This window comes from Ostrinia furnacalis, unplaced genomic scaffold (genome assembly GCF_004193835.3).
Source record: "Ostrinia furnacalis isolate ACB-3 unplaced genomic scaffold, ASM419383v2 OfSCF4955, whole genome shotgun sequence".
NCBI lineage: Eukaryota > Metazoa > Arthropoda > Insecta > Lepidoptera > Crambidae > Ostrinia > Ostrinia furnacalis.
Genome location: NW_021135194.1, coordinates 8,150 through 80,238, shown reverse-complemented (window position 1 = coordinate 80,238; position 72,089 = coordinate 8,150). Strand labels below are relative to the sequence as shown.

General features: G+C 37.8%; 6 protein-coding genes across 8 annotated transcripts; 3 read left to right on the top strand and 3 right to left on the bottom strand.

Annotated features, from left to right (window-relative positions):
* Positions 1-2,294: 2,294 nt before the first annotated feature.
* LOC114360351 (uncharacterized) lies at positions 2,295-9,091 on the top strand. The gene is made up of 3 exons (XM_028315038.1): positions 2,295-2,407; positions 5,958-6,010; positions 6,693-9,091. The coding sequence occupies exons 1-3, from the start codon at positions 2,390-2,392 to the stop codon at positions 8,821-8,823; spliced, it is 2,202 nt and encodes a 733-aa protein (XP_028170839.1). The 5' UTR covers positions 2,295-2,389; the 3' UTR covers positions 8,824-9,091.
* A 3,346-nt stretch (positions 9,092-12,437) lies between these two features.
* On the bottom strand, positions 12,438-15,329 carry LOC114360343 (glycine-rich cell wall structural protein). The gene is made up of 3 exons (XM_028315028.1): positions 15,250-15,329; positions 14,440-14,501; positions 12,438-14,028 (listed from the first exon to the last, which is right to left on the bottom strand). The coding sequence occupies exons 1-3, from the start codon at positions 15,265-15,267 to the stop codon at positions 12,591-12,593; spliced, it is 1,518 nt and encodes a 505-aa protein (XP_028170829.1). The 5' UTR covers positions 15,268-15,329; the 3' UTR covers positions 12,438-12,590.
* An 18,224-nt stretch (positions 15,330-33,553) lies between these two features.
* On the top strand, positions 33,554-34,511 carry LOC114360358 (phospholipid phosphatase 5-like). The gene has a single exon (XM_028315048.1). The coding sequence runs from the start codon at positions 33,645-33,647 to the stop codon at positions 34,509-34,511; it is 867 nt and encodes a 288-aa protein (XP_028170849.1). The 5' UTR covers positions 33,554-33,644.
* Positions 34,512-39,146: 4,635 nt separating this feature from the next.
* LOC114360352 (protein disulfide-isomerase A5) lies at positions 39,147-57,600 on the bottom strand. Of its 2 annotated transcripts, none has more exons than XM_028315039.1 (12): positions 57,452-57,600; positions 57,071-57,312; positions 56,636-56,843; positions 55,907-56,035; positions 54,321-54,421; positions 54,080-54,231; positions 53,176-53,306; positions 52,646-52,807; positions 49,972-50,113; positions 48,310-48,512; positions 41,372-41,549; positions 39,147-40,988 (listed from the first exon to the last, which is right to left on the bottom strand). In XM_028315039.1, exons 1-12 carry the CDS (start codon positions 57,473-57,475, stop codon positions 40,729-40,731), a joined length of 1,932 nt encoding a protein of 643 aa, XP_028170840.1. In that variant the 5' UTR covers positions 57,476-57,600; the 3' UTR covers positions 39,147-40,728. The 2 variants fall into 2 exon arrangements, with proteins under 2 accessions (XP_028170840.1, XP_028170841.1); XM_028315040.1 differs by having other exon boundaries at positions 40,873-40,996.
* An 875-nt stretch (positions 57,601-58,475) lies between these two features.
* Positions 58,476-61,343, top strand: Tpi (triose phosphate isomerase). 2 transcript variants are annotated; one of them, XM_028315042.1, is made up of 7 exons: positions 58,493-58,580; positions 58,853-58,989; positions 59,340-59,466; positions 59,560-59,671; positions 59,850-59,959; positions 60,043-60,249; positions 60,599-61,343. In XM_028315042.1, exons 3-7 carry the CDS (start codon positions 59,356-59,358, stop codon positions 60,803-60,805), a joined length of 747 nt encoding a protein of 248 aa, XP_028170843.1. In that variant the 5' UTR covers positions 58,493-58,580; positions 58,853-58,989; positions 59,340-59,355; the 3' UTR covers positions 60,806-61,343. The 2 variants fall into 2 exon arrangements, with proteins under 2 accessions (XP_028170842.1, XP_028170843.1); XM_028315041.1 differs by lacking the exon at positions 58,853-58,989 and having other exon boundaries at positions 58,476-58,580.
* Positions 61,344-63,081: 1,738 nt separating this feature from the next.
* LOC114360362 (putative fatty acyl-CoA reductase CG5065) lies at positions 63,082-69,263 on the bottom strand. The gene is made up of 7 exons (XM_028315055.1): positions 69,042-69,263; positions 67,081-67,389; positions 66,534-66,729; positions 65,664-65,862; positions 64,825-65,064; positions 64,395-64,652; positions 63,082-63,690 (listed from the first exon to the last, which is right to left on the bottom strand). Exons 1-7 carry the CDS (start codon positions 69,261-69,263, stop codon positions 63,525-63,527), a joined length of 1,590 nt encoding a protein of 529 aa, XP_028170856.1. The 3' UTR covers positions 63,082-63,524.
* Positions 69,264-72,089: the final 2,826 nt, after the last annotated feature.

Here is a 72,089-nt window from a genome sequence, read left to right as displayed (position 1 = left end):
TATACGGATCAATATAAAAATTAAATTATTATAAACAATGAGGGTGGTTTCTGATAACATTGTTTATGTTAAACGATTGCTGTGGGGTCCCTTTGTCCATCAGAAGTGTTCTGTTCTCCATTGGGTGTCACATTTCAATAGTAAGCGTTTTGTTGTTTTCGTAAATTTTACGATGACTCTTTCAAGGTGAATACAAACATGATAAGTATTTATTCTAAAGTATTTCTTGCCGAAATATGAAAGTTTGTAGCCCACTTTTTGTAAATCGATAACATAATTATAAACATTTTTATAGTAACTGTTACTAATTCAACGTTAAACTTAGTGATCCGTATAAGGAACGCTAGTAATATGAACTGCGGTATTTTGTTGTTTTAGCGCCTGCCTTCGAGGCCCGATTCCTTTAAATGAAATCATTGAAGAATTGGAGAAAAATGAAGATGAGTGTTTCCCTAACTCAATCACAATTTTCCCGCCGGAAAATCCGGAAAATTGTAATGGTGACTTAACCAAAGAGAACTCTGGTGATGAAAATAAAGTGTCAATAGATTTGCCTGGATTACAAATGAGAGCCCACGTAGAAATCACTAGAGAATTCTTCATCCAGTGATGATGAAGAAGACTGCATCCCGTTAGCTTAGATAGCCAATTCTGCCCTAGACAGGGTCAGTCATGTTTGAAGATATGAAGAAATTATTGTTTGTAAATGAGATGATTTAGCGTGGTTACAGTTGCTTCAAATGCATTGAAAATTGCGCCAACTGTCAAAACCAAGAGATTTTCTCCGCCACATAAACAGAGAAGAAGTATTTTAACATCTCAAATTCAGTCACAACACACATTTTTATGAAACTCACGCTTTGATACAAATGCAATGTTTTTTGCAAGAAATATAATATTACCCTTTATCCCAGAAAATGTTTTGGGCATAATATACAGTTCACACTACTGGAATTAAATTTGAAAAATAATAAATTTAACTCTGAATATTTTTTTATCAATGAATATTCCATATTTTATGCAAATAATAACTTACGCAAGTCGCAAAGAGTAGGTATTATCTCTAAGTTCATACAAGTGGTCGTACATATTACTAGCGTTCCGTATATCAAACACCATTTTCCAGAGTTTCCGTAAGACCAATATTTTTTTTTGTATTTTTCCTGTTGCCTTGATGCATTAAATAGCCGATATATGCAAAATCACAGGAATCGTAAGAAAAAAGGGATATCCGTAACAACTGGGTTAAGCTAGTCTAAGAATACTTTATTATTGCTAATATGATATCGGTAACAATCATGAAAGTCTTGTTATAATGCGAGTCTTTTTATAGTGCGTTACTACAAATGCTATAACTAAGATTTCAAAGTAGGTAGGTATTATTATTTAGTAAATAGGTTTTCATTAACTTTGTGACACTATTTAATGAAAATACATACTTAGTTCATCAAATAATTACATTTTCAATTAAAACTGTTGTATAACGGGAATGGCTTGTTTTTATAAGTAGTAGGATTTATTAGTACCTAAGTTATTTATGATAGGTAAATGTTTTTCCTTTCATCGGAATTTCAAATCATTTTCCATTTCTGGCCCATTAACCTGAGAAATAAATCCTGAACAAAATGTTTTTCGCACTGAATGGATTTTCTTGTAAGGTTTTTAAAAGATTACTTATTAATATCAATTTGTATTGCACAAATTACTAATAGTCCCGTGGGCTAAAGCCCCTCGTGGTAAGCTAAATAAGCTTGTGTTACGAGTGGGCTCACCACAATGAACCCGCGTTCCTCGGATCTCGAGTCGGCCAGTCGGACCAATTCACCGTTGGGCTATCGTGGCTATTAAGGTATCTTGTAGCTTACCTAAGTAACCAGCTTCAATGCTATTCAATTTTATAGCTAGCATTGAATGAATCTCAAAATCATTTTGATCTCATCCTCTACTAAAAATATATTACAAGATTGTGATACAGTCACAATCACGAGGTAGTTATTTAAACTACCCTTGATTCCATACTTCATACTTTTAACAGCGAGAATATAGGATCAACAACAGTTCCAATGATTTTGTATCTCTCAAACCTGATTTAGATTTATCGAGAGCCTAAATAAAATAAACAAACATAAAATGCAGCATGAAAATCGCAGCACGGCTGGGCGCTGCGGCCAGTGCAAGTGCAATATGGTCGCTACAATCAATGTGCGCGCGCTGCAGCGCGATTCTTTCAGGCGTGAAAATGAATGTTATAAATAATCAGGCGCACCGCGAATAATTATCATACGAGCTTGAAGGCCAGTGCGGTTTCGACTAGTGGTTGATACGAAAAACCTACGAAAACTGTGAAACAAAACTTCTACCCTACAACCGTCAACAGCACGGAGCGACAATGGATTGGTTGAGATTGGTCGGTATCATTCGTGCATGGTTTCCTAATGTGATGTGATAGTGCTATTATAGTGAACCCCCAAGGACTGTGATAACAAAAGGAGTGATAGTGGATTAATGGTGCAACTAAAATGTTGAAAAAACTGTGAAAAGCGCGTATCCGCGTTCATTAAACGGGAAATCCAAATTCAATTTTACATGCGCGCGACCATTACGCAGTGACAATAAATGAAAAGTGATGATTAATTACTGAAATAATAAGCCGTGTTATTAAAGTTTACATGATATGAAAAACAAAATTAATGTTGATTCAGGTTTGATCGGTCAAAAGTTAGAAATCTGTGATACCAATACAAAAAAGTACATTTTAAATAGGTAATGTATTGTTGATAGACCATCCGACATTGATTTGAATGATTGATCGTTAAAATAAAAAGTCTGAATATTTATTTGAAAGATAAAGTAATTAAATCACATCATTTACAAACCTAAATTGTTACAAGTGGTACAACTAAATACAAGCTTATACTATTGCGTGCAAGCTTAAGCTTGACGATACATCTATTAGTATAATAAAAAGTAAAGACAGTGAAAACAGAGTTAAGTTATTCAACCTAGATTTACAGAACTGATATCTATGAAAAATAGATTCATTCATCCACTATATTATAGTAGTTTCTTATGCACCGGTTGTTTAATTGCAACAATAAGTATTTGAGGTAAATGCAAAGATTCATAAATTGTAATGAAGCAGGTATCTACAATAAGTATCGCTTGAAAAATTAAAATTTCAGCAGACTGACTCATACGCCCGTATTCACAAACATTACTATGAGGTCTCACATTGCGCGTGGACGCACAGGGTGACACACGAACTAATCACAGAGCTCTATTCAACCCTGTGCGTTCGATTTGCTGCTTCGCTTAAGTTTATGAATACGGGCGATATTGTTAGCGCTCTATAGCGAAATCCTGTCACCTTCCTGATCGTGGTTCCCACCAGAAGCAGTTGATTTTATCGCGCTATAAAAATGGCCTTCAATATTTTACCTATATCACATGATAGGAAGCAATTTTTCTTCAGTTTGATTGATTACTAGAAAATCAAGTAGATCTTGGTTATAGCATGCCAAATCAGGTCAATTTACATTATTTGCTGCTAGATTTTACGCACCATTTTGAATAATGTAGTAAATGGATAAAAGTTCAGGTTTTTAACACGCTTTTATCAGGTCTTCGTGTATGTAACTATGTAATGGAGTCATAGAATCTGAATTACACGCACTTCTAATCCTTGTATCATCATGAATCTTGGCAATTATGTATAATATGTAGATTAGATGACAATACATTAATTATGGTACCATCAGCTGGTCTGATGATGGAACTGGACGGTGGCCATAGGAACATATAATGTGGCGTGTTTTTAGTTTTTTAAACTATTAATTTTTTAAGATTACAAATGTGACTCTAGGATGGATTTCAAATTACGAATTTAAAAAAGTCAATTTATGAGAATTAATCTAAGGAAGTACCTAAATAGTTAGTGTAAAATAAGGAATTGTGCTCCATTGTAAGCTGAATGGTATCCTTCCGTTTGGCCAAATTACTTTTCGCCAAATTTCACTTCGCAAACAACTTATCGCCAAAGTTTCATTTCCCAAATGAACTTTTAGCAACTGTACTTTTCGCAACTAATTCATTTGGTCAAATTATCATTTGGCCAAATTTTACTTGGCAAATGTTTATATAGCAAATGTTTTATGTTGCCAAATATTATATCCCAAATAATTTGTTTGGTCAAATTGACACTTCACATACCTACTTACCCACCGTTACCTACCCACAAATCAAAGCAAAAGGCACATGATCATGGTTTTCACAATATTTTTATGTAAAACATTGCAGAAAATAGTATGGTTGCAAAAAGTAGGTATTGCGGAAAATAGTAGGTTAGGTTAGGTTAGAATCACCTCTATTGTTAATGAATCATTTGGAAATTTCGATACAAATAATGAAATAAGGAAATTAATGTAGAACAAATTTTATATTAACTACCCACTAAACAAAATAATAACCACAAGCTAATTTGTATACCATTCTATGCACCAATCAAATTATTTTGTAAATGGTTTATCGTGAAATATTCTTGCCTAATGAAACATTTGGCAAACCATACTTTGCCAAACAATAATTTGCTAAACAATAATATGCCAAAAAAAACATTTGCGAATTAAAAGTTTGCAATAAGTTGCTTTGCCAAATGAGAATTTGCCAAATGAAAATTTGCGAAATGTTGTTTGCGATGTGATAATTTGGGAAACGTTTTTTGGCCAAACATTAGTAATCCAAGCTGAATACTAATAATTTAACAAGTAGAATATGTGAACGACTGAAACATAAGATTCAGAGAGTGAAAATCACGGAAAATGAACAAACAAAACATGCAAAAATATCATCCTAAAAACATAACCATCCTTCTGGCGCAGTCGGGTAATAAAACCTATGATTACCTACATAAGAGGTTAATTAACACAGCTGCACATTGTAATTTAAACACAAATTTATTGAAGTAATAGGTAATCATCGAAATCGTCCTCCGCATTACTTTCTTTTCCGCTCGCAGTTGGTTAATAATAACATACAAGATGTCCAAAGTTTCCGATTTAAGTTAAATTGAATTTAAATATCTCAGTGTGCTTCAATAACCAATCTGAATGTATATGTTACAGTCAAAACTCTTCGGTCAAAACCACTGTTGACTGCAAAAATCAGTCAAAAGAGGTTTGATTTTGGATTTGATTTGGTTTGGACTGATGCCCTTGATCAATATCACTTTTGACTGATTTTTCCAGTCAAAAGTGGTTTTGACCAAGGGCGTTAGTCAAAAGTGATTTCGTCTGGTTTTATGTAAAACCACTTTTAATAAACACATCAGTAATAATAATCATGAGTGACCATGAAAGTTTAAAATAATATAAAACCACTTTTGTTTTTTTTCCCGTCAAAAGTGGTTTTGACTGATTATGAGGTTTGGCAACATATACAAAATTATGAAAATGTAGTGGAGAATCAATGAATATACTTTGACATATAAATAAAACTACCATAAGGTTGTAATCATTGTTATCAAGTGCTTATGTCCTTATCAATTTGGTGGTTGACACCATAAACCAACAATTCCAAGACACAACTTCTACAAAAAATCCATATAAATCGATCGAAAGTGACCTCAATTTAGGGGAAAAGTAGGAGGATTGGTGCCTTTGACAATTTAGTGCAAATTGACAATGAAAATCCTTTAGTTTGTCTTCATATCGTTTATTCCTAAAACTGAATTTTTATTTGATGTTAACTTTGTCAGTGGTGACTTTTGACTTTATTAAAGCCAACCCCAAGATTCTTCAAAGACTTTTTGCTATTTCTCATAGTTTTATTAAATCACATTATTACTTACACATCATTTTAAATAACATTATGTACTTTTACGTGTATTACATCATATTTTGTCGTATGTGTCGTACTGTTACGCCGACACTATAATTAAAAGTTCTTTTGTTTTTTTACAGTTCGCTCTTCTAATAGCTGTTGCTTCAGTAAAGGTCCAGGCAGAAGGGCCCAAGTAAGTAATAAAATAGTTGCGTTAAGAGAGAATTAAATCATCTGTCTCGATTATGTGTAAATGTGATCCAAAACAAACTTTTTGATGAGCTTTGATGATATTAAGCACCGTTTGCTGATGCGTTGGATTCATTCACTCAGCTACTACTGCTCTGCCATGCTTCAAGCAACGTGAGTTGATATACCTAATCTCATAGAAAGGGGCAAAGTAACGATTGAATGAACCAACAATTATAGTGTTACGAGAAAATTACTTTATCAATGGAGCTAGCGAAAGTCTATATGCTTTGCGATGGAAACTGTTTACATTGTCAATGTCACTGAGTCGGCGAATGCGAGTTGATTTGTATGTTTCTCCGCTATGCGATAATTGCATGAACATTGATGAGCCGCCATCCAGGCATAGGTAATCACCGCCTGCGGACTAGAAAGTGAGAGTCAGGCCCCAAGGTTCACATACGCGCTGAGTAAAAAAGTGACAATAAAAATCAGAATTGATAATATATCAAGTGTGACGGCCGACGTTCGTACCGTCGGCTCCGAGAGGGAAAGCACTACCGCATCACGCTCTGAGCCATTGACACTTAGCGGAACAGCGTCGGCCATAAAAACACATTGACGAACATGCAAGCGACTCATTGACTACGACAGAATACCGCAACTCTAATTTTCTTTTGTTTCAGAAAGAAGATACGTATACATCTTCCACAAAAAGTGAAGCACATACACCACCATAAGAAGATTTACATCACGAACCATCCCGCATCCTCCCAATATGCACCGGCCTATTTACCAAGTGCGGAGGGTGCGATGGCTTTGCCCAGTAATGTTGCGCTCCCAGCCGTAGCCAGCTTGGTTCCTTTTAACTCCGTGGAACTCTACGACGAGCCGCAGACACGATTGCCGGGGGTCACGCCGGCGGCCTCCAAACTCCTGCCGCTTTACAGAGCGAGAGGATATTATGGCCCCACTCCATCCGACTGGGATGAACAAGAATACGATCTTTCGCCTCCGCCTGAGCACACAGACAACAACTACGCTGCCTCAGACTACACTGGACCTTCGGCCGGTCCACTACCGATTCCACCAAAAAGAGTGAAAGTCGTAAAATTTAACGATATTCCGCGTAAGAAGAATACAAGGAAACCTAAGCCGAAGCGTCCGGCAGTCAGAACACCAAGACCCCCAACAGAAGAAGAACATCCAGTGTCAAGTTTTCATGAGCAATTTTATTCCGATGTAGATTTGTCAGGGACTATCAGAAAAGTCAAGAAGCCACCACGTGTCGAAAAGATTGTCGACGGAGACACCGAACATATCCACACATACAGTGAAGAACACATTCATAAAGTAGTATTTGACGATGGGTCAAAACTAGTTGATCCAGTTGGGAGTATGTCAGCCATTAGCGGAGCACGTCCTTTTATTCCTTTTAACAATGGCCAGGCTCTACTGGCAATCCCGCCCAATTCATTAGGCGGTTTCTCTGCCGTTGGCTCATTAGCAAACCCAGCTCAATTAGAATATGCCGGTTACAATCCACGTGATGTCACTCACGATCATATTTTCCATGACCATGGTGAGATACCATCTGATTTAGATATAACAAAAGACACATTAGGCTACCCGCCGAAAGTATCATACAATAGCCAAGGCTTAAGAATAAATACAGATGGTGCAAACAGTGCTAACAATAAGAGGTTCAAATATAAGTATGCTAATAAACATCCCAAACCAACAAAACCGACCCAAACTAACGATTATTCTTATTATGAAAGTATATTTACACCATTCAACACTGGTTTAAAAAAAATACCGAAGCCTAAAGTCCCACAGTATGATACGCAACCGCAGTCAAACTTCGATGATTTCAGGTCAATTCCATCATTTAAGTTACCAGGAAAGCACAAGCCTCGTGCTTATGGGAACAGTGTCTCTGACTATAGGCTGCAGTCCGCCAGCGTGCCATCGCCCTTCTCCGTGTCCTCGACCGTCGTACACGACTATCAACCGAAATCATACACTGGCGCTCTACCCCCGACAGGATTTTCAAAGTTTAAAGATCCATTCGTAAACTATAAAGACGGTTATGCCAATAATTACGAATATGATACGTATGCCTCATCGTCAAATGTTCACACTTCGGAAGACAAAAATGATAATTCCATTTTATCTTTACAAGGTGCCAAGGGCAAGAAAAAATCAGTATCAACACAAAATATAAACTTTGGTGGACAGGACCATCAGACTATGATTGATCACTTGGAGGAGAGTGGCGTGCCCGCTGACCTTAACGATGACGACACTCCGACAGCCTTAGATAGTTTCAGCAGTTTCGACGATAACAAACCGCTCGACCCAGTGCCGTCTACGCCCTACACCATCCGGGAAACTTCACCTGCATATCATTACTATGCGTCGATGGCTGCAAAAGCAATGCAGAACGAACAAGCATCTATGCCGGAGGCTTCAAATGACAACTTTCAATACGCAGAAGCTCCGACGCAATCTACGACACACGCGCCATCAATAGCAACTACTACTGGTTCAGCACATTACTTTGAGATGCAGAGTTCTAATTCAGCGTCTACAGAACCTCCCGAATTCATGGCTGAGGCTGAGACGAGGCGGAGACCGAAACAAAAAGGCCTCAACCTCGGTCCGGACCGGGACTCGAGGCAAAGGTACCCGGTGCTACAGGACTACAAAGCCGATGATAGACCGATGCAGCACAAACTTCACCAGGAAAAGTACCTCCACGATTCCGACGCAGAATCCATTAGAGGACAGTTAAAATATGGTGACAAAATTTGAACACTAGTGGTGCTTTAGTAGTTGTATATAGTTATCGTGTGTATTGTAGTAATTGTTCGTGATCTTAGTTCTATATTTGTTATGCGCGTCGCCGTGAGTGAGTTGATAATAATTTAATCTACTGCTTTGGAACATTTTATTTATTGCCGTGTTAATATAGCTAAAATAATCTTATTCCGATTATTAGCTATAAAAAAGCGAGACGACAATGGTATTCATGCATTTTGTACGAATCATTAGGCGAAGTGTAGTATAAAATTAAAAAGTCCCTAACACACTCGTTTTTTCTTTATTATAGTGTTTTTCGTGTTTATGACCGGTATTCTAAAACAATGCTCAGCTGTGATCTCATTATAAGAGATTCAAACATGTCCACAATTCATTTCACAGGCCTTAACATAACATAACGTAGTAAGCATAGATCGAGTTTTAAGTATGCATCGTTTTGGAATACGAACAATTCCAAGAATTACCTAGCTTCTTCCATTGCTTACATTGAAATCCCGTGTCTTCAACGAAATCATCAAGAAGGTAAGTAAAGATACATCTAGATTTTGACTACTTTTGACACAACGGTCTTCAAATAAAGTTGTCCTTGAAACCAGATTTCTCAAGAAAACACTATCTTGCAAGATCATCACGAATCCGAGCTCTTTAACATGTTTATATTGCTATATCAAGCAATTAATATACGAGTAGGTACTTACCTGTGCATAGTATTAATAATAGATTTCATGGAAGCCTGTATAGTATTTAGGTTCAAATAAAACATGCAAGAATTTAAGTACCACTGAAAAACACGAGTTTCACCTGCCTCTGTCAAAAATTATCATGAGCGGAAATCGACACAATTTATTTAGGTATCATAGTATACTTATTTAACATAATGTATTTTACAACATGATTCTTTGGTGAACCTTTCACAGGCGTACGTAAGCTGTACGCCTGTTCGTTGTTGACAGTTCTCTCTTCATTTTACTGAACATTGCGTTACTTCAAACACAGGCGTTATACGTGATCTTACACTTGCCGTGTTTCGAGGGGCACACATTTTGTGATGAGGTCAATTTCAATCATGTTAGACTTATATTACTAACACTGCTCTCTTAATTTTAAGAGTAACGCAATATTCGCCTATGTAAGCGTAAGTGATCTTACTGTTGTAGCGTTTCGAGGGGCACACATTTGTGATTTTTCAGTTTCAGTCACGTAAGGCTCATTACTAACACTGCTCTCTGCATTTTAGTGAATATTGCGTTACTTCTAACATAGGCGTTAGTGATCTTAGGCTGAGTTGCACCACCTAACTTAGACCGTAACTTTGACGATAACCGGTGCTTTTTGTATGGATTTTGACAGATTTTTCGCGTTTGTCAAAGTTAAAGTAAGATGGTGCAACCCAGCCTTACTGTTGTAGTGTCTCAAGGTGCACACATTTGTGATTTGCTCAGTTTCAGTCATGTCAGGTTCATAAAATCTGACATCAGGTTTGAAAGAGATGCTTGAACTTTTCTATTTTTTTGAAATGGTTGTTCTGCAAAAGTACATATGTCAATTTTTATTATTGAAAAAAATTTTTAATCATTTATTTTTATAATTAAAATGGGAAGAAGCTTACATAATCTAATCAGGTTCGAATTTACCATGTAGGGCACACTTTCACATTGTTTTATACATAAGTTGTCTCATCGTTTTACAAACTACGTTCACCAAAATAATAAATAAATCCCTGATTACGACAAATAGTTAATAAATCATCAAATTAATTGTTTACCAAAAAACAAACATTTTGCTGTCTGATTTGGAATTGTTTCGCTTCAATTTTTGGTAGGTAATTGGTAACCAAATATGAAATTAGTTTTACTGTCATTAAAAATACTAAACAATAAAGCTATTTTTCGTGCAACATTACATAGAGTAAATAAATAAGCGCCTGGAATTGCTATAATATCGTGACATTTAAGACATAAATAAAACAATTGAATTGGAAATGGTTTAATAAAGGTACATCATCAGGTCTTCTCTGTGGCTTGTCTTTTTTCAGGGTTTTCCTTGAGCGCCGTACTACCCTGTCTTGCTGTTTAATGTGTATAATAAAACTCTACGGGAGGAAACATTTAATTTAAAACTATAAGAATGTAAAGTGCACGTCTTTTTCACGAATTTTCATGGTAGTAATGGCTCATCACAATCAATAATCAAAACACACGTAATATGTTTGTACATACCGTAAGAGGTACGTTTTAGCTTTAAATAAAATTTCTGAACTCTTTTAACTGAAACTGCCTTGCTGGACAAGGCAGCCTCCAAGGATTTCCATTATATTTACAACCCTTTCGCTGAACCAGGATCTCTTACGCCCGTATTCACAAGCGATGCTTGCTTAAGTGAAGCAGCAAATCGAACGCACAGCGTTGAATAAAGCTTTGTGAATACACATTTTGTTAAGTACCTAATGCATGAATGTAATAGTAGGATAGATGTCTAGTATATACGACGCGGTTATGCAATACTACTGATATTATAAACGCTCATGGGTTTTTTGTCTGCGTGGATACTTGCTACTCTTTTAGGCAAAAGCTACTGAACGGATTTTGATGAAACTTTACTGTTTTATTGTTTGCTGTAATTTATAATGATCTGACAAATTTAATTTCACCCCGGTGAAGCTGCGGGAATTGTTAGTAAGCTATGTCTACAGGGCAGCCTTTGTGTACGACAGTTTGAAAATTTAAAAATTCTAGGTTATAAAATTCCCATACTTTCATAAATTTTCTATGTTCCTGCAATTTCATTTACATTCTGTAACTCCCACGCAAACAATGAGTACGAATCACAAAACATACAGATGATGCCATGCTAATTAAAATTATATAACATCTATTTATTAGACTAGACTCTACATTTACTTGTTTAGACTCTACATAAATACAGCTTTTAAATCATAATAATTCCGTGTAATATAAATCTTTGAAGTTTTATTGCAATAGCCTACCTATTTACAAGTTTATTCTCCGATGAAAATGAAAATTGTAGTTGTAACTTTTTTCTACGAAGTTCAAATACTTATTTTCCTTTATCCTGTTTACAAATAAACTCTACGATGCCGGAAGCAACTAGGGAACGGAACTTTGCGAAAGCTCACGTGAGAGGGCGCGCCCGCGCAGCTTACATAACCGGAGACCCTCTAGACAAGCTCTCCATACAAGTTGCATTACGTCACTAAAGTATCTTGATGTTCTAATCTTCCAAATCCAAGCTCCTTTCATTATAATCACTTCCTTGAAGTCGTTCTTTTGTTTGGCCATATTTCCTAGTTTTATGTCTCACAGCTCATTACGTGAATAACTTGATGATAATGAAGATATTAATTGTGTGTGAAATATTTTTTAGTTAATTGTTAGTAGACAGATTCATTTTGTTTTTACAATGGTATTATGCTGTAATTTTATGGATAAATATCTTAATGAAGTAATTATTACGAGTACATGCTGGTTTCAAAGTGATACCATATTAATTAATGACAGTGTTAGAATTATTCACACACATTATATCAATTGTATTGTGGACTGAGTAAGATATAAAATGCAAATAAAACAAATTTTAAATTAAATATGTTTACTATAACGAAATAACAATAACTTATCCTATATTCTATTTACAACAATTGTACCCTCACTCTTTGTACGTAAAACGAGCTTTTATGCCCGTATTATAAACAGAAGGCTATGACTTAGTTGGCTCCCTTCATTCTGTCGCTATGACGTTCATTTTTTATGGTACGGTCCTCCTCCATGGCCAGAACCTAACGCGTTCGTGTAACTGTCGCCACCGAAACCGCCTCCGTGGCCGCCACCGTGGCCGCCTCCGTGTCCGCCTCCGTGTCCGCCGTGCCCGCCGCCGCCGAGGTCCGCCAGGCTGAACCCGCCGTGACCTCCGTGGCCGCCACCACCTCCAAAGCCTACGCTGTAGCTGTCACCATGGCCGCCTCCGAAACCACCTCCATGACCTCCCGAGCTTCCGTGACCGCCTAATCTATAACTGTCACCGCCATGACCATGTCCACCACCGAATGAGTCGAGACTAGCAGAGTAACTGTCGTGACCACCGCCTCCTCCATGACCACCGACACTGTAACTGTCATGACCACCCCCGCCGAATCCTCCTAATCCGTGGCTATCGTGGCCGCCGCCACCACCTCCGTGGCCACCGATGCTGTAGCTGTCATGTCCACCACCGAAACCTCCTGAGCCGTGGCTGTCATGTCCGCCGCCGAAACCACCTGAGCTGTGGATGTCATGTCCGCCTCCGCCTACACTGTAGCTATCGTGTCCACCCGATGAGAATCCATGTCCACCTCCAAATCCACCAGAAAATCCACCGCCGCCATGGTGGTCATCGTGGCCGCCTCCGAAACCACCTCCGAATCCGCCTCCGATTCCACCTCCAATATCGTGTCCGTGGTCATGTCCACCGCCGTGGCCGCCGCCGTGGCCGCCGCCGTGGCCGCCGCCGTGACCGCCGCCGTGATCGTGGCCTCCTCCAAATCCACCACCAAAACCGCCGCCGTGTCCGCCTCCGTGGCCTCCACCGATGTCATGACCACCACCTAAGTCATATCCTCCGTGACCTCCCAAATCTAGTCCACCTCCATAACCACCTCCGAAGTCATGACCACCATGATCTCCTCCGAAGTCATGACCACCGTGACCTCCTCCAAAGTCATGTCCTCCTGATCCTCCATGGCCACCACCGAAATCATGACCACCGTGGCCTCCGCCAAATCCACCACCAATCGAGATTCCATGTCCATGATCACCGCCGTGGCCGCCTCCGAATCCACCTCCTATGGATATACTGTGTCCGTGGTCGTCGCCTCCGTAGCCGCCACCATGGCCTCCACCGTGACCTCCTCCGTGGCCTCCTCCGTGGCCTCCACCGAATCCTCCGTGGCCTTTCAGGTGGTCAGCGAATCCTCCGTGCAAGTGTTCAGCGAAGCCACCACCGCCTCCGTGGCCGCCTCCGTGGCCGCCTCCGTGGCCACCTCCGTGACCGCCGCCGTAGCCGCCGCCGCCGCCGAAACCTCCACCGTGACCTCCGCCAAAACCACCCCCTCCGCCATGGCCGTGGTCATCGTGGTGTTCGTGGACTATCACTTCTTTAGACGAGTGAGATTCCTCAGGTATATGCACTCGGATGTGAACACTGTAACAATAAATTGAATCGTTGAGTCACAAAGCCATTAAACTGGGAACAAGAAAAATTACAGCACTGATACAATAGATATCTATAAAACAGAACAATAGATCGCAAAGCCAGCAGGTCAAACGTGACATCAGTGAAAACAAAGTGTTAGGGTAGATCTATCATTAAACACAATGGTTGATTTTCACCGTTTACCGCAATGAAGAGACGCGTGAGAATCGCTTATAGAAATCTCAACCAAATTACTCCATCCACATTTTTTTTGCGGTTCCCGGGTACGCAGCGTCTTGGCGAAGCTAATCGGTATTTAAATGCGCGAAAAAGCACCCAGTCGTTAGCAAATTGTAAAACAATAGGTTGTAGTGGATGGAGAAACCGGCAGAGGTGTGGGAACATGAAAAAATTACTAACTGTTCATGTCCTCCAAAAGTCGCGAAGCAGACGCCAACGCTAGCCAGTAGAAAGCAGCTCAGCTGAAATTATAACAATATGCTTATTTAGAACGTTCCTAATAACACAGCCATGCTACAATGATTATGAAGTCTCGGTAAATTAAAGCAGAGATCATGTCTACAGTGTACTAGATAAGATCTGTTGTTCCGAATGATGTAATAAGAGGTAATACGAGCAGTCGCGTGCGCGTGCGATGCACGTTCCTGTGCACGACCGTACTTCCTCACCTCTCGATCGGACCACATATCACATTATGCAGTGATTATTCATTTGGCACAATACACTCATCGTACAAATTCTCAGAGTATTCATTGATCAATTATTGTTGCATCAACTTTTTACTCCGTATGTTATATAAATTATTACACCTCATTAAGATTGATGATAAGGAATTTAACAAATTAATTTAAAATTATTATAATATTAGCCCAACTATTAAACATTAAGTTAACACAAATTATTTCAGTACGAGTATCAGGATTGTAAGGCTTTGAGCGAGTCCAGAAGCTCTGAGGTGGCAGCCCGCCAGGCACCACCGGACTAGGGTACAGCAGGTTAATCACCCACTTGCCCGAAAACACTTGATTAACGAAACTTTGAGTACTTTAAAGTTATGTATTGTTACAGTCTCATTAGAAATACTCGTTTTATTAATAAATAATGGTGCCTCATCACTGTTTTATTGATCACGATACGTGTATATTATTGATATTCCACACAACGTCCAAAGAGTAAAAAGGTCCTGGCGAGATGTCCAGGTCTACTCACGGCCAAGTAGGAAGCCATGATGCGTGGGGGGATAGTACTCCTCCTCCTCTACGCCAACTGCCGATGATCTGAAAGTTTCAACTGTTGTGACGCTGCAAGCTCCGAGTCAGCCTTTTATATGACAGTGAATGTCCACAACCCCTACTCTAAACTCTATAAAACATATTGATAAAGTAAATATGCAATTAATTTTAATTGTCTAAAATGCATAGCTAATATGTCGAACCCGAATATGTAATAGTACGTAACACTTTTGGTGTAAGCTAGACCGCTATAAAACTTTTTGATATATGTAGGTTCACAGATTCGTCACAGAAAATTGTGCGTTAAGTTTTATTTGAGGCTTTGTCTGTGGAAAATTTTAGAGAAAACTTAAAGATAATCTTAGCAGTTACAGCTATTATGGAAATTGTTTTTCTTAGAATAAAGACAGTAAATTATGATAACTCTTAATTGATCTCTACAGAAAGCTATATTTTTATTAAATATTTCTATTACAAAATACTTGGATAATTAGTACAAATAAATAATTATAAGATTTTTAATTCTACCGAGCATCTCTAATTAAGACAATGACTAGGTATAATAATATGAATATTAATAATGTTTTATTTCTGTCTAAATACATAGTATTATAACAAATAATATCAATTTATAAATTTAAAACTACCTACAAGTAACTAAATAGGTGTCCACTTTGTTTAAATCACAGCAAATTTTAAATGGAAACCTTTTTTTATCAGTGTGTGAAAGCTCTATATATTATTATCCTTAACTTCCGAATACCTACTCATATAGTATTTAGATATTAGAACTGTTACGGTAAATGTGATAAATTGAAAATATTCATAATTATCGGTCCTTATTATTACGAGTAATTACCTCTATGATTTATCATTTTTATATGTGAAAAATTAAAACTTATTTTGACACTTTATATCCATACTACATATTTATGAATGAATGAATGACTATGAATAGTTTTCAATTCATCACTATTATTACTTTTACCGCAACATATAGACACACAGACAGTAAGAATGTTTTAATAACATCATTTTGTTCTCCTCATCATGACATTACATTGAACTTATTAGATTCCAAGCATAATCGATTTTTGAACCTTACAAGCACAAAATGTAAAATCACTTGCCATTTGGTTACAACTTAAGCTACAGAAAGTCGTCAACATAAAAATAAGTAATTGGCACAGTAATCAGCGTTGATCAAAATTGACACGTGCATAATCTGTGAGAATTGAGATGGACATGAAGCCGGTCATCGGTTACGCAAAGTGCAGGCGCACACTGGGCGACACGCGACAGCGACAGCTCGCCGACTAGACGAATATTCTTGTCAATTTCATATAGCTTGTCGTCGCGACCCCGCGACTCTGACGCGAAGCTTTGAACAAAAAAATATATGAAATTGTCGACCGCAGCTCGTCGTCACGTTTAAGTCGCCGAGCTGTCGCTGCCCCGCGTGTCGTCTAGTGTGCGCCTACGCAAATGCACGTAAGCGCCAATGCGTCTAAAGTGACTCGCCCCATTTATTGCCGCTGCGTTCGCTGCATTTCCTGATCCAGAGCGACACTAATGCTGGTTTCTTGTCCCCCGCGGCCACGGTAATGATCCAAATACAACTAAATACGTTTCCTTGGTAGGTAAACAATCAAACATGCCGGAGGACTTGTATGTCTAGAACCAAGAAGTACTTAAACTACATTAACTACGTTAAGATCTGAGATAACCCACAATTCGTAGTAGAGCAATTTTCCTAAAATTAATATACCTATTATGTATTGTTAGGGTTAGGCCTTCATGCCAACAAGAAATCAAAACGATTTCCATCTTCTAGGTTACGCCATCACAGATTAAGTCTCTCTTAGACAATCCCCTTTTTCCTAATGCATCAATCCGTGGACACCTCTGGATCTCTACCAAGTAGAAGTTGTTGTTTATTGGTGTAAAGCAGCTTAATTACGTCCTTAACTATTGTAGTATTATTGAATTGCCTGTGTTTGTATACAAGAAGGTTTACTTCACCTTATCCAGTAGTTGAATCAAAATTAGGTATAGTTTAGTAACTGTCGTAGTTAATACAGATTACAAAACCCGAACTCGGAACACTTATGCATAATTTATATGAATTGGCTGGGAAAATTCTCCATAGAATTGATGGTTTGTGGAAACTTTGAAAGGGCAATTGAAATAACACGTTAGGAACTATGAATCATCATCACGCAATCATTGTTATCACGCCATAATAACCCATCTGTTATTGCAGAAAAACTATTGTTCCATTTCTATAAATTAGGGGTATAAAAGTGACTCTACAGAGCTGCAGAGGTTCGTTCGTTTCAGCCGAAAGACGTCCACAGCTGGACAAAAGCCTCCAAGGATTTCCACAAAGACCGGTTCTGCGCCGCTCGCATCCAGGCACCTCCCGCGACCTTCACCAGATCGTCGGTTCACCAAGTGGGAGGCCTGTCCACGCTACGCCTTCCGGCTCGTGGTCGCCACTCGACAACTTTTCTGCCCCAACGACCCTCGTCTCTACGAGCTATGTGCCCCGCCCACTGCCACTTGATTTTAGCAATCTACAGACGTACCTTAAACCTATTTTCGCTAAGGAGTGCCACCTCTGTCTCGGTTGTACTGACGTACAATCAGCCCATTATCTACTTTACTATTTAGGTGCATGTTAAACGCAAAAACGTCTCCGAGCGTGAAACAATTGTCCGTCTTGCCAATCTGCCAATTAGTAGGGCCGGACAACTAGAATGCCTCGTAGCTTTTCTTGGGATGGTATTTCGTAATTCCTTCGCTCGCTCTATACCGTTAATTCTAAATAATTAATGGGGATCACTGTATTTTGGAAACACTGTAAACGACATTTGCGACAGGATTCGCAGATTATAGACACTCGTAGGTAGGTATCACTTAAAAGAGCAATAGCTGTAATGATTGCAATAAAAAATTACCGAATCTCCAGTTTGAACTAATTAAATAAATAATAAAACTAAGTGTTAAAGTTTGAATTTTGCTGGAATAAAGCATAAAACATACTTTTGGGGTTTGTTTTTGAAAGTTGAATACAGCAAAGCTCAGATCGCGTATTAATCTAGCTTAATTGAAAAAATCTTTTGAGCAGTCTATTTAATCAAGAATGTAGTGCAGTGCAGTGTACGTACCATCGGCAACAGTGTTAACTATCCATTGCCTGTCATGTCGTCTCGTTCTATCGCAAAGAATCACCATTTGATGAGAGCGAGAGTGGCCGTGTGTACAATATTTGTATTATGTACAAGAAGGTACCTACCTACTTGTTTCCAGTTTCGCACCTAGACTGGGACGTGTTGAAATCGGCGACATAAGTACGGAAATGTCAATCAAGTGGAAGGGTGAATTTTGTCATGTAATCTGAGGAACAACTTTCATCACAAAACTTAAAAACTTACTTACCCGCAAGTAGATTGGCCCAGAGTGATAATAATATCGAAATTGTGGCATTTTACATGACATAACAAAGCAAAAACCATAAAGGGCAACAATTCAAATTTTCCGTTCTTACGCAAATCAGTCGGCGACCTTTGCCAAAGATAATTTAATCGCATTATCAACCAAACTTAGTTCTTAATGTTCAAAATATTATCTACTGACATTTCCTGCTATAGCTTTCCAGCTAACTTTAACATGGACTTAATCCACTTAGCTTTCCAAGAGCAGCCAAGCGCATGAATGGGTCACCGAAAATCCTTCTTTTTCATATTTTAAATTATAAACTATTGCACAGTATTCACTGTACAAAAATACGGGACTATTCCCACCTCTCGATCCCACTGCTGCAACTCCTGTGTAGCCAGGATCTACAGCTTGACCGCCCATAAAAAAACAACCAGTGAAGGTCAAGTTTGTCCCTGGGTAAAGTTAAACTGTCATTGGACTCGCAACGAAAATAATCAGAAGAACATAGGAGGAGTTCGATGATAAGGTTCGACTTCCCTCCATTGCAAAGCGGATGGCAGGTGACAAACAAAGGTTCGGAAGGAGACTCTTACAATACAAAAGGTGGCATAATCCCATATAATATCCTCTCCTCTCGGAAAACGCAGCGTGGTATGTACACCCACAAGGTGGACCGAGGACCTCTTGAATGTAGCAAGAAGACGCTGGTTGCAAGCCGCTACCAACCGGGCGATGTGGAAATCATCCTATGGGGGAGGCCTATGTTCAGCAGTGTACCTACTTACGTCCTGGGGATGAAATGATGATGATGAATTTCATTCTCATCGCGAAACGTCCGCCATTCAGGGTAAAAAATAAAAGCTTTTAAAAAGTGATTGTATTTTACAATAATTACTTACATCTATGTAAAAGTTGTGACTAGTTTAATACAAAGTAGGTATTAGCTTTGTACGATATAAAAATAAGACAAGCAATGTAGTTTAAGGTTTAAAATAATAATGTTGACTAATCAATTCCATTTCAACATGCGAATCCTAAATCCATTGTTGTTGTACTCGTATCTAAGCACTTAAGTTATTAGGCATAGTTGTGTGCAATTGTAACTGGTTCATAGATTTGTAAGTGATTTGTAGCTGTATTTTTACTAAATAAGTACCTAGTACCTATTCTATGTACTGTAACTGTACCTACCTATGAATAAATAAATAAACAACGACCAATATAACATTATACAGAATTTTTATTCGTTGCATCATGTAGTACCTACATTGGATGTTAAATTGTAGTGTCTTAGAGCTAAACATGTACCCTGCTTGGGCATTGCTACGTCAATAGTAGGCATAGTTACATAATATTACAAACATGCAGTATAGTTAAGTTTCCAACATTGCGTATTCCACTAATGTCAAGTAATAAAAAAATTAAATGGAAGTCAAAATACATAAATAATAAAACTATCAATTAGTAAATTATTTAAAGTGTACATGAAGTCTTATGTCCTGATACATTAACTTCACCAAGTGGCGCACAAGCGCCGCGCGCGGCCGGCCGGGACCGTCTGCTCTCCCTGTCTGGCAACCAGCCGGCTTTCCGCTCAGTTTCTGGTTATTCCACTAGATGGAATTCATCCCTGATTACCCTAAATCCTGTACCGCGGTGTCCAGATTTTTTTTCCCTTATTGACCTCCCTGCACCCTCTACCGATTATTATTCCCTTCCTATTCGCTGTATAAATTTTTGAAGGGCCCCGTGGTATTTGGCTTATCACCAATCGCCATTGGGTCTAATAAAACTGCAAATAGACTCATGATGTTGCTAAAAGCATTGCGAGTACTGAAATGAAATGCGTGGTAATTATTTCACATTTTATTTGTGTGAGACATTTAAAAACCTTAAGTAAAATGGCTTTTTTAAAGTTAGGTCAGTCCTTTTTACTTTAATATGTTGTGTTCTAATGATCTTGAGTGTTTTGTCAAGTATAAAAAGAGTTATAATATTTCAACAAACCGTACCAATACAAACTCTTCTTAGATAGAGGTAGGTATTGATTGGGCGGTACGAAGGTCAACTCAATTATAAGTTCGTAGGGTAGATGTCTTACAGAAAGTTAAAAAAATCGATTTATTTTCAAGCATAGTTTGAGGCTTTTGATTTGAGGAACCAATTACAGGACCGAATTATGAATTAGACTTAAATTGATTTTGAGCGATGTTTTGTACTAGTAATACGGACCTTAATACCTGCTCGTACTAATACGACGAATCCATCTCGGACGACACATCATGCACCCGGATGAGATAGCAGATATCACACTCCAAAGAATATGGAAATTTATAGACTCAACGGGACTAAGCAGTGAACTCTAAACACAAGGGCTGCCACAATAGATCAAACCTGGTCGAGCTGGCGCAAATTAAGGCCCAAAAACCAATATTAATAATAATACTTAGGACTGAAAATCAAAATTCTTTTTTTCATCAAACACATACGTGTAGGGTATCTATGGATAGGTCTTCAAAAATGATATCGAGGTTTCTAAAATATTTTTTTTCTAAACCGAATAGTCAAATAGTTCGTGACAGACGCTTCCAAAGTGGAAAAAAGTTGGTCCCCCCCCCCCTCTAACTTCTAAAATAAGAAAATGAAAAATCTAAAAAAAAACATAATTATGATGTACTACATTACTATAAAAACTACCAACGAAAATTGTTTTGAACGAGATCTAGTAAGTAGTTTTTTTTTAATACCTCGTAAATCGTAAACAGCTTATTACCGCGTAATCTTTCTTACAAATAACTTAAATTAATTTCATAAATCAATGGTACGGAACCCTTTGTGCGTGAGTCCGACACGCACTTGGCCGGTTTTTTACATGTTCCGATCATTCAAAATTTTAATCATTTTTAAACACAATTTATTGTTGTTGTTGGTGTCTATGCAGGTTATTTTGCGATGCGATGAGTGTTGTAATTATTCTGCTAAAACTATATAATAATAATTAACTTTTAAAAAAAATAAAACCGACTTCAAATGCGTGAACACAAAAAAAACTAAAAATTAAAAATATTGCGTATAAAAAAGTTCATCCCCAATTTTCCACCCTTGGGGGTGAAATATTTTCTTCAAATTCGCATGAAACCACCCTTTTGATAATACCTATTCAACAAAAAAATAATCGTTCAAATTGATTTATAATCGGCGGAGATATTGCGTATAAAAAAGTTCATCCCCAATTTTCCACCCTTGGGGGTTGTTTTTTCTATTATTAAATTTAAATGGGACCACCCTTGAGGTATTACCTATACGCCAAAAAAAGATTTGTTCAAATCGGTTCATAATTGGCGGAGTTATCGCTTAAAACAAACATAGAAAAAAAAAAACATACGGGTCGAATTGAGAACCTCCTCCTTTTTTGAAGTCGGTTGAAAACCCAGAAATCCTCGATGATTCAGATACCAAACAAAGTGGATTTGAAGTAAGATATTTCTAATACATTTTAATATGCACGTAAGTCTCAAGAAAAATCCGTCATTCCGTGCGACAGGTCATGTTATTAGAGCTAGACATGCTACTATAAATGTATAGTCTGTAGACTTCTTACTCTGCTTCTAGTTAGTGCCTCTGTTAGAACTTGATATAATAATATGAGCTTCGTCAGGGTCTGATAAGATTATCACAACGTCAATATGACGTAGATAGATAGTGGGTACGAGTTTAAGAATGAAGTTCTTTTGGGTACAAAACATAAAAAAACGTAATATTAATGTAAGTACATAGAGTCGGAGTTGTTGAATTTAAATAAGTAGGTTACCTACCGACTATTTTAAATTACGCACCAAATGTGGAGTGCTGGTCATCAAATTACCTCCTTCACCAACATAAGTACTGTGTGCGTAATCTGCTACAGCACATCGGCACATCCGCGTCAACATCTTGACCTGCCTTTTGAACTCGATGATTTTAGCGAAAGTTGAATGTGCAGTATTATACCAACATTCTGTAGAGTATTGTTAAATGTATCATCGCTTCGATATTACTTAATAGAGGCAACATAATAACATATTACGTCGGCAAGACACGCGCATGCAATCACATTTTGAGCGTCATTCCATTTAATAATATTACGCTGGTCATCGATCCAAAACAAACGCAAAACGGCCACATGAATTGACTTGCACTTGTTTTAGACGGACATCAAAACAGTGATGTTGTAACATTTAACCTACAATATTTAGTGTTACATACCGCTTTTGTCACACTTATGGAAAATGTGTTACAGCTGTAACTAGATGAAAATGTTGACCCACTAAACGTTGCAAAAATTGGAAGACTAACAGGTTTTATCTATATGGAAAGTTGTAAGTATTTCCTGCCTATATTCGTAAATAATTACACCTACAAGGAAGAATCAACTTCAGTGTGTATCTAATACATACAATGATTGATATAAGAAATAACTGGAATGTCCAAATTATAGAGCCGATCCGCGTATACCTCGTTGAGGTGGGCGCCTGACCTAGTAGACGTACAAGTTTAAAGATTGCATAATGTGAGTCATGTCGAATATCTTTTCAGTTGCTTCCTTCTGCGGTCGCAAATCTATTACAGCTGCAGTCATTACATGCTGTTTTGGTCAACCAAAGGCAGTCACTGGTCACTAGGCCTTTGTCTGCGCTAAGTAGGGCGATGACATGATGAGCGTAACCTCCAAAGGTCATGTAGCTTGGGATTTCCAAAGCTTATTATAATTGAATCCAGAAATAAAGATATGATCACGGAAGACCGTGTGTGTTTCAAGGTGTACCGGTACTTTGTTTAAAACCCATCCACTAAAATTGTGTATCGTCTATTTGCGCAAAAACATGGACACATTCAACTACTCATTTTGTAACAGAGTTTATGCACAGACTAGTTTTTGCCAGACGTTTAGGTACTTATATAATTGCAAAATTCTCCCACAACAATCTGTTCATATTCATCAGCATTAAATAACATAACATCCGTTTTTAACCCTTAATTTGGCAGACTCATTATTTATCAAAAAATAAAAATACGTCGTCGGATTTATGTTCTTAGGGTTATTTATAGGTCAGAAAAAAATATATAAAAAATCGGAACTTCCCCAAATAGAAAAAAAACTATGTTCATCCCGATGAACACTGCCAAATATATGGAGAATTTTAACTGTTCATTGGGGTGAACATTGCCAATTTAGGGTAGCGGCATTAAATTAAAACAATTATTCATATAAAAAGTAAAATTTATATTATTAAACGCTTTTTGGTGCACAAAATAGTAAGAAAGTAACTATAACCATACAATTTTGTGTGATCGTTGAGGTAAAACAATGTTAAATGTTTTTAAAGAAAAAAATCATAATTTTTTCTTGTTTTTATTCATGTAACTTAAAAGTGGACAAGTCGCACTAAATAATAAAAAAACAACTCCCACATTTATAAAATATATTCTTCAGGGTTTAAATAAAAAAGGAAAAATGATTTTAATCAAAAATATTCTTTGGAACTAAAAACTTTGAATCTACAAACAACCGCTAAATTAAAATATGTAATTATTTTGCATGAAAATTTAGAAAACAATTATGTCCACTTTTACCAGTAACAAAACATTATTCTGATATTACATTTCATGCAATATACAGTATTAAGCTGCCAACATCCCAAACAAAATAAAAAATCACTCTAAATAAAGAAATTAGTCCACTTAAATAAAATTAAGCAAAAATAAACGTTTCATAGCCTATTTGACAACGTTCACTGGGATGAACAATCAAAGATTATTAGTAATTTGGCAATGTTCACTGGGATGAACACTCGACTTTGACCTGGTATAACATGGCTTATTTATTAAATGAGCATTGTAAATCAATCAAGTTATTAAGCATGAACACTATGTAATACGTTAAAACCACTGTCATTACTCAATTATAATAAAAAACATGTAAAGCTTGAATAAACACCTTGACACTAAAGCCTGGTCTTCGCTATGGCCGGCATTTTGGCTAAAATTAACACTTTTAGACTGTGACTAGCACATAAAAATATTTTTCTACCAAAACTTAAGTATATTTTCTAGTGAAAAAAAAAAACTTACCAGAAATTAAGACGTATGCACTCGGCATATTATTTTTTTCAATTGAATGTTCATCCCAGTGAACAAAATCAAATGAAGGGTTAATAAATTCCGTATTCATAATAGTGCAGATAAACCTTTGCGGCGCTATGTACATAGGTACTTATTAAAGTAAGTAAGCTATTAAAGCGCCCATAAAGAGAAAAAAGCACCTTATTTACTTGTATGGGGGAGTTGTTGAGTCTACTACTAATAAATAACTCTTTAAATAGGTGCATAGTGCGTAAGAAAAGGAGTAGGTTTGACAGGTTTTTTTATAGCAAACTTGTATCGCTTTGGTTCATTGACTTATTCGCGGTTAGCAAAAAATCATTAAAAGAATACAGTCACGATTCGTTTCAATTTTGCATACCACAGGTATGCAATACTACCATAGGTGCTACGTAATAATCTTACTATCAATAAGTGTATTTGCCTACGTGTACGTGTGTGTACTTTGTTTGATAAAGTGCATATAAATCTGCAAACTTCACTTGAGAAAGCTGCACTTATACAATCATTTAATTAGATGCTAGACAAACAGTTACTATTTTTATATTCTTATCTAACGCGCTGTCGACTTCAAACTTTAATCCAAAAATAACTTTTTGGTAGACAAGCACATTATTCACACTTTAATTAGATATTTGAATGTTCACAAGGACACGCGGAGCTTAAAGCTTTTGCACGATGTGATTTTAACCTGTTTTAACCATAGCAACCCATTCGGCCTGTAGCGGGAAAATCTCTTGAAAATTTGTAGAGTCAACTTCTTAATCATGTGCATGGTGCTAATCATACCAGATTCACAAGATACTCTAAACCCAAGATATATCTATTATGACCCTTATTGTTACTTAGGTACACATTAACTGTTTATAAAATAATGAATTTGGTCACCAACTGAAAAGCCTCATTCCACAAAAAGAAGTGTGTTAACCGTTTAACAGTTACACATCACCACTACATTTAACGGGTACCTACGCAATGTCAGATGTAAGTACATAGTTATGTTATTACAACTGGTACAGCAGGATTGTCGCACTCCTCCGACACGATATACAATTCTGAGTCTTACTGTAACTGACATAATAGTTTATAGGGTCCGTTGCCGCGAATCATCAAAGGTGATTTCTCGTTGTGTTTATCTGAAATAATTATGTGAGTGCGATTACGTGTGTACGTTCACTTTTATTTTTAGAGAGGAAGTTTCCGTGGCTCTTATGCAACGGTGCCCTGTGTGCCTGGGCCATGTACTTCGCCTGGACGGTGACCTGGTAATGGCTTTTGGCCCCATTTTTAACGTTCTGGTTTTGCAATTCATACATCCTATATACACTAGTCAGGGCAATCGATCAGCGGTCGTGGCAAGGTAATTAGTGCTCGCACGGATCGCATCTATAAAATATCATTATAGAGACCGGCAATGTTGTACATGATACGGGCTGCGTTCACTATAACTTGACCGCAGACCTCATAACGCATCCAGTATGACAAATCCTTAAGAGCTCTAAACGTATATTTTTTATTATTTTAGTTTGTGTAACCGTTAAGAACACAATGCCGGCTACTTAACGTAAATAGAATCTTATCTTTTATTACAAATACTTAATTTATAATTTTTAAGAATGCTCCTGTAAAATATTACACCAAAACAATTTCGTCAGTTGCAATAATTTCTATCGTTTTAGTGCAATTCAATCAATATTATCAAAGAACCAACCAATCACAATGAAAGGTCACTTCCCAGTGGTAGGTATACCAATAAATAGCACAGTATCTACAATCTTCAGGCGCCAAACGACATTGTCATTTGATTACAAACAAATAAACCGATAAGGGCTGATTTTTCAATCGTCGGATAACTTTTAACTGAAGAATAAGTTTGGCACATTGACAGTTTCAGTTTGGAAAATTTGTCAAAGTGACAAGTTTATTCTTCAGTTAAGAGCGTTTACGTCTAGCGTGGCATGTCAAGTTTAGGTAATTTCGATGCTATTTTTATTCACACTAAAATAATTGTGACTGTGTGCGTTTTCTCACGCTCTATAGTCAAACCAAAATACTTTGATCCACCACCGTAAAAGTGTGCCAGGCTGTCAAGTGACAGCTCAAGGAAACTATCAATAGAGATGATTCTAGCGCTCGGCGGCCGCTGCCGCGGCACGCTTCGCTCGCCTTCGCGCATTAAGGGTCACTGTTCTAACCTAACCTAACCTACTATTTTCTACAATACCTACTTTCTGCAACCATACTATTTTCTGCAATCTCTCTGTTTTACATAAAATTATTGTGAAAACCATGACCATGTGCCTTATGCTTTGATTTGTGGGTAACGGTGGGTACTCGTAAGTATGTGAAGTGTCAATTTGACCAAGCAAATTATTTGGGATATAATATTTGGCAAAATAAAACATTTGCTATATAAACATTTGCCAAGTAAAATTTGGCCAAATGTTAATTTGACCAAATGAATTAGTTGCGAAAAGTACAGTTGCTAAAAGTTTATTTGGGAAATGAAACTTTGGCGATAAGTTGTTTGCGAAGTGAAATTTGGCGAAAAGTAATTTGGCCAAACGGAAGGATACCCTTTAACATACTACTCGTACATGCACTTATTATTTATTATTCTGATTCTGTAGTATTACGGTAACAATAAATTGTTAAAAAAGCAATTACACTGGGTGTGTGGAAGGTTAAGTTCAATGCTGCTGTTAATTTAACGGTTGTTGGGTTTAGGTTCTTAATGAAGTAATTAAAATAAATGAAGCTACAGACAACCAATGTTTTCTACCTTCATCTATTCATTTTATGAGAAGAATTTGTTTAATTTAAAAAAGCGAAAATATATTAAAAAAAGAAAAATTTATGGAAAGAAGATGGGCAATGGTGAATTTAAGTATATGTAAAATGGTAATAAACACAATAAGTACGACAAGTAACCAGCAATTTAAACACAAATCGTGCTTTCTTAAATTTCTAAATAAATGAATTACATGCCGCATAATATCTCAATTTAACATCGTTTAAAATGGAAATTAACTACCATAGTTATTATACATTGCATCTGCCAATTTACATAGCCCATGACTTGATTCTAAGAATGTTGAGCAATTAATTTCTTATAATTTGATTTAGACGTCTATTTCCTCGAGTGAATTATCTAACTGAAGCATTTTAATTGTGCGATCTCATTGTTACCGCAGTGGGTTTCCGCGGTGCAACGATTAACTGTATAAAGAAAAAGTTATGAATTAACTTGACGAGGTGTTCACGATACAATTGCGGAGACGGACTGGGTCAGAAGGGCCTGAGTAGCTCTCTCTGCAAGCCGAAGTTATGTGTACCTATGTGGTTCAAATAATTAGCTGTGACTATCCAATCGCTTAGCGCATTCTTTATTTGGGCCTGGGGATAGCCCACACTGCTCTATAATTTGATCTCCACGTACTACATTTTCGGTACACGGTAAAGGTCACTTGCTGACTGACTGTGTCACTCATCATCATCATCATTTCAGCCACAGGACGTCCACTGCTGAACATAGGCCTCCCCCAATGACTTCCACANAATAAGTACGACAAGTAACCAGCAATTTAAACACAAATCGTGCTTTCTTAAATTTCTAAATAAATGAATTACATGCCGCATAATATCTCAATTTAACATCGTTTAAAATGGAAATTAACTACCATAGTTATTATACATTGCATCTGCCAATTTACATAGCCCATGACTTGATTCTAAGAATGTTGAGCAATTAATTTCTTATAATTTGATTTAGACGTCTATTTCCTCGAGTGAATTATCTAACTGAAGCATTTTAATTGTGCGATCTCATTGTTACCGCAGTGGGTTTCCGCGGTGCAACGATTAACTGTATAAAGAAAAAGTTATGAATTAACTTGACGAGGTGTTCACGATACAATTGCGGAGACGGACTGGGTCAGAAGGGCCTGAGTAGCTCTCTCTGCAAGCCGAAGTTATGTGTACCTATGTGGTTCAAATAATTAGCTGTGACTATCCAATCGCTTAGCGCATTCTTTATTTGGGCCTGGGGATAGCCCACACTGCTCTATAATTTGATCTCCACGTACTACATTTTCGGTACACGGTAAAGGTCACTTGCTGACTGACTGTGTCACTCATCATCATCATCATTTCAGCCACAGGACGTCCACTGCTGAACATAGGCCTCCCCCAATGACTTCCACATCGCACGGTTGGTAGCGGCCTGCATCCAGCGCCTTCCCGCTACCTTTATCAGGTCGTCGGTCCAACTTGTGGGTGGACGTCCCACGCTGCGTTTTCCGGTACGTGGCCTCCATTCCAGAACCTTGCTGCCCCATCGGCCGTCAGTTCTGCGTACTATGTGCCCTGCCCACTGCCACTTCAGCTTGCTGATCCGTCGGGCTATGTCAGCGACTTTAGTTCGTTTACGGATCTCCTCATTTCTGATTCGATCTCGTAAAGAAACACCGAGCATAGCCCTCTCCATAGCACGCTGTGCAACTTTGAGCTTCTGTATAAGGCCTATAGTGAGGGGCTGTGTCACTCACTCATCACGAAATCTCAGAAACTAAAGTGCTTGGAGTCTCAAATTTTCCTTTTAGAACGTTGGTGCTCATTATGACGGCATTTTGCAAAATTCAACCCCTAAGGGGGTAAAACGGGGGTTGGAAGACTTATAAGTTTCCACACGTACTTACAAAGTCGCGGGCAACCGCTAGTGACACTATAAGTAGGTACGAGTGGTAGGAAGGCGCTGCTGCGTGCAGGCCGATACCAACCGGTCATTATGGAAATCATTAGGGGAGGCCTATGTTCAACAGTGGAAGTCCTATGGCTGCTGAAATGATGATGATGATGACGTATGTGCAAATCCATTTAACAGGATTAATTCCATTCTTTTCAAGTAGGTAAGTAACTAGTCCTTAGTTAGAGTTCTTTTGTTTCTGAAATCATGTCAATATGTTTTTTTCTTTTTATCCACAACGAGGAAGCTCTTGGCCTGTATCTAACCTGATGGTAAGTGATGATTAGGCTAAAGGTGGAAGCGAGCTTCACCCGGAATCCTCAACCACGGAGGAACTGGCTATCTTACCTCTACTCTAACTGCCGGAACACAACAATGCTGTTAATATTGTTGTTATGGCGACAGACTTAGGTAAGATGGTGGTAGCTAGCCAGGCGGACTTAGAACAAGCCCTACCACCAACCCAACCGAACAGAAAAATCTGCCCCCACTGGGAATCGAACCCGGGACCTCTGCGTCTGAAGCAGGTGGTCTTACCACTAGACCACAGAGGCGGTTAGGTTAGATTTTAGTTTGAGAGCTTTTCAGACGGTGGTCACTTTAGTGTAACTAATAGTAGTATGGGAAGTATGTATTAAAAATTAGGTAAGTGAGATTACAACATGAACTGGGTAGGACATCATTTTATCAATGTTGGTAGGTACGAAAATCGGGGGTATAAAAAATAATGTTCTGACTGAGGTTCTAAGTACAACGTTCTGTCATATTTCGTCTCTACTGTAATATTAGCTAACTAAATCGAAAACTTACAACTACAAAAATGTTTTAGTGCGTTTGCCAAAACATGCCTTTGAATAGTGAGAATTAAAGTGCATGTTAGAGTTAGAACAAAGTAGAAAGCTGCGTCGGGGCACTGAACTGCGTGGAGGAAGTGCGCACGCGCCGCAGACTCGTTCCTTAGAACTAGCTCCTATCACACTTCCAGGCTGATGCGATCGATTATCGAAGCACAATCAGTTCCAAGCTTTTACCTGAATACTAGGCTTAGGGCTGTAAATATCAAATTACTCTCACTCACGTTTAGAATAACATGGTCATTTTCTCTAGATTTATAGTGCTATTTTAACTCCAAGGTTTTTTGGCCGAAATTGTAAAAAGGAAAGTATAGCTAAGCTTTTTTTAGAAAATGTCACATTCACATTCAGGCATACATTTTTTGTGCAAAAATAAAACGTAAGTATTACGTACGATTCCACAGTGCCCACACACTTGACCCTAACTGGTTTGAAGCTCCGCTCCGCTTCGAAAGGCACCTGAGGAATCCAAAAGCTCTGTGCAGGGCCGGATTAACCATCTCGGGGCCCCTAGGCACAGTTCGTTTCGGGCCCCCCTTTTTTTTGTCGCGGAGGAAATGCTTTGCGCACCGTCACCACTGCCGGGGACAGGGTGGTGTATGGGACTCCCGGCGCCCTAATAAGGGCGCTGCTCCGTCCTGAAGAGGACGGGGTATACCCACTAAAACCTCCGCGGCGTTCCGTCATCGCCCAAGTGGGGGTATCGCGAGTATCGGGCCGTAGCCTTAGACTTCCGCGACACCACCAGCGACAGCTCGCCTACACGGCGGACCCTACACGCCGCCATTGTGGGGGTCCGACGGGAATGGCCCGAAACGCCAAGCCGTTCCCGTCAGACGGAGGTGACAAGGGTGCCCCCGCACCCCCGGCCTGCTGGCCGCCACCTGGGGGCTGAGTAGAACGGTCGTACAACCGCTCCACCCCTTCTCCGCCTGCAGAGCGATGAGGCGAGAGGGTCGTTCTCCCGCTCGCGCTCCGCTGCCTCCTTCTGAAGGATGACCTCTTCGCAACAGAAGGCGACCACCATCCAGCATCCTTCGCTTCCCAGCATGGCGTTGACCAGGCTCGGAAGTGAAAGATCCCGGCCCACGACCGCAGTGAGGACACGGCGCTGCTCCTCCCAGCCTGTGCAGACCGCGAGGGTGTGCCGCATTTGTGGTACAGCGGGGATTCCTCTCGCCCGATACTATGCAGGTACGAAGCGGTTAGCACCTGCGCCAGAACGGAACGTGAGGAACCCGTGCGGTCGTTCCAACCATTGGTTCAGAACAGGACCAATGGCGTCCAGAGTGCGGCGGCCAAACTGCGCGCGAGTCATGTCTTCCTTCCAGCGGTCGATCATGATCTCGCGCTCTTCCTGCCTGACGGCACCGCGCCGCTCCGGGGCCGGGCGCTTTCCACGCGCCTTCTGGTCTGCCATCCAGTGATAGATGACAGACAAGACCCCAGCTTCTAGCTCCAAAGGAGGAGTACCAGCGAAGACGCACGCCACAGCGTGCCCTACCGTGCGGTAGGTCCTTGCGACTTTCTGCGCCTGCGCAAAAGGGCAGCATTCTTCCTCTTTGTTGAGTGCGTCCACTCAGATTGGGGCGCCATACAGCACTATGCTCCTCAGAACGCGCCGGCATAAAGTCGACGACATCTCGTTTGTGGCCCTTCCAAATTCAGGAGGGGCCAACTCAGTGTGCCAGCTGCCTTGAGGAGGCGTGGCGCTAGCCCGTTGAAGTGTGGGCTAAAATGCCACCTCCCGTCAAGCGTGAGGCCCAGATATTTCATCAGGCCTTTGACGTCAATCCTAAAATCCTTAACCACAATGTGGGCGTCGGGAGGGGTGCGCTGGCGAGGTCCCGGTAAGAAGAGGGCCTCAGTCTTCTCCAGCGCGACTTTCAGGCCGAGGCGTCGTATTCTGCGACGGACTAATGTGGCGCCCGCCGACGCCAGCCGTGCCGCGGCCCCAAATGTCTTCCCCCGGGCAGTGACTAGAGTGTCATCTGCATAGCATATGGCACTCATGCCCGCGAGAAGGACGCCCCGGAGGAGCCAGTTGAAGCCTAGGTTCCACAAGAGTGGACCGAGCACCGAACCCTGTGGAACCCCGCTGGCTACGCCGCGCCTTTTGAGCTGGCCGTCTCTGTTGACATACAGGACTTCGCGGTCCCGTAAGTAATCGGCCAGCAGCACTCGAAGGTACTGAGATACTGTGATGTTTAAGTGCCTAGAGTATGGTGGAATGAGGGATGGTATTGTTGAAAGCGTTGGCTATATCGAATGATACAGCCAACACATCCTCACCCCTCTCCCTAGCTTCCGCAGTGAGGCTTTTTAGCCTCTGAAAGGCGTCGACGGTCGACCTGTCATGTAAACCAAAGCAGTAATGCCAACGTTACGAAAATGAATTAGGTTCCACAATATCGAAATATGACGATTGAATGTGTAAATCAAAATAAGGCGAAGTTTTGGGGTGATTTGAGTTTAAATAATCTTTAACATTTTTTTTTTTTTTCATTTTTTTATCGGGAGTGCTGGGCCCCTGGTCATAGTGGGCCCCTAGGCACTGGCCTAAAGTGCCTTATGGATAATACGGCACTGGCTCTGTGCGCCACATGCAGTGCTGAATGACAAATATTCGCTACGTAAATGGCAAAATACGAGTATTCGTATGCCAAATAAGTATGGGGAAAGGTCAAATATTAACGTAAATAAGTAATTATGTAAGCTCATATTCCGCTCCGTAATTCAGCTCTCGCTAAACGTTGCGCGAGAAATGCTTACTGCACTTGTTTTCTATAATTCGTTCTCAATAGCAGATTTCGAGTCCGTCCGAACATCGGAAATCCGATGCTGACCAAACTCCGACTATTGCACTTTTTAGGGTCACACTAAACAACGAGTTTATGCTCTAACTTGGTATTATAACTGTTATAACTTTGAACATTGTTGCTATTTTATTTAGCAACAAGACCTACACTCGTGAAATGGAATCAAAGAAGTTTCAATTCTGATCTCTATGGTTGAATTTTCCCTCTGACATTTATTCTGATACGATTTGTCAAAGATTGTCAGATTATCCTAGGTAGGAGCTACAGAATGCACTTTGCCAATAATTTAATACCATGTCCATAACTTGAAAAAGCTTTTGATATTTCTACAAGCACAAATCGTCAGGCAATGTCATGACATTTTTAAGTTATGTGGGTGGAGTTGGAACGTATGAGAAGAAGAATACCAAATTTATTAACAGAGGTGGCAATCCGTGTGTTTCTTATTTTAATCGTCTGCTTGATGCAAGTGAATGTAAAACCTCACCTTCACCACATTACGGAATCGGAATTCCAAAATTACATGAAGCCTCGGAAGGATTCCTTTGTGCCACCGTGGATGATGGTGGTCATAATCGTATTTGTGCCTCTAATCCTTCTCTCCCTTCCTTATTTACTGACCAGAAACTACGAAGACACCGCACAAGCGTTACTGGCTTGGACTCTAGCACTGACTATAAACGCTATAGTTACCGAAAGCACTAAGCTGCTGGTAGGACGACCGCGGCCAGATTTCTATTTTAGATGCTTTCCTACTGGCACAGTAACAGTGGGCTTCCACTGTACAGGTAATGTCAGAGACGTTATGGAAGGGAGAAAATCATTTCCCAGTGGGCATAGTAGCTTCGCCTTTTGCTCGATGGGATTTTTAAGCATATGGCTCTGTGGAAGACTACGTGTACTGTCGTGGTGTCGCGGCGAAAGCCTACGCGTGGTGGTCTGTTTACTACCATTAGTGTTGGCTTCTGCAGTCGCTGTGAGTCGGTGCTGTGACAATCACCATCATTGGGAAGATGTCCTTGTTGGATCAGCTCTAGGCTTCTTCTCATCCTACGTGTGCTACAGACAGTACTACAACCCTTTGGATTCTGAGCTCTCTGGTTACCCATATCTCGTCACTGAAGATGTTTCATTTGATTCTTCAGAAATCGGATGTAGTACCGATGAATTAAATGTATTTTTAACAGGTGATAATCAAAGTAGAGATAACATTAAAAGCGACAAAAAGTACAGCTGAAGTTTGTTTTATTGATCTGCTAATTTATGATGATCCCATTTACCTACTAGCCTAGGTGGAAATAGGTTGTTTCTCTCTGGCTAAAATTCACTGCACTGCTCTTAGGTGCTATTTTTTTCGGTAAATACTTAATACGTGCGTGCGCCCGCGCACTGTGTATAGGCCCCGACTTCTTGTTTCTTACTTTATTCCTATACCTAACCACGTTTAGATCTGACAGATTCGTATTCAGCGAAGTTCCCCTAAGCCTAGGCTCAGACCATCGGATTTTTCGCCGATTCTTTATACAATTTAAAATCGGTAACTATCGGCCAACTCTAAATCGGTGGTCCGCCTAGTCTAAGTCTGGCTATACGAACACATCCCTCAACACTGCCAATGTCCAATGTTTTAGCGTATGACGTTAATTTTTTTTTATCCACAACGAGGAAGCTCTTGGCCTGTATCTCACCTGATGGTAAGTGACGATCAGGCCGAAGGTGGAAGCGAGCTTCACCCGGAATATTCAACCACAGAGAACTGCAGAGGTGTGACATCATTATTCTGTGGTGTGACTGGTAATGTTACCTACATACCCTACAAGAGCCCCCGAGACAAAGCAACAAGGTAAAATGTATGATGATGTGGATGTAAAATAATGATTTATTAAAACTCATTAAAACTCATTTATTTCTGTAAATAGGCTTAAAAAAAGCACTTTTACACGTCCCAGTATTAACCCTACCACTGCTTCAGGACAATAAATGGGCCAGTGCTGAGAAGAAGCAGCGCAAGAAACTCAGTCACTATTGTCAGCCTCTTTTTCAAAGGTTTACATGCTTTAAAATGTACAAAGTTATAAATATTTATGCGAGCTAGGCAGTAACGTATCCCAAACATTTTTATCTTTTAAATAATCATCGACTTTATAGTAGCCCTTTTTCATTAAGGTACTTTTAATATGTGCTTTGAATTTATGAATGGGTAGTTCTACAACAGTTTGTGGTAATTTATTAAAGAATTTAATACATTTTCCCATAAATGAATTACCAATCTTATGCAATCTGAAATTTGGAACGGCAAGTTTATTTTTGTTTCTTGTATTAAAGTTATGCAAATCGCTCTTTTTCGTGAATTGCTCTATATTTTTGCGGACATATAAAAGGTTTTCATAAATGAACTGTGAAGCTACTGTCAGTATGTTTATTTCCTTAAAAAAATCTTTCAAGGAAAATCGGGGTCCAAGGTTATAAATGGCCCGCACTGCTCTCTTCTGCAGAACAAACACAGTTTCAATGTCCGCGGCTGAGCCCCACAACAATATGCCGTATGACATTATACTATGAAAATAGCTAAAATATACTAGCCTTGCCGTTTCAATGTCAGTTAATTGCCTTATCTTTCTCACTGCAAAAGCAGCCGAACTGAGCCTTTTTGACAAAGTTTCAATATGAGGACCCCATTGAAGTTTAGCATCTAAAGTGATTCCCAGGAATGTTGTGGAATTTATGCTATTTAATGGTTCATTCCTCACCATTAATTGCGTGGAAACCTGCCTCACATTAGGTAAGGTAAATTTAATGCACTTAGTTTTGTTTGCATTTAACAATAAGTTGTTAACAGTGAACCAATGTAGAACCTGTGAGAGTGTGTTATTAATATCGTCAAAATTTACTTTACCTCTATCAACTTTGAAAATGAGAGATGTGTCATCAGCAAATAACACAATATCACACAGATCTTTTACAATAGAATTCTTTAGAACAAAAGAAAACCGTGAAACTAAACAACAGTTGAGTATAGTGCGGCTAAAAAAACGAATATTATAACTAAGGATGTTCACTCATAACAAGCCACCCTGTATTTACAGGAAGTAAAGTATTCTGGAAAAGCATTTAAAAGCTAAGCGTCCACTTGTCAGCGTCACATGCGGACAGGTAGACGCACTTATATGAGTTTCCATATAAATAATACTACGATCCGTTGCGTGCGATACGTCCGATGCGTACGATACCGACATGTGGACGCTTAGCTAAAGAAAAAGAAGTTATCAATCGGAAATCGAACTTCAAAGAAATGGTAGGAAATATAACTTTTTGAAAATAACATATATATATATTTGAAGTGTGTGTGACAAAAGGAGATCAACGTCGAATGAAAACAAGTTTTATCAATTAAAATAAATTTATTAGACAGATCAGAAACATTTCCATTGTAAGTAACAGCTTACACTACACCAAGGAACATACATTAGTACAACTTGAAATGTTAAAATATTATAAAAAAATTAAGTATAGCCTGACCAGGAACATAAAAACCCTCGCCATGTTGCGGAAAACTAATGGTACTAATTTCTTTTAATGGCAACAGTAACTGAAAACTTCATTGACATGTCACCTTGCATGTCAGTCTATTGCTGTCAAAGTGTAAACAAACTTTATTTTAAATGTGCGCAATTGATTTTGTGAATGAAATTGCTAAAATCTTTTTATAGTCGTGAAAGAAAAGTGGTTCACAATGTGTTAAAGTATTTGTCGAAGAGAAATACCAAGGGTTCGGACAATATTTTCATTGAATAATGTTTCCAACAAAGGTTGTCAAATTGACTGACATGTTTATCGTATAGTACAGTCCACTATGAAAATTAGCTGTGGTTTGTTTCAACTACCTATTTTAAAGTTTTTTGTCACTTTCTAAGTGTTGAATTTTATGGAATTGGGAAAGAAGTACCGAGTTTGAAGCGTTCATGAGCAGACATTGCAGTTGAATATTCAAGTTCTGAATTTGATTATTGATGAATAATAAAATAAATCCTACTAGCTCGATTGATGGTTTCATTTAATTTATTTAAACCAGGTTACCTATAAAATATGTTTTCGTTAATTTATGAAAATATTAAATTAGCCCGTAATCCTGAATCCTGATACATAAAGTTAGCCTATTAATTTAACACAGGTACGACTGTACTCAGTGTTGCACTATCAAATGCAATTGATGCGCCTCTATGCCAGGGCAGGGTTTTTATGTTCCTGGTCAGGCTATACCAAAGTTTAAAAATAATTCTGAGGAACATGCAATCTCTATTACCGTTTTGGAAAGTTTTTTTAGGCAATAAAAGTTTAAAAAAGTATTTTCAAACTTTTGACTACTCGAAAAAATTTGATAACAAGGAAAGCAAGTTTCCAAACCAATAGAATCGGCTGCTTGAAGTATTTAGCATGTATGACAGTCCACACTCGAGGACCACTCTTAAATGATTGACAAAACTAATTTTTCTACTATGCTTACGAGCAAAACTATAATCATCATTTTGTACTAACATCTTTCATCTTCACCAGGGGGGCACCAGACCATTCTGGGGTGCCAACTTTAATGGACGGGGGAATCGCCCCGGGTGAAAACCCATGCTACGCCGCCACTGATCTCTATGGTGCGCAACATTACCCAGATTTTGTATCGGCCGATTCTTCATACAAATTGGAAATTGACCCAACTATCGGCAATCTGTAGGTTGTCTAGTATGGTGATTCCATACTTTTGCTCACGAGTCTAATATGTAATGCGCATACACTTGAACGCCAAGTCTTAGGCCCGGGCCTTACGGATTATAAAACGACACTGTGTTCTGTGTTGGTCCGAATATTATAATAACACGTAACAGGCATGGCTCTATGCTTGATCATAATTTCGAGTCTCTTTTAGAATAAGAGCCCATCGCCACTTAAGACCGATTTACACGTGTTAGGTAGATATGTAGGTAACTAAATTTTCACTTAATTTTTCTGTCAAGTTGGTGGGCGGGGCTTGTCACTTGACAAGTTTTGACAAGCAGTTTCATAGTAAACAAGAGCTTGACGTTTGGAATTAAGTTAAAATTTAGTTACATACTTAACTACTTAATACGTGTAAATCAGCTTTTATATGCTTCAAACTTTAAGCAGCCTGCCGCTTATGACTGTCGAGAGTGGTTCCCTCATTATATCAGCCTCGGTTGTAATTCTAAGTATTGGAAGCCCATTTGCATGGTGAGAAAAGGAATATCATATAACAATAATTGTCCTATCGCAAAAACAACTAGAAAACTCAATAGTTATTGCAAGTAGGTGGCAATGGAATATAATTTAATAATTAATAATAACTGTCCTATCACTAAAACACCTAGAAAACTCAATGTAGCAGTTTAACTTACTATTCTTGCTTCTCGGTTACACTTGATATAAAAACTTATGTATCTTCATCCACCAGGGCCATCGCATTCAGTTTCAACCCGACCTCGATTAGGTCTGGAAACAAGACTATAAGTAAGTACAAATTGCCTGCATGATTATTATTTCTACTTATTTTCGGACGATAACATTGCTGATAAATTAATATGATAAGCAGATAAGCACTACTGTAGTGTACTGTACTATTATAAATACATATAAGATAATAAATATACTATTTTGGCAAATTTATCATTAGACGCTGATACATTAATACACTGATTTCATGTTATTGTTTATTATTATATACTTAAATGTATGTAGTAGGTATTCAAAAACTATTTATAATAAAAACTGAACGTCGCGTTCGGAAATATCGTACCGTGGTGTTAGGGTTTAATACACTTGTCAAAGAGAGACAGAGAGAGATTAGTGTGTTACTTATCCACTGAATTATAAATGCTAATTATTGTAATTTATTGGTAGTCCACTATAACTAAAATACCCAATGTTTAATTGTGATAAAAAGTACAAAAATAGCTCTGACCCCGCTTTTATAGTACTTACACCCGACAGCACACCAAGCTAACCACAGGCTTCTATGTCGTAGGTGCGACAATGCAACAAACATTTATAATCTGATGATCTTTGTACCTTTATAACAGCAGCAGCGAAGAGTAGAGCCAAAGTTATTTATCGTTCCTTTTATATTTTTTCCATTAATTCTAATTCCTTTATATTAATTGGCTGGTTATTAATTATTACTGTTTATGATTTCTAATTAGATTTAACTTTTTGTCCTCCCGACATTAGTCCATTATAATAATTTATAGTTAATTGACACTAGCAAAGTCGGTTCAAGTCTCTATTTCCGACGTAGAATTTTCTATACTTTTAACTGGTCATCAAGTTAAGAGTTACTTTTATTGCGAAGAAAAATAATGTACAGACAACGGCACTTAAACTCAACACTATGGCATCTTAAATATACTTGTAATAAGTGAAATTTTGCAACAAAGTATTATGTAGTCTGATGTGCAGTCGCCTGTACTACCAACTACACTATTCAGTTCAATAGTAATTTTATGGGAAGAGCAAGTCTCAAAGGAAGTACTACGAATTGCACATTAAAGTACTTATAACGAAGAGAAATTATTGTAACATTCATAAATAACACATGTACAAAAATATATGAATTCATAGATATATAAAAGTTATCATTACGTCACAACGCCGGTGTGAGTATTGCCAAATATTTAGCTACATCAATATAAATAAATACATAATCTCAACAAAACTACGTAAAAGTTGTTTGGGAAACGATTCTCTACAAGTATGTAAATATTACAAAACATATTGCTTATGATGAAATACATTACAATTAACCATTTTACAAAAATAAATATTAGTCACAATTTTAATTCGAGATTATAAATATTAACAAAGTTAAAAAAATTGCAGGCAAACATATGGTGATAATATTCGCAGGGAGTAGTTAAAATGAAACCACGATAACAAACATCCTTCGCGTTTATATCGTTCGTGTCTGCCTAGTCTGTAATCTAAAAGCTTTGCTGTACGATATTCGAGCATACTTCTATAGAAGGCCCCACCTCGCATAATTATTAAGATGTTTGTTAATATTAATTATCTTGAATTAAAAGTAACTATAGGATACATCTAATTTATAAGTTCTAATCATTGATTAATAGTTTACATTCTATACAATTACAATAGTAAATGCATCGCAGGTATGATTACTAAACGAAATACTTGATACTGAAAGTGAACGATCAGGCAAAATAGAGATTCAAAACATGGCAAACTGCAAACTCAACAAGACCTAAACCAACTGAAATGCATTTAAGATGTATAATAAAATTACGTATACGATTATTACAATTACATGATTATGTTCCAATAATATGCATTATTATATAAATAAGTATTGCGACAACAAAAATAACACTGTGGTACATGTAGTTAATGGTATGATATAATAATAGTGTGGCATACACAAAGTGAGCTAAAGATCACAATTCGTCTTTGACCTTGACGTGGCTCTTGCAGAAAGCGATCATGTCTTCGGTGGATCGGTCGCCGGTGTAATCTGCCACGTGTTTTCCATCGGCGAAGATTTTGAACGTGGGGAGAGTCTCGATGCCGGCCAAGTCGGCAACTTTGGGGTTCTCAGAGGCGTCCACAGCGATGACTTTGACAGGTGACTTCTCATTCTTGAACGTCGTCGCTAGGCGACTGAACGCGGGTTTCGCAGTCACACAGTGGCCGCACCCTGAAATGGGGCCTCGAATAAGTACCTAACTTTTAAACATCCCGCGTATGTTCCAATAAGACCGTACGCTAGGCTGTTTGACTGATTATTTTCAAATCGAATACTTTAATAAAAAATATTTTCGAAATAGCCAGCTTCAAAACCATCTTAAGCAAAAACATATAACATGTAGTAGATGTAATCGTAAAGTGAGCGCGAAATATTTTTTAATCACCTATAAAGGTCTAAAGCAGACCTCTGAAATTATTACACATCATCATCATCATCATCATCAGGTCATTTAGTCTCCGCAACAGGAGCACGACCCTCTCTAATTTACCAGCAAATGGAGGAATTATTACAACGTTTTAACAAATTCTAATAAAGACAGATATGACACTCACATGACGCATAAAACATGACGAAGGTGGGTGATGGCGAGGATATGAGAGACTCGAAGTCCTCGTCTGAAGAGAGCACCACGTTGACCCCGAAGCCAGCCTCCTGCGTGGTCTTCGGCGCTTTCTGCAACGTCTGGAAGTTCTCCATCTGACTGTGGATGAATGACACGAAATCCGCCTCCTGGAAACAAAATGAATGTTAATTAATTTAAGGCTCAGAAAACATGTTGTAGTCGTAGTTAGGAAGCAACATGAAACAATGTATGGATCTAAACCACAACTCTGAACGTTTCATTTAATCGTAAACTCATACAACACTGAAAAAGTAGCGCTGTATCCAGTTTTTTTTTCAGGGTTCCATAGTCCCACCCCCACTCGGGCGATGACGGAACGCCGCGGAGGTTTTAGAGGGTATACCCCGTCAGTCTTTTCAGGACGGAGCAGCGCCCTTTTCAGGGCGCCGGGAGTCCCACAACACACCACCCTGTCCCCCGGCAGTGGTGACGGGAAAAGGGTTCCGTAGTCCTGACAAGAAACCCTTATTTATCTCCCAATAAATTAAAATCAACATAATCAAAAATCAAAATCAAAAATCAAAATTATCTTTATTTGTTTAGACTAATTAAATTAGTTCTTGCAAATCGTCAAATGCTCTTAAGGAGCCTATACATGTCTCATTCTTTTTTTGCCCTACCAGCGCTTCGAGACAAACATTTGGCAAGTGCTGAGAAGAAGCGCCGCAACAAACTCAGTCACCACTGTCTGCCGGTTTAAAAATATTTAAAAATATAAAAAAGTAGGAAGTTACATACATTCAGAAGCAAGTTACTTACCACGCGCTCCCGTTGATAGAAGGTGGCCTTTAAGACGCCCATCTAGCACGAGACCGCGTGGCAGTTTTGAATATATTTCTTTAGTGCCGTGCTAATTTCTAGGTTAATTGTTACGTTTTGATACATATATTTTATGTCAGGTATATCTTTCCTTGACCAGTCCCCGAAGGCAGCGCCTGTTCACAGACATGACGTGTGAACCAGCCATCGCTTCACTCGACCATATTATAGGGAATGTAACGACCCGCCTTACACGCCACTACCCCAGAGACATTTTAGTGAGCATGACAAGTCTAAGATATCCTTCTGGCTAAGTGCCAGATATAAAACTATCTAAGAGACAAGGCAAGAAAACTCTAGAGAGAAAAGCAAGGCACCATAACAAAACCGTGTGGTAGTTTTAAATAAATTGTATATATGTACTTATACTAGCTTTCCGCCCGCGGCTTCGCCCGCGTGGAATTTTGTCTGTCACAGAAAAACAATATCGCGCGCGTATTTACTCATCGTTTAGACCTGGACTACGACAAAGATTTTAAATCCAAAATCAGCTCAATCGGCCCAGTCGTTCTCGAGTTATAATCAGACTAACGAACATCAATTCATTTTTATTTATATAGATAGACTAGCTTTCNTAATACATACATAAAAGAACAAAAAAAATATGTAATAGTATGATGTAACTATTTGCATTCTACCTTTTTTTCGAATCGTGTATTTTACGTTATTTCATAATACAGACCTATTAGTCACACAACTCTAAAATCCTGGAGAAATCCTAGTATTATTTGGAAAGAATACTAATAATTACAATAAGTATTTCATTGAATCGTATTCGAGCTGGAACTTTTCAATTTAACTTTTTAACTGCGAATATGATTTCACGATTAGATAACTAACTTATACTTCTCAGAGGGAAACTTTCCTCTTTCTTGAGTTTGAAAATAAACTTCTATTCGCTATGATATTTATTGTTCATTAGAGGTAGATTCAGTAAGCTCACTCATGTTACATTGAGCTACTATAGAAATTCAAAGTGTATTTCACCCTGTGATCCATTTTAGTTTAATAAATTAATCGCTTTTAAATTTGTGCCGATGATCCGCACAGTATCGTGCTTTTAAGTTACATCTACTTACTCGTATAGCAGTCTTTTTCAAGTGAGAAATCATGCTTTTATAAGGTAGGTAGGTAAATCTGTATGTAATTTATCTTCCCCATCCATCAGGTGAGTGCCCAATTCGAATCTCACACCATACGAGTAAGATGGACGGACACAGAACCTAACTGCTGTGGTGGGTAAACGGTGAAGCTACTGTCTACTTAACTTTAATGAAAGCGCTTGAAACAAAGTTGTTTCAAAGTGTCGAAGTTTATTTGATATAAATATCTGATAATATTCGCTCATGTTCGTTAGACATAGACAGCTGGTATTGAACTTTGGGGTCTGGGATGTTCTTTTCAAGGATGTTCTCTAGAACGCTATCGAATCTGTCTTAACTGATGCTTACTCTGTACTTAGACAGAATCAGAGTAAGAAATAATTCTTTAGAACATTGGTTTTAAATAACAGGTAGCACAGCACAAATTAATCACAGTGACCACAGAGTTGCCAAAAGCTTATAGAAGCACCTCTAAACGTCCTCTATACATCTATACATAATTAATGGGCTAGAAGCAAACTCAATGTGTGAATGTCTATTTCTTTTTTCGCTCCCAAGTTAATCATTTAGCACCTTATACTGTTCTAATAAATGCGACTTTGCCACAAAAATATAAGTATACTAGCGGCCGCCCGCGACTTCGTACGCGTGGATCCCGTTTAGGGTTGGAGTTTCGTAAAATCCTTTCTTAGCGGATGCCTACGTCGTAACATCTACCTGCATGCCAAATTTCAGCCCGATCCGTCCAGTGGTTTGGGCTGTTCGTTGATAGATCACTTTGTCAGTCAGTCAGTCAGTCAACCTTTGAGTTGTATATATTTAGAAGTACGTTTTCTTGCTGACTCTACATTTACAATAACTAAGAATACCCACTGTGAATTACTGTTATAGATTGTATTATAACCATGCTCACAAACCGTGAGTCCAGCCATGTTTTGATGTTGAAACTCGTTTTTTGCCAATTTGCAAATAAAACACCAATATCTATAATAACACACTACTGTCACAATTAATTCATTGGATCAGTCATTTATCAAAGATATTATATGATACATTTATAGGGTGATCCTTAAAGAATACCTATTAAACTTTTTCAAAAACACTAGTAAAATTAATGACTTCTTGAGATTTTCCGAACACTTTTTGAAAATACGACTTGTTCAAAAGTATGTCCACAAATGTGCTGCAATAGAACTAGGGCATGATATCAAAAGTAGAAATAAATATCTTCAACTAGATTTTTTTTAGGAGTAAGCTACTGAATTTTCTCTAAGCTCAATGTTGGAACAAACTTTTATGGAATTTTGGCAAAGCATAAAGTAGGTAATCTTTAGCAATTTGTCTGAAAGTAAAAAAAAACATACTATGGGCCTCGTTTACCATTATCTGAGTAAAGTGTTAAGCAGCATCGAAAGCATGACACTGATAACATTATAAACACTAAAATACTTTTGCTTTTGCTTGCTAATAGTTTTAATAGTAATAGTTTTACCATAAACATTGTCACTAATCTCATCTTTATTCCCAACACCCTGTACACAAAGTGCAAGTTGTCGATGCACGTCGTTAGGCAATCGACCACAACTCCAGCATGTTTTATTCAGGTCTCATTGTCTCCGGGAAGGCCATAATTTATATCTCGTCTTTGACAGATAATACTTGCTGATACCCACTGAATAAGCATAGAAATGTTTTTAGGGACCGGAGATTCATAATTAATTTAAGAGCTTTTTAGACGCTAGCGTTTAAACAGATTTCTGGTGGTTGGGGAATAAAACAGCCTGTAAAAGATCTGAAAACTTTTTGGATTTTCAATATTTTAGACAACATTGTTTCGTGTAAAAGATAGGAATGGAAACTTTTTGCATTTTACATATTTTAGCCAGCATTATTTTGTTTGAAATGTTATCTAACTGCGATAGTAAAATAATTTTAGAAGTACATTTTGAAGTAATATTTAGATGGTACATACGCTTAGGTACAAGTTACTGGCTATTAATTTTATTGCTTGATGAATTATTTACGCACAACGAAACACCATGTGTGCAAACATCATGGCATCATATTGTGCGTATTTAAAGTATTAAGTATTTTGCAAAAAATAATGAAGTGTCATGGTATGAATGAATGTACTTCATAAAGTACCTCAAAAGTACCTCATAAAGACGCCAAACGTTAAAATTTGTTTTTCTATATGGATGAAGTGATATAATTTATTTTAATACGTTGTAAAAAGTTATTGATAAAATGAAACTTGTTTTAGAGACCTAATTATTTTCTTTTAGATTCTACGGAACTCAAAGCCCCACAAAAGTAAAAGCATTCTACGAGTATTACTCAAAAGATGAACGTGTTCCTACAAAACGCAATTAACACTAGAAGTGCCGAAGATTACGACCCCCCTAAAAGCGCCGCTGGGTCAATGTTGTCCCAGCATATATTTTGTAACATTTTTTAGTTTCGGGCATGAACTTTATGATTAAAACTATTTGTAGTATCTTTAAAAAAAGGTTTTTCTATATAGTTAAATCAATATGTACTTATTTCTCTAAAAATATTAATGTATTCAATTTTAATTTTGAATTATTAAGAGTCACATATTTTTGGTTTCATATAAAAATAGTCACTTATTACATGGTGTTATACTGTATTAAAATTATGAAATTACTACTTTAACTAGTCATTATTATTTTTGAAGGAAAAATAAATATCTTATAAATAATAGTGCACATTTTGCACAAAGTTTTTTTATATGGTCTTTTTGTCTCTCTGGTGTACTATGCGTTTAGGAATTTCTATAGGTATGGTTATTTTTCTGTTATCCGTACACACACAGTGAAGTTTTTTACCAGTTACAATGAAAAGTATGTACGTTTAATTTTCAAAATTTCATAAGTCACACATTTTAAAAATGTATCAAATCATACAATGCATGAACTGACCAATGTCTAGAAGCCACCTTCCTACTAATATTATAAATGTAAAAGTTAATAAAGATTGATGAATTGAAGGATGGATGGACTGATGAATGGATAGGAAGAATGAATGGGTGGATATATGCCTTGAACTTGAACTAAGTGAGTATGGATTCATGGTTAGATCGATAGATGTTTTTTCACACTTTTGCGCAAAAAATACTAGGCCGATCTTAATAAATCTTTGCAGTTTTATTGTTAATACTTCATAATAACATAATATAGGCTATAATTTACAATAATGTTCAGTGATTTGGTCAAATAAAAACGATAAGTGTCAAGAAATTAGGTCCTTCTATGATAAACTTAATTTCTCACGGGTGAAGTCACAGGCAAAAACTAGTACACTATATTTGCATTTCTGCATTGTCACATTGTCACCTAAACGCTCCTCACCTCTCCACTCTCGTATCTCCTCGAAACAAGGACTCTTCATCGAATTATTGTTGCAAATACCAGGGTGGGACAAAAATGACCCAGTGGCGCTTCTAGGTAAAACAGATTTTTAATTTTTTTCTATTAATGTTATATGATCAAAAACATTAAAAAATGATAAAATTCAATAAATCAGAAAAAGTCAAAAAGTTTCATGGACTTTCGTTGAAAAATAAAAAAGTTAGAGNGTTCCCGTGAGGATTTCGGGAATTCCTTTCTTAGTGCACCTTTACGGTACCTAAGCTACGTCCCTTTCAAATTTCAAGTGCCTACGTTTAGCCGTTTAGGCTGTGCGTTGATCTGTCAGTCAGTCAGTCAGTTTCTCCTTTTATATATTTAGAAGATTTAGTGCCGTGCCACTGTCTAAGTTGATTGTTAATTATTATGTTAAAAAATTTAAGGTAGGTATATCTTGTCTTGACCAGTCCCCGAAGGCAGCGCCTGTTCACAGACATGACGTGTGAAAACATAAGATAAGATACAACCTGTTATATTAACGTATTATTATTATTTGAAATCATACGAATTATGACATTATTAACAGATTAATTAAAAATTGTTCCTTTATAACAGCTTAATAAGTATTAGTAGACTTCGGACGCAGGTTGGCCGTAGTAAGGACAATCTGGCTAGGTGGGGATTCTTGGATGGCTTGAACATGGAGTGCAGGTGCGGTTTTGTTCCCTAGTCGATGAGGCACCTGATGTCATGCCCTGAGTGCCCAAGCAACTGCACTCAGGAGGATTTGATGAGTGCTACTGACAACGCCACTCTTGTGGCGGAGTTTTGGGCTGACACTGTGTAGGTTTGTTGTCGACACGAAAAGAAGAAGAAGAAGTATTAATAGTTTAAAAAACTAAAAACTACTATCTTAGTTTAGAGATTCTTAGATTCCATAACATAGTTAGTTACATACACGACGACCTAATAAAAGCGTGTTAAAAACCGACCTATTTTTTGCATTGAAAGGATTTACGTGATTGTTTTGGGTATTAAAATCAAAATGGATTTCATATTATCGTTTCCGTCATTTAGAGAATACAGCCGTGTCTAAATTGAACGTGTATGACGTCATACATGTTATTCGTCTAAGCGAGGTCAAGGTAATATGATATTTATACCTAAACAATTTTCTGAGCAATGTTCGGATATTTAGCAGCTATCATAGTAAATAATTTAGATAATTAAACGAATATGCGTAACAATGGAACGAAGATTGTTAAAAATCTGAGATAAAGGACATGTATTTCATATTGGTGATTTACAAAGGTAATTAACGGTAAAATTGCTAAGACGCCCGATGCCAGGTTTCATCGCTTATGTCTTATGCCCGCTGAATTCAGCTCGGTATGTTGATATGTATATTACTTTACGTCCACCAGTTCGTACCTACTTGTCGAAGTAGCGAAAGTACTTGAAGTAGCGAAAACAGTGAAATAATCCTGACATTGACACACCAGAGTCACGCAGGATTGGTTTCGTTTGACATCTCGTGGTTGTTGCTCTTTTCGAAGGAATAATCACTATGACATTACCTTGCGTCCTCCTGAGTAGTCCGTGACATCCTTGTCGAAGTATCGGAAGTACTTGATGGTGGGATAGCCGCGCACGTCGTGGGAAGCGCACAGCGTCTGCTCCGTGGTGCAGTCCACAGCCCCGAATATCACCATCAGCTCGTCAGCGAACTTCTCGGCTGCCTTCACGAACTCCGGCTTCGTACTCTTGCAGTGGCCGCACCCTACAAGATGGTAGAAATTAGAAGGTAGCAATGTCTCCGCCAAAGGACGTTCACAGCAGGGATGTCATGGATATCCGTAACCGTAACCGAAACTTTCGGATATCCGAAATAAAAAAATATCCGAAACCGTAACCGATTCAAAAGTTTCGGATAGTTTCGGATGTAGGCAGTTTAAATTGTTTTTTGTATAGCATTATAAAATGTGTAAAGACATAACAGCCTGATTTACCTTTATAATGCCATCTAGGAAGTATCAATTTTTTTTATTACTCTTTATTCGATGTAAAGTGTGCGGCCGATGCGGCCATGAATGAACCGTGTTGGACAACTATTGCAAATTGCATTCTAAAGCACAGATATCAGTAACCGTAACCGAAACTTTCGGATATCCGAAACAAAAAAATATCCGCAACCGTAACCGAAACCGGTATAATATTATTCCTATATCCGTAACCGTATCCATAACAGCTGCACAAAATCCTCCAATGATTTCCATAACCGGTCTGCGCCGCCTGCATCCAGATCTTTCCCGCGACCTTCACTAGATCAAGTCACCGAATGGGATACCATCAACAAGAAGTTTTAGGTTGGAGATAGCTACTCGAGAGCTTTTCTGCTCCGGAAGGGGGAAAATCGCACGCGCATGGACATGGACGAAGAGTAAATAATTTGTAGAGTGAAGAAGTGTGGCGAGCCAAGGCAGACGCAGTTCTGTGCACTCCTCCCGCGATTCAGCCAGAACCAGTTTAGTGCGAGTATGCATTGAAAGTCGTCGCTAGCGAGTACGTCAATAATTCTTGAAAATATCCGCTAGGGACGTTGTACAAACTGACATACATTTCATGTCATTTTTTTACGCAGTCGCTAGCGATGACGTTTGATGGAAACTCGCACTAAGCACACAGATTAACGGTAAGGATGGAATGGTCATGGTCAAGTGGAGGGATTCCCTGACGGCCGTCAGCTATATGCACCGCTCAATACCACTTAGAGTAGGCGCACACCGTTGATTTTTCAGTTGATCAGTATGGGCATGTATTGGAGTGCGCACACTACGCCGATTCGATTTGGCCGATTCTTCATACAATTTAAAATCGGGCACAAATATCGGCCAACTAAAAATCAACGGTGTGCGCCTACTCTTAAGTTCGGGTTATGTCGGTTAATTCGTTTCTCCTGCGGATCTCCTTATTGTTGATTCGATCACATAGGGAAAATTCGAGCATAGCATAGCCCTTGGAATGTTTTGTGCCTTAAAGAGGTTCATAGTATGGGACTATGGGGAAAATGGCGAATATCAGTAGATAATATCTCACAAAGATGACTCTTCTTAGCACCAGCACAATAAACACCAATATGTTGTCCCGAAGTAGTGGTAGGGCAAGCTAAATTTGGGAAGTGAATAACTGCATAAGCACCCTGGAAAGGACCAAAGTATTGAATAAAAAAACTAACTTACATGGTGCATAGAACATAATGAGGCCGTGCTTGATCTTTCGCAGGGTGTTCTTGAAGGTCTTGGCGTGGAGGTGGCGCACGGGCGACTCTTCCTCGGCCCAGGGCTTCTCCGGCGGCGGCGGGGGCGGCGGCTCTTGCGGGTCCTGTCCGAGGAAATTGAGTTTTATAGTATCAGCATAAGGTAGAAAACACAAGTTGAATTGTAAAGTTTGAGATAATACACGGTGTCACTTTGCATTCTTGCCATATTTACAGAGCTAATAGGCCAGTAGAATTAAACACAAAAATGAATTAAATCGGAAATAATTCCTACAAAAGATTTTAGTGCTTTAATGGCTTCATTAGTTGCCCATAAAGACACTCCCAGGTTTTCGACTTCGACGGAGTTGTGCTTAAGTGGTGGGGGCCGCCGAAATGGGCGCTATTTCGGTTTTCCGGTTATACCGCGTAAAGGACTTACCCTATCGAAAAGTGGTCTTCCTGACGGTTGAAGGGCATTTAATCGTACATTAAATAAGACCAAATTCATATGTTTTGAACAAACCGTTCTCGTGCAAATGTTCGGCAAAGTAGAAAATATGTGTATAATTAATGACCCTCTCCACGTCCAATGGCTCGTTACCCGCAGGCTTCCAAGTCTTGAAAAGGAGCGTCTCAACTAGTGTAACCCTATCAAGGCTTACGAGCTGGATGCGCCTATCCTTGTTCGTCCCAGCCGTTTCTTAACTGCGGTTGCTGCACCTCTTCCTGGCACTCACCTGAACGACTCTGTGTTACCTACTGGGGCTGCCCCTCTTCCTTGTTGATTTTGTGGCGTCGAACCTTAGACCAGGCATACGGCTAGGCAATGTAGTCGTGCAGGAGGATACAAGGAAGAGGGGCAGCCACATTAGGTAACACAGAGTCGTTCAGGAGTCCCAGGGAGAGATGCAGCAACCGCAGTTAAGGAACGGCTGGGACCAACAAGGATAAGCGAATCCAACTCGTGAGCCTTGACAGGGATACGCTGGTTAAGGCGACCATTTACTAGGCTTGGGAGCTTACGGGTGACGAGCTATTGGAAGTGGAGAGGGTCATTAATTATACACATATTTTCTGCTTTGCCGAACATTTGCACGAGAATGGTTTGTCCAAAACATATGAATTTGGTCTTATTTAATGCAGGATTAAATGCCCTTCAACCGTCAGGAAGACCACTTTTCGATAGGGTACGTCCTTTACGCGGTATAACCGGTAAAACGAAAAAGCGCCCCTTTCGGGGGCCCCCACCACTTAAGCACAACTCCGTCGAAGTCGAAAACTTAGGAGAATCTTAATGGGCAACCAATGAAGCCATTAAAGCAATAAAATCTTTTGTAGGAATTATTTCTGATTTAAAATCTAATTCTACTGGCCTGTAACTATACAGGGTGGCCAAAACAGTGAGGTCTAAAAGAAAAATTTAGATTCCTTACATCAAGGTGTACCTAAATCACCCCCATGTATATTATACGATTGTGCTTAGTTTAGGAGATAGAGTTAATTTTGTGATATTTTAAAATTTTATGACCTAGTAGGCTTTAAACATTTTTATCTTTTTTTTGGGTTGACGTTTTTCAGATTTCTTTTTTTCGACAGATTTGTTATGAATTGCAGATGTTTGAAAAAAATAATCACCTTTCTATCTTTGATTCAAGATACAAAAGTTTTGCTAGAAACATTAAAATTATAAATCTGTTCTACGTAATGTAAACTTAGAGGATTCCCAATATTAATTCACTCTAAGAAAGTCAAAAACATGTAACGGAATCTCCGACTTACCACTTTAGTGGACCGATTACAGGAAATAGTGGCCTATTAAGTACATGTTTTTTTGTATTATTATGAAAGTTCAGGAAATGGCGCAGTTTTTAAAACAGTTTTGGACCTATGGAAGTTCTTTTTTTTACTTAAACTTTTAAGTTGAAAATTTGATAGTGTTCTGATAAAATCATAATTTTAATGTTTCTAGCAAAACTTTTGTATCTTGAATCAAAGATAGGAAGGCGATTATTTTTTTCAAACATCTGCAGTTCATAACGAATCTGTCGAAAAAATAGAAATCTGACAAAAGTCAACCCAAAAAAAAGATAAAAATGTTTAAAGTCTAGTAGGTCATAAAATTTTAAAATATCACAAAATTAACTCTATCTCCTAAACTAAGCACAATCGTATAATATACATGGGGGTGATTTAGGTACACCTTGATGTAAGAAATCTAAATTTTTCTTTTAGACCTCACTGTTTTGGCCACCCTGTATTACTGATACTGAACACAAAAAGTAATAAAAACAATACCCTAAAATTTTGTTTTTTAATTTTGGGTATTTTATTTTATCGACAAATACACCACTAATTAAATGCATATTTAAAACAAAGATAACGTAAGATAACTAAATAAAATTCACTGATTAGAAAAGTACTTCACTGATGTCTAAAATTTAAATCGGTGGAAGATAATCCCTAATCATTTTAATGTGTGCTTTACATTTTTCATATAATCAAAAAAATATATTTTATCAACAACGTCAAGAGTAGGACAGTCATGTTATTAATCAAGTTATCTCGTTGATTAATAAAACCAATAGAAATTAAATAAAACTTTCTAAGGTTTTTATACTTTTATGTCAAGAGTCATGGTATGAAGAATACCTTACCTTAATAAAACTAATAATCTGCTCTTCCTGTCTGGCATGGCCAGCGTCAAACTTGTATTCGCCCTTACTAAAGTATTTCAAAGTAGGATAGCCTCTAACACCAAAACGCGAGGCTAAATCTGCGTGCTTTGTTGCATCAACTGCTCCTAGTATACCGTTTATCTAAAAATTAAACATTTATTATTATACATATAATTAAATAGGGTGANAGCAATCACCCTATATCATGCAAACAATAAACATAAAGGTTTTGTAATTGTCACGTTTATCAAACAATGACGAGATTTTCTACGGTGTGAAGGAACGCGACTATACTGTTAGCAAAAATAATAAGGAAAAATAAGGAAACAAAACAAATATTTCATTAAACCTACAAAAGCAAGAGAACAAAGTAGCATGACACAAAATTGAACAAATCACAAAATATTGCATGTATTGTAGAACAAGTATTGTACACTGTGTAGTACTGTACTTAGGATGCTGAGGCGAGTCAAAATTAAAATGCAATAAATATTAATCATTATGTTTACCTTCTCAGTCTTTACTCTTGTGGCAGCCTTTTCAAACTCAGGTTTAATCTTCTTGCAGTGACCACACCAGGGAGCATAGAACACCACCAAGGCGTTTTCAGCCTTCCCCAGTATGCTATCAAAATTCTCCGCTGAAAACAATTACATTTTGTCATAAAGAACTATGGTAAAATAATAATATCATTTAGTTACCTCTACACAAATGTGTGCGTAGCAATCGAACCAAATACATAATTAGTTATCTTTAATCATTAAATCTATCGGTTTTTGTCCATGCATAAAATAATTTGGTGACACGTTGTGTATTTGCCTATGTCGAACTGACAAACAAGATCTTTGCCAGTTTTCATGACAGAAGAAACAATAATCAAATGATTTGAAAAGGTTGAATAGTTTATAAAATAATAATAAATGCAGCAACATTTAGCCTAGGCGCAGACCACCGATTTTTAGTTGGCCGATAGTTGGGCCCGATTCTAAGAGGAATCGGCCGATTACCAAATCGGTGTAGTGTGCGTACTTCCATACATGTTCATACTGATCAACAGACCGATTCCACTATCGGCCATCTGGTCGTCTGCGCCTAGGCTTATCTACACTTGGGAGCAAAAGATAGAACCACCCTATTTATTCCGAGCGAACTTAAGAACTAGAAATAAAAATAGTATCATTTTAAAGGTAATATTATAAATACTTTAAATTGATACCATAGAATACACAAATAGTCATTCAGTTCTTAATACCAGTTGGTAAAAACACCCTCCTCGGAATGGTCTGGTGATGTTGTGTGACTGATTTGAAGATGATAGTTGATAGTACTAACTCACCTTCACCCCCGTGATATGGCATATCAGAGGCCAGGCCCCCCTTGAAAAAGAACCCTATTGTACGCCACTGCACTCACCTGATAAGTGTATAACGTCACTATTTTCCGACCAGCTCTCATCAGCCACTTCTTTTTTCTTTTGTTGCAGTTGCGTAGTAGGATCTCGTATAAAATCTACAATAGCCTGCCTCTTATTTTCTCCATTATACGGGAATCGCAATTGGCCTTTTCTATAATTAACATTTATTTATGAGTAATAAAATACAATAGTATTTTAAACATGTAATGGTATTTTGTCGTAGCAAAAAATATAACTTACTCGTAATACAACAATGTCGGAAAGCCGGTAATATTATACAATTGCCTTATTTTAGAATTCCCCGGCTTGGCCACATCTATAGCTGCCAGTAATGCCTCTCCCTAAAATGTATAATATGGAAGATAAGTATATTTTACACAATAAATACATAAACACAGTCCAACTAAATAATTTATACCTACAAAAACTAAACAAAACCAAAGCATCATTTTAATATTGTTCACAACATTGTGAATCCTATTTCTCCATAAATAAAGTTGATTTTCAAAAACATGTATTTTATCCAGTGAATATTTTTATCTCATTCAAATACAAAACAGTAGCCAACATAATTTAAGATAACGCTTGGCTTGTTTTGTTTCAATAGAATTTATTATTATTCATTATACTTTCTGAATGGACAAAATGAGCAAGATTTTATTGGTAGGTACTCTATTTCCTTTATTTTGGTTGCCATCTTGTCAGGCTTTATGAGCAACTATAAAATATTATGGAGAAATTGTAATAGACTAGTGATGAAACGGATAGTTGTTTGGCCGGATACCGGATACCGGATATCCGGCCAGCTGCTAGGCCGGATAGCCGGATATCCGGCGGCCGGATAGTTGGCCCATTGTCTCGTTGCATGTCGTGACGAGTTTAGCGCCGCACAGGTGTTTCGAACGCGATCAGTGGGTCTATTAGTAGACTAGACTAGTCACTTTTCGACTCACGCACTCCTGGTACACTATTAGGCGTAGTTACGAGAAGTGATGACATTCATCAACGTTAGCAGCCCGACGCGAAGTACCGTATTTGTGGTGTCAAGCCCCAGAAGGGGGAGAATTGACAATGAGAAGGGACAAGGATAAGAGAAATTTGTAGGGAGTCAAGCAAAGCGCCCGGGGAAAGAGCCCTGAGCAAGTACCTGCGCGCTCTCCCGAGATTCGGTTCGTACGCCGTGAGGCAGGAAGAACCATGGGTGGTGGTGGGATTAGTCACTTTTCGAAAATCGAATTCATCCGAATAGAATGTCAGATTTTGCCACTTGTCTAGGGGGCAGATTAATTCGGGCGATTTTGGTTGCCATCGTGAGTGTGTGATTGAATAGCGAAAATTTATTTGGCAATATTTTGACATTAACAGATATTTACCATTTATGTATTCGTAATTAGAGATAATAGCCCAGAAAAAGAAATTAGTTTTTTGAAAGGCCTTAATATGGCTTTTTTGTAACTTTTTGGACTTTTAATAAAAGCCGTCATTATTATAAGCCATTTTATTGATATTTATTTACCCCAAAGATTTAATGTATTTCATTTTATTAATAGGAAATTGTCGTAGTTTTTTAATATCCGGTATCCGGCCGGATAGTGAGTTACTATCCGGTATCCGGCCGGATAGTAAATTTAGGCCGGATATCCGGCCTACCGGATAGTTACCGGATATCCGTTTCATCTCTATAATAGACTTCAGCTTGGTATGAGTGTTTGTGAATGATTTTTCTTTAGCATAATTCTTACAAGTACTAACTGAAGAAATGATCTCATCTCAGGTCTTTAGCTGGTATTTAGAATGTCAAGATAATATCACCGTCATCAATTTACCTTTAAGTCCGTAGCAGCTAACAAGTATTCAGGCTTTAATGTTTTACAATAACCACACCAAGGAGCATAAAACATGATCATGGACTTTTTATAAGCCGCAGCACCTTTTTTTAAAAACTTGGTCAAAGCCTGAAACAAAGGAATTATTCACAATATAGAAACATACGTATACAGGGTGTTAGGTAAATGGGTATATGAGCCGATACTAGCCCATGTTAACATGGGCATATGCCCATACACTTCACCATACCATTTATATAAATGGTATGGTGAAGTCAGAAAATTTATATCTTCATTTAATTATTTTAATTTTCATACAAATCGGATTTTATAAAATGTATTTTGTATGAAAATGAAAATAAAATAAAATGATGATATCATATTTCTGACTTCACCATACCCTTTATATGCCCATGTTAACATGGGCTAGTGTCGGCTCATATACCCATTAACCTAACACCCTGTATATTGAACAAGAGTAATAAAGCATATTTTCACCCGCGTTACACTCGCTATGCTTTGTAAGTAGAAATATGTCGTAAAACTAATAATTGTATAACGTTCCGGTTGTCAATGCAATTCGCCAAGCTGATTAAACACAGCATAGCATACTGATTAACTAGCAGTAGCAGAAACATAAAATGCAACATGAAATAATTGTAAACTCATTTAGTACTAATTTTTTATTATACTCATAGCATTAATAACATGACCATAAAATTAACTCACATCTCCGTCTTGAAGATGAAATATGTCTGTCGCTTCCGGGTCTTCTTCCCACGGCAAATCACCAGTAGGGTCCCGTAGAAAATTTGACATAGAGCTAACTGTTACACTCCTATCGTAATCTTTGTGAAAATCTCCATCCTTATAATGTTTAATATAATAAGACTTATCCGAAGGTATTTTCAATTTCTTACAAAGTTTCTTCGATTCACTGAAATTTTAAGAAGATAGGTTAACTAGGTAATGACAATTGGTTATTATGGTGTTAAATAATAACCCCCTTACTAATAAAAGATAATCACTCACTGAACATGAACACTTGTTAAAAGTGACGATAAGTATGGAAATGTCACTTTAAACTACTGTTCAACGAGTGTGTAACTTTTTATTAGTAAGGGGGTAATTGTACATGGAACAAAAGATAGTTTTCTGCCTTACCCATAACTACAGTCTATTATGACTAGGGTCGCTTGACCTTTCATAGCGTCTGCTGTATCTTTGAACACCTCTAACACTTGCTGTGATGATTTTGGAGCATTAACATACAGAACCATAACATTTGTTTTAGTTCTCAACAACTTTTTAAAGTCTTTAATATCATTTACATCAGCAATTACAGTTGATTTCTGTTTTTTTGCTTGAACTGGTATTTGCACTAAAACTAGTAACAAAGGTAAAACCTGTAAAGTGAATGTTAAATTAACTTGTGTGTGGATTAAGGTTGTCTTGAATATAAGACAATATTAACTACGGTAGAAGGCATATAAAGAAAAAAGAGCGGTTAACCTCACTAATTCGCAGTTAACACCGGCAACTTACCTCCCAAAACAAATTGAGACGCATGATTACTTTAAATAATGTGCTACTTATTCACTATTACATTAATACATATACCTAAATAGTACTTGATATAAAATTCCACAAAATTGAAGAAGTTATTGCAAATAATCCAAGTAAACTGTAAACGTCATACGTCATTCATTTTTTTTTTCTTTTTTTTTTCATTTGCAGTTAAAGGCAAAGGCGTATGCCATTATAGGTCGCGCAGCAAGAGTTGAGGCGCGCACGGTACTCACATCCAAACACTCTGATTTACACCGTTACAAATTGTCACTTAGTACGCAATAAATAATTTGCCTTTGAATTTGAACACAGAACACGAACAATACCATTACACAAGTTCAAATAATATTTATCGAATATGTACATCATACCAATCAATGGACCCGGGCAAACACCCCACCCCCTTTACCACACACACAGGTGAAGATTTTTAAAGATATCGCCTCCATCGTGGCCTACTAAGCAAAATGCCTCGACTGAACCAGGGTCCCGCCGGCCGCCGGTCCACTAAAATGTGGATTACGGGTTAACGAAACTAGCCCCCCTAGACAAAACGCACTTTTTGATCGAATCGAAAATCGAATCCGTCAAAACTCCATACAACAAAGGGGCTTTTCGACCACTTTTCGACTGGTTTGCGATTATAATTTGCACTTTATCTAGACCCACTGGGTTTCTTTTCTGCCGATACACCGGTTAAACTTAACCCCAGGACCTCAACTTTCGTTGCGCGACTTGCATAGTTGCATAGCGTCTCGGTACAATTTTCTCAATTTTAATTTAATAAATCCTATATTTTGTATTCCTTGGTCATTTACATGCGGAACATTAAAAAAAAAGGTCAATGTCAAAAAGGTCACACCGACAAGTGCGTTTTCCATTACAGAAATTTTACCGGCCCGGGCTTACTCGTTTCTTATTGGTGGAATAACAAACAGTTCGTTTCATTTAGCCAATAATGGACTTCCGAGTGAGATGATTCAATCGATATTAATTTACCGGTGGTATAGGAAACAGAATTTTGTGCACACCAGTTTGACATCACGTATTCCCTGTGTGATCTCACTGTTGAGGAATAAAATTGTGGAATATTTTCTAAACCCAGGTAAGTTGCAATTATATAAATTCTCAAACAATAAATAAACATTAGTATTAAGACTGCGACTCCTTTTACTTGAAAAGCTCAGTTAAAGTTTTTTTAATAAGCATTTCTCACTTTTTTACCGGCTAGACTCACGAATTAATTTCTCTAGTTTGCCTTAAAACGAGCTAACTGAGTATGGGATTCCTTTGACCAAAGCGAATGTCGTCCAAATTAATTTTCTTAATTGCATTATTAATACGGGCTTACTGGAAATTTGTCTTTTAACCTTTTAGGTCACCTTAAAGATGTAGAGGTCATCAGTTAAAAAAATATAAACTATCTACAAACTCAATATGTCATAGATACTGGACTCCGTTTTATCAAATACATTAGTCTTTTTTATATTAGAACTAGAAGAAACTTAGAAAATGTAAGTTACTGGAAAAATTACAATAAAATTAGCAATTGAGTCTTTTATATTTATGAAAGTATTTTTATCTAATCATATTATGCTGTGCAGCAATAATTTCATGAAAACTATGGATCGAATTAGGGGCACACACACACATGTGATTACAGTTTTAACTAGCTCTCCACCCGGCTTCCCCAGTGTTGTATGGTTTTAGCTTAAGCACTAATCAACACTACCCTCGGATCAAAATTACAATTTATTTATTTTTTAGACGGTTAAAAACGGATTAGAAACGGATTTTCACATAAACTGTCATTTATTTCATTCCTTTTGGAGATGTCAAAATTCAACTCGGTGATGTGTTTTAGCAAGCCAAACTTCAAAATGGGCCGCAAGTTCGTTGTTGGTGGTAACTGGAAGATGAATGGCGACAAAAATCAAATAAATGAGATTGTGAACACTCTGAAAAAGGGTCCTTTGGATCCCAATGTTGAGGTAATGTTGATACATAGATTTTGAATTAATCATTCGCGTATTGAGATTGTGTATAGACTATAGGTAGTGATAGTGTGTTTTTATTTTTTATAGGTAGTCATTGGTGTTCCCGCCATTTATCTGGCTCATGTCAAGAGCATCATTCCTGACACAGTCGGAGTGGCTGCTCAAAACTGCTGGAAAGTGCCGAAGGGTGCTTTTACAGGTACATAATGATATTTTATATGTATACTTCTTATGTCTTAGTTTTTGTTTTTGTTTGTGCTGAAAACTCATATGCAGATGTAGTTAGTTTATAATCTATTTTATTGCCCTTGTGTTATTATATTAAACTTTTTCTACATGTGTCAGAGACTGGAATTATAACCACCAACTTGTTTTAGGTGAAATCTCCCCTGCCATGATCAAAGATGTTGGATGTGACTGGGTCATATTGGGTCATTCTGAACGACGAACAATCTTCGGCGAAAAAGATGATCTTGTCGCCGAAAAGGTATTTTTTCATTGATTACTATTTTTTTAAAACCTTACATTTTACGAACATAGATGCTTAATATCCTTTTATTGTATATTTAGGTTGCCCATGCATTGGAATCAGGCTTGAAAGTTATTGCGTGCATTGGTGAAACATTGGAAGAAAGAGAAGCCGGCAAGACTGAAGAGGTTGTGTTCAGGCAGACCAAGGCACTCTTGCCCGCTATTGGCAGCAACTGGGACAAGGTTGTGCTAGCTTACGAACCTGTATGGGCCATCGGTACCGGAAAAACTGCTTCTCCTCAACAGGTAAATAACTGATTTAACATAAAATCCTCACATAATTTTATAGTAGACCACCAACCTTATATAGGTAGCAGGAAGGTGTTGGATTCAAGCTGCTATCAAGTGATCACTATGGAAATCATTGGAGGCCTATGTTCAGTAGTCGTCGTTAGGACGTCCTGTGGCTGAGATAATGATGATGACGTAATGTTGGCCGTAATAGTATAATATTAAATTAACATTTAAAACTATTATTTTTATGTTGCATGCAACCGAAAGTTACACAACTTTTGGTTCAATAGACCTTTATATGGATTTAACAAAACTCTTATTTAAGCTGTTGTAAATTAAGATGACATTATATTTGTTTTAGGCCCAAGACGTCCACGCTGCTCTGCGTAACTGGCTGTCCAGCAACGTCTCAGCCGACGTCGCCGGCGCCGTCCGCATCCAGTACGGAGGATCGGTTACTGGAGCCACAGCCAAGGAGCTTGCAGCGTGCCCTGACATCGACGGGTTCCTCGTCGGAGGCGCCAGCCTCAAGCCAGAGTTCGTTGACATCGTCAACGCAACGCAGTAAAGTACGTTTCTCATCAAGCAAGTAGTGGTAGTACTCGGAGAAACAGTACATATTTATTATTATAGCTGTAAGATCTCAAGTATCATGCGGAGACACCTATCTGGCGTGCTGGTCTTGCTTTGAATGTGTAGATGTTGTAACCCTCAAAATGTTATATCGATAGAACTCGTAATTCGTAAACTATTTTTTCCATGTAAAACAGTCAAAAAAGATACGAGGGGTCAACAATGACGTTAAGAGAATTATGTTGTCTGCTGGCGTGAGGTTTAAGCGAGTTTATTATGCTTAGTTTAATACAAAAAATGATATTTATCAATATTGTTTAAAGTTTATCATGTTGGCAAAAAAGGTTATTTTGTATTGTTATACATGTTTTTCTAAAATATAAAAAATACTCTGTTTTATCATGTTTACTATACGTTATCGAAGACTTTATATACTTTATTTTTAAAATGTGCGAGAGTACTATTTTAAGTGAATCAGACTTGTGTTTGTAATTTATTTTTACGAGCTTGTATCTGATCGCATTTTAATATATTTTATTGCAACCAACACTGCGATGTTTCGAAAGTTTTTAAGTTAATAAATCATAATTGTTTACTCAATTTTTTTTATTGTTGTCTTGCATTCCCTTTACACCTTTTCGTTGACTGGCCTATAATAAGACTATGTGCGAAGGTATAAGTAAAACACGTAAAATTATATTAAAAAAATATAATCCCTCGATACAAAAAGGTAATATTTATAACTAATAAAACAATGTATAAAAAATTTAATAATAAAAATTACAGATAAGACCTAAGCAAAGTAAAAACCAATCACCCTTGGCGTGTAAGATTAAGGCTTAAGTATTTTTTGTATAAGGTCTTTATACTTTACGAAAACGATGCGGAACATATAGGTAGATAAACAATATACAGGGTGGTGTAATTTTTGCAATAATTGATCAAACTAAAAGGATTGCTTTTGACCCAAGTTCAAATCCACCCAAATTGTCACCAGCAATCAGTTATTTAGTATGGGGATCTTTGTTTTTTAGAATTTGGTCCTGTTAAAATATTTTTATTTGATCAAGTATAAAAATTACACTCAGTATACATTATTGTATAGGTATTTCACGTTACCCCCCAAATCGACTTGATCAAATGAAGGTTTCCCTAGTGCACCACTGGCGGAGTAAGGTTCTGTTGCTGGTTCAACCCGATCGAGTAAACTGCGCACTTTGCTGGAATGTGACTCCCTCGCACTCACCCGCACCACGGTAATATTATCATACAGTATTGTAACTTCATATAAATGGACGAAACGCGAGCTTTCCTTCGAAATTCAAATCTCGGTATGCGCTCGACATGCAAAAGTCGGGGGTGTCGCGAATGTGCCACAGCAATAAACGGACGATGTGTTGTTTTTGAAACAGTAAGTGTTTTTTTTTATAAAAATATTTACAAGTACCTATTTATACAGGGTGTATGATGATATCAATTTTCTGACTTCACCATACCATTTATATGCACATGTTAAAATGGGCTAGTGTCCACTTGTAAACCCATTTACCTAACATTCTGTATAATAATCAAGCATTTTGTACGCCTTAGTCGAGGCGCATACATTTTAGGTAGCAAATTCATAAGATTTGTTACTAAATCTTAACACAAATATTTTTTTTTAATTAAATCTACTAATCACAAAACAACATGCATTTTTATCCTATTACATTCACAAAGTATTTTGTTTGTCAAAATAAAATAAAAAATTACAATCGCAAAATACATCCACAAAACTAGATAGAAATTCTAAGTAGGCAGATGTAATGAAAATAGGGTCTGCAAGTGGGCAGCCCTATCGCATGTTGTCATACGGTGACGTACCGCGCGGTTGTTGACATTTATTTCAAAAATATGGCCGAGTTGGAATACTGTATAGATAGTATTACCGTGCCCGCACACTTCCCCGCGCTCGCTCCGTCCATACTAGAGCATCGATGTGACGTTATGGCAGCCAGGTGCGCAGTTAACTTGTGCACAGTTGACCGGGTTGTAGAACCTGCCTGCCTAAAGGACCTTAGTCGACAGTAGCGCCCACTGGTGAGCGCTTCATTTCGTAGATTGCAAGCAACTACATAAAACTACTTGAGGTATTAACTATTTAAGTTTTATTTATAAAAACAAAACGGTTAACGGTAACTGCATTTTTGTCGTACATGCATAACAGAGGTAGTAGTTACAATGTTATTGACTAGTATCAACGCTGTTCTTTAACAATGTCTAGTGTTACTTTTCTAAATAACAACAGTGTCTTCTTATATTCTTCAAAATCGACTACTCTTTCTGCCCATACCCTGAACTACGCTGGACGTATACTCAACTTTACCCGTTTTAAAATAATAAATTGTACTTACATGCCCCTTAAACACAAGCGGCGTTTTGTATGAATTCGTATAAAAAACGGAAGAAATCATTTGGCGCTATTGAGGTTTCTTATTTACTCTTCACCGTACTATTAATATATTCTCTAAACTACTATAATTGTCACAAGAAAGATGCTCATATCTAAGTATTTTTTCATTCTTATTATTTTTTAAACCACGTAAGTAACAATAAATGGAATACCTACAGAATCGTACAGTAGCGCGGTTGTTACTCGGCTGGTAAAATATTTTAAACAAACGTATTAGGTACTTAGGTGCCAAAAAGTAAGTTATTTGAATAGATTGAGAGCCTTATTCGTTTGTTCCATCAAAAACCGCGGAACCGACGAAAGGCAATGCCTTCACCAGCGGCCCACCAAGTGAGAGAACGGCCTTCACCGGCGCGAACCAAGACGCCAAGAACGAAATAACCAGCAGCCAGAAGAAAATCGTTACAATCCAGTCCAAAACGAACAGGCTGAAACAAAAATAATACATTAGTTTCACTATCAAACTAGCCTTCATAAGTTTCAAGGTGGAACCACACAGCTCGGTTAAACTGCTGAGCTCAACCACATGCAAGGCTACTAGAAAAAATCTAGCAGCCTTGCACAGTGCTAGCGTTAAGCTTTTATCGCGCTAAGTATTTTATCGATTTGACGCGACCAATTCCATACATTTGTCTAAAATCATCGATAAAAATTAAATTTTGTCACGACGGGCATCCTAGCCATGGCCGCGTGGTTATAGTTTGTGTGGGTCCACCCACAATAACCACAATTAGGCCCGATTTCCACTAAAGTGGAGAGGAAGAGAGATGTTTAAATTTATGTGATCAAAACCAGTCAGATTTTGTTATTTCCACGACTTCTCCGCTCAGCATCAGTTTGGAAATCTGATTGTTATTCAAACACATCTCTTCTCCGCTTTGGTGGAAATCGGACCTTATGATATTATGTAGGTTACCTACAGAGGAATGATCAAGGCTTTATAAAATGATACTCAAATTCACTGATCAAAAATAAAATTCGAGAACATTATCAAGGCTTAACTACCTATTGGTCTAAAAACAAGACATGCAATTACTTAATCATAGTCCCATGATTTCGTGTGAACATAATAGTAACTAATATGTTTGTCTTTGATAAATATATTGTAGTAAGTAAATAAGTAGGTACTTACAAGTTATGATAAGCTCTGTTGCGCTTAAGTTTTCCCGGATCCTCTTTCAAGCAGTACATGCGACCGCCGTTTATACATTTTGCCATGTATTCATTACGATCTGCGGTAGTGATGTCTGTGATGAACATTTCTCTTTCTTCTTCATTCAATATTTTACATATACTGTCGTAGTTATCACAAGCAAACTTCCATGGTCTCATGGTGAAGTATTGAAGGACTTCTAGTCCTTGACTGATCCTTTCCTGGATTCGAATCATTCTGTAATAAATTGAAACATTACTAAAGCTTTAAGTTCGCAATTTAAAAAAATACGTTGATAAATATTAGTAAATTCCGCTACACTATCGTCACGACAAGTAGGTAAGTTTAGCAGAAATTCTGCCTTCATTAATTCAGACACACTCACTCTAAAAATGAAATCTAAACTTACATTCGTTTTTGCCCACAAATTAACAGTAAAAAGTCAATGAAGTAAGCTGGCAGTAGATGGAATAATATACGGCGTATTTCGTGCAAGGTTTTGTTGGTGGTGATGTCGCCATTTGGATACCAGAGGGGCCACTCCAGCGGATATTTACGTCCGTAATCCTTTGCCACTAGCAGCACTTCGCCCCATGATGTGGGCTTTTGGTGTCCGATGTTGACGTTGTATACGGGAATCAATTCAGGCCTGTAATCAGAAAAACAACGTGTTTAGTCAGTTACCTTAGTAGATATAAAAAATTCAGAGTCCGTTCGTTTCAGCCAAATGTCGTCTACTGCTGAATTTGGCCTCCCCCAAGGATTTCCACAACCTTGCGCTGGCCGCATTCATGTAGGTACTTCACTAGATCGTAGGNTATGAATGAATATTTTAATGATAGAGAATTGTAACCATTAATATAAATGTGATTGTATAATATGTAATTTTTTAACTTTTATTGTGTTTATGACATTGTTTTATTATTATTTTATGTTTAAATGTAATGTAGAATGTTTATTCAATTATAATATGACTGCGATTGATCTGACATTATTTAAGTGAAAATTATTTTTTATGTAAATGAAATTTGATAAGTTTGATTTATAATTTTGCATGCCAAAAGGTGGAAGATGGAGATACCAAAATACTTGTAATACCTACATTTACCCATGTTCGCAAAATAAATATATTTGATTTGATTTGATTTGATTTGATTTGTAGGTCCACCCAGCGGGAAGCCTGCCCACACTACGTCTTCCGGCTCATGTTCAATTCAGAGATTTTAAATGAATAAGTCTGAGACTCACTTCTCCTGTCTTGTTCCCTCGATCATGCCTATTGCGATGATGGCGTTGATGGCAACATCTACAGGTATGACTTCGGCGTTGAGGGAGCCGTCGCAGAGCATGGTCCGGATGACGCCCTTCCCTGCGCCCAGCATGAGACCAACGGGGCCGTTTAGGTTGTCTACCCACCCTGCCACTGGCTCCCTATATGTTGGACACACTGAAAGCAGAGTTGACCGTCATAAATAGTGTTATAATGATCAAAGTTTTTCTGCTGAAAACACACAAAACTTGCGTGATAAAATTGATCTACAGGGTGTCCCAAAAAGTAGTGTCTTGCCGAAGCCCAGAGGTAGAGCATCACTAGGGCTATCCACATATCACCCTCATGTATGTTCCGAGATTTTTGATAGTTTTCGAGTTATGATTGTTTTCTGTGCTTGGGCACTTTTTTGGTCACTGTGACGCGAATAGTCAAGTCATAAGCCTGTATTTTTATTATTATTAGATCAATACTAGGCCTAGCAGATTCAGAAGTATTTACATCCATAACACGAATGTAAACAAAAATTCTGAATTTTGTAAAAAAAAAAAACAACTCGAAAACTATCATAAGTCGCGGTGATTCGGGTAGCCCTAATTATGCTCTACTTCTGGGCTTCGGCTTGACACTACTTTTTGGGACACCCCCCTAATTCCTAAAAATGTCACGCATTCAACATTCTCTACTTGACAAGATTTAGCTTTCAAAATGAGCACAAAACGAACACTGAATTATAATCACAATAATTCTTGCAAAGTGAAGTAGGTAACGTGGAACATCAGTTCTTTCTCTATTATAGTAGATTTTTATCACAAGGTTACAATACTTACTAGATTGCTAAATCTTACCAATGCTAGGCCGAGCAATCACGACCGGCAGTTCGGGATAGGCCCTTTCAACGACGTTCTCCGCTAGCCGCTTAGAGAAGGTGTAGCAGTTAGGATGAGACCCCAAGAGTGAAGGCGTCAGGAGAGCCAGTTGCTTGTCATCGAGCCATTCTGTCAGTCTAATCACATCTTCAGGTTTCGCGGGGGGCGCGTGCGTCTGAAATGGAGTGTAGGTCTCTCTTTACAAAATAATCTGGGCAGTAAGGAACGAGAAGTTTTTTTGTGTTACGTACGAACCAATTTATATTAACGAATTTACGGATTCCGTATAATCTTCGTATGAAACTCTATGGATGGTTTCACACTCTTGGCTCCATTACGCCATTCGCACGGTCACACCTTCGGCTCTGATATCAATGTCACGTGTATGACCAATACTATTTTGTGCGATTGTCCCTTCTATATTAATGTTTAGTTTTTACTAACTTTGGACTCTACTGAAGGGTACATCAAGCAGTTAATTAAATAATAATCAAGTAGGTATTCAACATGAGTATGAAAAGCATACCTTTTCATTCAAAAGCTCATAATCGGGGTAGCAGAAAGCCGTTGACAGATGAACGAAGATGACCAGATTCTTCAACCTTCTGGCCACGCTCAAAGCTCGCAGCGTGCCCGAGGTGTTCATGTTCACATTATCCCTGAGCGGCGCCTCCAGCCTGAGTGTCGCCGCGAAGTGGAATACGACGGATACCTCTTCAGATAAGATTTCGATATCATGCGAAGATAGTCCTAAATCGTCGAATAAGACATCTCCCTGTAGACCCTTCAGTTTCTTCAAAGCGTTTGGGCGTTCACTTCTAAGACGATCGAATAGCTGTAATAAAAACAATACATTTTTATTAATCTTGGCTTATTAAAACACGTAAGGAATGGTATATTTCTTTATTTATCATTCTGCATCCCACTCAACACCAGGTGCGATTGTGGTCAAATACCTGCCTTGATAAGCATAAAAAAAACTAATTCGTTCGTATAAAAACGTTCATACCGTACACCACTTTCTTTTACTTAGTTTCTTTGAAACAAAAGTTACTAGTATCATTCACTTAGATCACTTAGATTCTACTAAGTAGGTTCTCTTTTATGTAGACTTGTGTAAAACCAATGCGGGTTTACGAGCCCCACTCAATAGACTGTTGTCCATTTACAACCAGAAGTTTAATAGCATCGATTTTTCCCAGAGTTCCTCAAGATTTAAAAAGCATATTTTAGACACTCTGCAAAGTGACCAAATTAAAATTAAGATAAATTAGAAAAAAAAAACAGAACAAAATTAATAATTAAAAGTCTGAACATAATATTAATTACTTCTTGGTGTTGGTTGAGCCGCACCGCGTTTATAAGGTGTACCTTAATTGTAATTGCCTCGCTCTATATTACATGGTTTCATTATCAATATGTGGATTACGTAGTGGGATGTGTTACCACATAAATAATACATAAGTCTAGTAGATAAGTTAATTTTTGTAAGACATTTGTTTGTAATTCCTAAAAAAAAAAAATACTCGTAAGATATATAGAAAAACTAGCTTTCCGCCCGCGGCTTCGCCCGCGTGGAATTTTGTCTGTCACAGAAAAACTTTATCGCGCGCGTCCCTGTTTCAAAAACCGGGATAAAAACTATCCTATGTTCTTTCCCGGGACTCAAACTATCTCTATGCCAAATTTCATCAAAATCGGTTGCGAGGTTTAAGCGGGAAAGTGTAACAGACAGACAGACAGACAGACAGACAGACAGACAGACAGACAGACAGAGTTACTTTCGCATTTATAATATTAGTTGGGATGACAGAGCAATTTGATAGGATACCTAACAGGACCAGACAATAGAGTTACGAGTCTAGTCCACTTTTCCACTTTTCTTGAAGGTTGTTATAATTAATCTTATCTGTAATAATTATGACATTACTTCTACGTAACGACACTAAACTAGTAATAGTATAGCTAATTGTCACAATGAAGTTATGAACGTTCTTCGACCTTAGCCTGTTCTTTACTAGTTAACATGTTTTGTAACATATTTATAGATAATGACTCTTGAACATTGAATAATAATTATGTAGTTACATTGCTAACGTTCGCCTGAATGTAACCATACAACTGAGCTCTGAGCACTAAAGATCGTTTCATGATTACTAGGGTTAGTGCTCAGGGTACTGATTTAATACAGTACTTAAATTAACTTGTAAAGTCACAGGAATCAGTGAAATTTACTTCAAATCAATTTCGTTACGTTTTTATCAAGGTTAGTAGCCTTATTACCTATAGCTAGCTGTGCCCGCTACTTCATCTAAGTGGAAATGGTTTGAATAATAGATATTTCCCATTTTTGTAACATTTTTCTTTACTGCTCCGCCCCTATTGACTGTAGGGCGTGTAAGGTTATGGAATTAGCCTAAAGCCTTCCTCGATAAATGGGCTATCAAACCCAAAAATATTTTTTCAAATCAAAGTTAAGAAACTTACAGGCAAACGTAGCATAGTCTCGATGCGTTGAGGCACAGATTTCCCCCGCTTCGGCCTCATGACGACGTAGATGTTGCCAATATCAGGAACGGAGTAGAGAAGCTTTTCCACAAGGACTTTCCCCATGAATCCTGTGCCTCCAGTCACCAGAACACTCCTTCCCTTGTAGAAGTCGCGAATTGACGCTGAGGACGCCATAACTGCAAACGAGAGAGCAAACATTACACGTAGTAAGCATGTCGCAGTAAGGTATTAATTGAGAGAATGCCCACTTAAATCACTAAGACCAACAAGGTATGTTTTGCAGAAACAGTGTGTTGTAAACACATAGAGTCGTTTAGATGTAACTTTATAGTTCTTGATTTCCTGAACTAAGGATAGCTGTGATCACTGTTATAACTAAGTTTCAAAGTGTCGTATTTTGAAAATTATGTAGTCTTTTTATCAGGGATGGCTTCAATAATTGAGCACGACGTGTCAGTATTTAAGTTTTTTGCCACGTTACCTAGTAGGTAACGTATATTCGCTAACGCGGCATCTTTATAGTATAACCAATGTCGTGGACCCCTGACACACTTGACTATTATGTATAATACTACACGGTCTACACGATAGAAAGGCTGACCACAAACTACAATGCAGGCGCCGCGGCGTGACGCTGACCACTTCTTTTTCTTCATAATGCAGTCAATATCTCAACGTGTTTTGTATAGTACATACTTTATAGCACTTTTAACTTTTATAATTTTCTTTCATCTAAATGTTATTACAGATCAGTTTCGGTAGTGAAAACAGCTTTGGACCGCCAATAGCACCAAAGCAGTGAATGCTAAATAAGTGCCGGGGAAAAGGCAGTGCCGTTGAACCCTTAAGTAAATCAAGATTTTCTCCTAATAATTTGATTACGGAGATCCTTAGCTCTTTTCTAGCCTCCTCAAAGTTTTACCACAGTTTTACCAACAGTAGATGTATCGTACCTATAATTTAGTTTGAAGTGCCGCATCGAATTACGTGCCTGGGTACGCGGTTAGCCTAAAGCTCTTGAATGAAGTGGCCAAAGCGGACCGTTATCTCGAAGCTGAGGCAGCCTCGTAGTCGTGGTATGGTACCAGCTCGGTCATTGCTGTTGCTCAACAGTGGCGTAACCTTGAATTTTAATGTTTAAAGACATGACTTTGATTTTTATAGCATATAATAACATGCAACGCTCATAACTCAAATAATTTTCTAGAGCCATAGAAACTTTGTTGTTATACGATATTTACATAATTTTTTGGTGTCTTTTTAATCTAGTGTAGGCTAGCTGTATTCTTCAACATCTCTTACATGAGTTAGATGTAAAAAGAGCATTTGAGAGCAAGTTGTGTATTAATTAGCATTGTTTGTCTTACACAAATACTAGAACTTGCAACATTTTACAAAGAACATGGCAAGTAAAACTAGTAGCACTTGTTCTGATTTGACGCTTGTTCTAAGAGAACAATGACTGGTTTGTCCTTAGAACTTCGTAAAATATGTTGCCAAATTCACGATGTCGTATCATGTCACGTATGTTTACACACACAAACATTCATGGAGATTTATCTAGTTTTTATAAAAGATATTTGGAAATGAATTCTATGGAATTTGTAATAAGATTATGCTGCGAGTAACGGGGCCGTGAGGTAAAAAAGGCAATATATTGACGAAAATCAATGATTTGCACCTTTTTTAGTTTGTTAAACTTTTTGTCTAACTCGAAATAACAGTAAGGCCCAAAGCCATGAAAATATAACAATGTACCTTCAACTTTTCTTTGTAGACGTCCTGTAATCTACCTAACTTAGATCTTTTGATAACTAATAGATCTTTTTATTAAACAACTAGCTTTCCGCCAGCGGCTTCGCCCACGTGGACTCCGAAAAACCCAAATGTTTTACGGAACCCTATTTTTTCCAAAATAAAATATAGCCTATGTTACTCGTGGATAATGTTGCTTTCGAATGGTGAAAGAATTTTTAAAAACGGTCCAGTAGTTTTTGAGCCTATTCATTACAACCAAACAAACAAACAAAGTTTTCTTCTTTATAATATTAGTGTAGATAAAAGAAGAAAAACTTTCAAATGAATTAGTGACTCTACCAAAATGTAAGGACTAAGGATGTACCATAATAATGTAAACATGTTTATTATTTAGTTAGTTCTAGTTCGAACTAATATTTTTATATCTTAGAAGACCTAAGTATTTTGACACCGCAGATGACCTCAAACTATGAGCCTTGTAGGTAATGGTTTTATAATTGTTGTGTCTGCCACGACAACCACAAAGCATGGAAAATCGTTCAACTTAAACAGGTATCGTTAACACAGTTATGTGAACATTCTTATGTTACTAAATTGGCAATAAGCTATGTGAATGGCAAGTTATACGGAAATAGACTTCCGTATGCATTAGAAAAATATATTAATTCATGGATATGCAAGATGCAGCACAACAGCATTGCTCTCCATACAAGAGAGCAATTTCAATCATTAAAAACATTAAGCAACTTTAAAAAAAACAATTGCACTTTGAGGCCGTTAAGTTTTTTTCTTTCTATAACATCAAATATCGACTACTTCGATGGTACAGTTTCGCCAAAGTGAGTGATTTGAAGGTTTCCCAACAACCGTTATATCATCGGTTTGGTAACGTAAAATGAGAATAAAATTGGTTGGGCAGTTGTGACTTTCGCTTTTTGGCCGGCCGTAGGTGCTGTGGTCTAGTAGAGGAGGATCTAGCATACGCATGGAGGGCCACGTGCTTCGGAGCTTCGCTGGAGGGGCTCGACTGTATGAGTCTGTGGAAGGGTACCCCACTGTTCTGTTTTCCCAGGATATAACAAGATGTTTGGGACAACGTTTAGGCATTTTTGGGTTATTTTGACCGTCATTTTAATTAGTGCACAGCAATTTTGCCTCAAGTTGCTTATTACTTAAAGGCAAAACTTTTCATTTAATTTTGTTTAAGACTTTCTTCTTCGGTGCTATTGTATTTTTTATTAGTAAACTCGCTTTAGCCCTCGACTT

Coding starts and splice junctions, on each gene's coding strand:
- LOC114360343 (XM_028315028.1), bottom strand. Junction 14,029..14,439: donor ACTTTTGGAGGACATGAACA/GTTAGTAATTTT, acceptor TTATTGTTACAG/TGTTCACATCCGAGTGCATA.
- LOC114360351 (XM_028315038.1), top strand. Junction 6,011..6,692: donor GTCCAGGCAGAAGGGCCCAA/GTAAGTAATAAA, acceptor CTTTTGTTTCAG/AAAGAAGATACGTATACATC.
- LOC114360358 (XM_028315048.1), top strand. CDS start 33,645: ATGTGGGTGGAGTTGGAACGTATGAGAAGAAGAATACCAAATTTATTA.
- LOC114360362 (XM_028315055.1), bottom strand. CDS start 69,263: ATGTTTGCTCTCTCGTTTGCAGTTATGGCGTCCTCAGCGTCAATTCGC. Junction 66,730..67,080: donor ATGAGCTTTTGAATGAAAAG/GTATGCTTTTCA, acceptor ACTCCATTTCAG/ACGCACGCGCCCCCCGCGAA. Junction 65,065..65,663: donor GAGGGAACAAGACAGGAGAA/GTGAGTCTCAGA, acceptor TTCTGATTACAG/GCCTGAATTGATTCCCGTAT.
- Tpi (XM_028315041.1), top strand. CDS start 59,356: ATGGGCCGCAAGTTCGTTGTTGGTGGTAACTGGAAGATGAATGGCGAC. Junction 59,467..59,559: donor CTTTGGATCCCAATGTTGAG/GTAATGTTGATA, acceptor TATTTTTTATAG/GTAGTCATTGGTGTTCCCGC. Junction 60,250..60,598: donor AAACTGCTTCTCCTCAACAG/GTAAATAACTGA, acceptor TATTTGTTTTAG/GCCCAAGACGTCCACGCTGC.
- LOC114360352 (XM_028315039.1), bottom strand. CDS start 57,475: ATGCGTCTCAATTTGTTTTGGGAG. Junction 56,036..56,635: donor TTCATCTTCAAGACGGAGAT/GTGAGTTAATTT, acceptor CCTTTGTTTCAG/GCTTTGACCAAGTTTTTAAA. Junction 53,307..54,079: donor TGACGTTATACACTTATCAG/GTGAGTGCAGTG, acceptor AATTGTTTTCAG/CGGAGAATTTTGATAGCATA.